General features: G+C 56.9%; 3 protein-coding genes across 15 annotated transcripts; all 3 read right to left on the bottom strand.

Moving 5' to 3' along the window:
• Positions 1-868: 868 nt before the first annotated feature.
• On the bottom strand, positions 869-16454 carry PLD3 (phospholipase D family member 3). Of its 2 annotated transcripts, none has more exons than XM_084814488.1 (13): positions 15866-16454; positions 15056-15184; positions 11962-12037; positions 11341-11406; positions 10207-10361; positions 9581-9764; positions 7228-7348; positions 5872-5999; positions 5051-5251; positions 4446-4585; positions 3527-3692; positions 2667-2766; positions 869-2116 (listed from the first exon to the last, which is right to left on the bottom strand). In XM_084814488.1, exons 3-13 carry the CDS (start codon positions 11986-11988, stop codon positions 1917-1919), a joined length of 1488 nt encoding a protein of 495 aa, XP_084670614.1. In that variant the 5' UTR covers positions 11989-12037; positions 15056-15184; positions 15866-16454; the 3' UTR covers positions 869-1916. The 2 variants fall into 2 exon arrangements, with proteins under 2 accessions (XP_084670614.1, XP_084670615.1); XM_084814489.1 differs by having other exon boundaries at positions 16114-16197.
• Positions 16455-18898: 2444 nt separating this feature from the next.
• On the bottom strand, positions 18899-25105 carry HIPK4 (homeodomain interacting protein kinase 4). Of its 2 annotated transcripts, none has more exons than XM_084814290.1 (2): positions 23459-25105; positions 18899-19583 (listed from the first exon to the last, which is right to left on the bottom strand). In XM_084814290.1, the coding sequence occupies exons 1-2, from the start codon at positions 25103-25105 to the stop codon at positions 19398-19400; spliced, it is 1833 nt and encodes a 610-aa protein (XP_084670416.1). In that variant the 3' UTR covers positions 18899-19397. The 2 variants fall into 2 exon arrangements, with proteins under 2 accessions (XP_084670416.1, XP_084670417.1); XM_084814291.1 differs by having other exon boundaries at positions 18899-19580.
• Positions 25106-32753: 7648 nt separating this feature from the next.
• Positions 32754-65174, bottom strand: PRX (periaxin). 11 transcript variants are annotated; one of them, XM_084814509.1, is made up of 8 exons: positions 61778-65174; positions 51583-51631; positions 50161-50323; positions 45726-45817; positions 44902-45041; positions 42383-42542; positions 41695-41888; positions 32754-40243 (listed from the first exon to the last, which is right to left on the bottom strand). In XM_084814509.1, exons 5-8 carry the CDS (start codon positions 44926-44928, stop codon positions 35126-35128), a joined length of 5499 nt encoding a protein of 1832 aa, XP_084670635.1. In that variant the 5' UTR covers positions 44929-45041; positions 45726-45817; positions 50161-50323; positions 51583-51631; positions 61778-65174; the 3' UTR covers positions 32754-35125. The 11 variants fall into 11 exon arrangements, with proteins under 11 accessions (XP_084670635.1, XP_084670640.1, XP_084670642.1 ...); XM_084814514.1 differs by having other exon boundaries at positions 62692-65174; XM_084814516.1 differs by having other exon boundaries at positions 63619-65174.
• Positions 65175-68062: the final 2888 nt, after the last annotated feature.

Here is a 68062-nt window from a genome sequence, read left to right as displayed (position 1 = left end):
CAGAGTTCATCCCGCGATTTGCAAACAGCCGCAGCAGCCCACTCCCACCCTGCAGTAAGGTAGAGTCCTTTCTGTTCAAAGCCACCACAGGGGGAGGGGGTAAACTGCTGCCATTTCTCTTTATGCTGCTCCTCCTCCTGAGAGGAAAAGAAGCAGCCCATAGGGTCCCATAACCCTTCGCCCTGCCTAGACGGGAAGAAGGAAAAGCGGCCGGCCGTTGACAAAAGGGTGCTCTGGCTAGCCCTTTCTTTCCAGCACGCCCCGCTTCTGTTCCTGCTGTTTCCACTGGGACACGTTAAACCAGCATGACTTTTCCACTGATCTCCACTGGTGAAGTGCTGCCCTACAGCAGGGATCCCCCAAAGTGGGCACATCTGGAATGCTGAGAGAGTGTCTTGGGCAGCATCACAAAAGGGCTGCCGAGGGGGTGGGCCCACTCACAAACGGGCTGCTGTGGGGGGCCAGTCACACAAACACTCCTTCCCCAGAATGCAAACTGGTGAGACTAAAAGAAACACTTGCCCAAGGACCTCCGTGCAAGGCAGAAGTGAGTTCTGAGCTCCAAAACACAAAGCCGCTCTTTTGAACCCCAATGAAGACAGCGCACAGGAGCCTGCCAGTTAAGAAAAAACAAAATAACGCCTAATGAAATAAAAACCAGAAGGGGCCTGGAGCCTGGCGGGGACTGAGAGAGGGGTCTGCAGGCACATGGGTGCCCATGAGAACCACAGAGATCTCAGTCCCACAGCAACAAGCGCTGTACAGCGGGAATTTCAGCAGCAGCGGCACGTGGTCTGTGTAATGCACCATTCCTTCTACAACTGTACTGGGCAGAGACTTTCGCAGGAGAAACAATGAAGACTCTTCGAGCACTTTAAAGTCTTTAACACATTTTATGATGGCATACCTTTGTACTCCACAAAACCAGATTCCTTATCAAGCAAGTTGGTCTTTTAAGGAGCCACAAACCTCTTCACTGTTTGTGCTGCTGCCCCTCTGGCACTGGTTTCCCAGGAGAGTCTCTTATTGCACAATTCTGTGCACATTTACTCAGAAGTAAGTCCCAGTGAGTGCAATGAGATGTACTCCCAAGGGGGTGTGCACAGGATTGTAGCCCTAATCTCCCCAGAAACTGGGACAGGCTTAATTCAGCCATCTGCAATTTTCTACACTTGCATTAAAACTTTGAGGACTACAGTAAGCACAAGATGCCCACAGAACCCTTCACCAGGATTCTTTGGGGAAAGTAACTTTTCCTCACCTTTTGTCCTACATCCCTTTTTCTACACCTGGGCTACTTGTGGCCCTTCAAATGTTGTCAGACTGCAACTTCCATTATTCCTCACCATCAGCTACACTGGCTGGGGCTGATGGGGGTTGCAGTCCAAAAACAGCTGGAGGACGAGAAGTTGCTGCCCCTGGCTTAAACCCACCCTCTCTACTTCTACCCTAACACGAATGGAGACAAACTTTGCCCCCCCTGTTTTGAAACAATGTTTTACCCAAATTGTGCAGGAGACTTGACCCACATCTGCTGTCTCTTGCAAGAATACCCTGTGTTCCTTGCAAAGTGCAGTTGGGTAGTGGTCAGTAAGGGGCAATGGCTGGATCCCCCCCATAGCCCCCCACCCCCAGTCAGCAAGAAGAGTTCCCTGCTTTTGTGTTTCTGTTCCTGTACAAAGATTTTGCTGAGAAAAACTCTCTTCTTGCAGTCCAAGATGCTGGCTTGGGAAACCAGGAAAACTTGGGGACCATCTGGTTCACTCAGTGAAAGAGCAGGGATCCCACAAAAGTTGCCTGGGGAGACCACCTGTTCACCGGAGGCCCTGGGAAAGTCACTCTGGCCTCCACCAAGAGCTGGCACCTGCAGCACCCTGCAATCCATGGGGGGGGGGGGGCGGCAGGGGAGGAATCGTCTAATGAGCCCCACAGAGATCCTCCCATTGGCCCAGTAAGCTCAGTTCCTGGCTGTATCTTGAGTTCCAGTCCCGGTCGAAGATGGCCTGAAGCTGCTCGCGCACCGTGGGTTGGTCCCCAGCCTCCTCACGGCTCTGATTCACAACCAGGGCAGACCCGGCGGTGTGGAGGAAGTAGTCCCCAGACCAGTTGGATGTGCCTGTTGGAAAGGGAAGACAGTCAGCGAAGGGCAGCTTAGGAGGCTGCGGGCCACATCCCCATGATGCCAGCAGGGTTTCCTGGGCGAGAGGTTCCAGCCAGCCCAGTGACAAGGCTCTGCCTGGCCAGCAAGAGTTGCAAGCGCCTGGAGTTTGGGCACTTGAGATCTGGCCCGACATCCTCGAAGATCCAGCACTGGCCGCGCCTGTGCCCTGGCATCACTTCCCATGCTCCCCGTCCATCCTGGCCCAACCCGGCTGCCTGTGTCTGGGTGTCCCCTACATGCACACCAAGCTCAGGGCCAGGTTTGGGAGGGAGCCATGGCAAGAGGCCTCAGGGCCTTCCCGAGCACCTCTCCTGCCATGCAGACTGCCCCCCCGACCCACTCCGTCCTCCCGGTGGCTTGCAGCACCCCCACCCCTTTCCCCGGGATGCTGTTCTCACGCTGCCGCCACTTCTGGTTGGGAGAGGCCTCTTGTGTTTCAGTGGCCCCTGGCCAGCTCTTTGGCCGAATGACTGCCCCCACCCGCTCAGACAAGCCCACCACTCACCAATATAAGCCACTTTGTCCGTCACCATGAACTTGCTGTGGTTGACTCTGGCATACGGGATCTTGGCCTGCGTCTCGTTTGCCGGAACCACAAAGAGCCTCTGGCGGATGAAAAGGACGGACCAGGGAAAGAAAGAGGTAGAAGCACATGAGAAAAGGCTGGAGATCTGGACATTTAGCCTGTGGAGAAGATTGGCCCGGGGGGCAGGGGGAGATAGGAAGGGGAGAAATGGCTGCAATCACTGGGGGTTGCAGCCCAACACATCTGAAGGGCACCAGGCTGGGGAAACTGTGTCCGGGGAACAGAGCTCACCTGCTGCAGGGGCTCAAACCTGCCGAGAGACTGAAGACTGAGCAGGGTTGGACCACTTGCGGCCCTCCAGATGGTTTGGCCTACAGCCCTCACTATCCCTAGCCAGCATAGCCAATGGTGTGGGATAATGGGAGTTGTGGGCCAAAACAGTTGCCCACCCCTTGATCTAAGGAAAAAGTAGGATGACGCTTCTCCCCATGGGAAGTGTGGTTTGTCTCTGCCTAGGAGCCAAAGCGGAATCTCCTCCTTCAGAGGTTCTGCATGAGGCGGAGGAGGCTGTCCGCGAGCCAAGCTGAAGCGACTCTCGTGTGCTGGGGCCGAGAGAGGGGCTCAGGTCTGGAGACCCCGCCAGGCCTCTCCCAGCCCTTATTCCATCCTTGCGTGCCGTGTCTGTGCTGGGTTGATACACATGTGCCCAGCTGGCCATCTTTGCTCAAGAGAGATGGCCTTCCGCAGAGGATGAGCTCACAGGGGCCTGGCCAAGTTACCAGGAAGAGCCAGTGCCCCACAGAGTCCCATGGCCCACCTCTAGCCCAGAGAGCCCTCACCACTTCCACGCTGCAGTGGGTGCGGTCATCCTGCATGGCAGCCAAGGACCGCAGGAATGGGAACATGCTGGCCTTGGAGTGTCTCCAGCAGCCGACCAGGAGGCGGATGCGCACTCCCCTCTCGTAGGCCACTCTCCGCAAGTGGTCGTCGATCACTGGCCAGAACCTGAGCGGGCACAGACCAGAGCGTGGGGTCACACCTGGTGTGACCACCTCTGCCATGGGCCCCTTGGCCCCCCCACTAATCCTTGGCAGTGCCCCTGGAGGATGGCACAAGTGGAACTTTGGGGAACACTCTGGGGTGGGAGAGGCCATCCAGCGCCGGGTGGAACAGGATGGCTTTCAGGCTCCTTCTACCCACCCAACTCTCGCGTTCCCTCCCTAAGCAAGTCCTTCTGGTTCTCGCTGTATGTCACCTGGTGCCCCCCAAAAGAATCTAACTTGGGGAATTCAGGGTCACCTGTTAGCACTGGCAAAGTCCCAGCCAAAGCGCTCTGTCCTGGCTGCTGAAATACCTTTTCCGGCGGCAGGAAGCCACTCAGAAAGGCTTCCGCCGCACGTGAAGGCTTCCTGTTTAGCTCTCATAGCGAGTAGCAGAAAACCTGTTAGCCATTTGACAGGCCTCCATGGACACTGGCAGCACATCTGCGAAAGAGATGCTGGGGACAGGCACCCAGGGATGGCCACCCACTCTGCACCCTGCTTCTGAGCATCCCAGGGGAATACAGCTCCCTGCTGTTGGAAACACAGCACTGGGCTAGCAGCAGTTCCCGTGCTCTTATTTTGCTGTGTGTTTTTTGGAGGAAAGGGGATGCTGATGAGACAGGTTATCAGAAGGCTGAGTGTGTGACACACACAGGCACGCACAGATGAGGAATCGGAGCACACTGCCTCCCTCCCTCCAGAAGCTACACATTACCTCTTGGGGTGTGAGAACTCCATGGTGGGTAAGTAGCTCATCACAGCAACACAGACAAACTCCTGGGCCCCATTGATGACGCTCAGCAGTGACTGGAGGTCCTCAGTCCGCCCAGTGGCGCACAGGGCTGGCGGAGCACTCTGGACACAGCACAGAGGGAGGAGGCCCCAGAAAGGAGTGAGCTCTTTGCCCATCAAGCAAGCACCCATTCAGCCCCACCCCCAAACCTCAGGGTGCACTGTTCCTGGGTGGAGTAGGGCCCAAAGAAACAGAGCTAGGGGCTAAAACGGAGAGGTCTTGGAGTGGCTACTTTTGCCCTTGCAACAACCAGGAGGGCCCTGCGATCAGCTCGACACACATCCCACACTGTTCAAAGGTCTCTGTTCCCTGCACCACTCCCACCTCTGGTGGTCCGCCCACCCTGGGCCTCTCAGCAGAGAGTAACATCTCTGCCGCTGGGGGAAAATGCTTTGGGAGGGTGGCAAGCCGTTCTTTTTATGGGCTTGTCCAGCACGATAACACTGGAGCACCAAGAATGCCACACAGGAGACTGGCATTTCAGTTCTGACCAGAGTGCCCGCTGCACTGCACACGTGCCAACTCACCGAGAAGTATACGCTGGCATCTGTGCCGTTCAGTGTCAGCTCCAGGGGAGTCTCCTTGCCGTAGGCGGTGGAGTAGTTGGCTGGCCAGGGTGACGGGATGGTGGTGTTGGGCAGCCCTAGGGCCCAATATGCCTCAAACATCTTCCCCAGGTCCCGGGCCAAGCAGCTGCAATTGTAGACAGCCACACCCAGCTCCTTCACCTGCCGCCAGAGAAGGTGCATCATGGGAGGGAGCTTCCTTCCAGGCAGAGCGGGCTGAGGCCCTCTGGCCATTCCCCCCACAGACGCAGGTGTGCGCAGCATGACAGGTGCACCCAGGACCCCAGCAACGCCAAAGCGGACGACGAGAGGCCACAAGGGCTGCAAACACGGAAATCCCACCCTTCATCTTATGAGATTTGGGGGCAGCTCACAAGAGCATAAACCGTAACACCATGTGATAAAACACAACCGGGGTCATCGCAGCAGAGAAGATACTGAAAGATTCTAAAAGCAGCAGCAATGGTTTGAAATGCCTGGTGTTTTTGCCTGGCATCTGGGCCTCCTGGAACAGGGTGCTCCTCAACTGGGTGCCACAGCTAAAAAGCCCCCTGCCCGCCTCACTGACATCTGCCTCCCCTCTGCTAAGGGAGATGCACAGAGAAGGCCTCTGGCTCCAGGTCTGAAAGATGGTTGCATCCAGTGTGGCTGCTTTGTCGGGGCCCTGAAAGACACTGCTGCCCCCCCGCCACCGGGATAGGAACCCCCTTCTTTAGGCCAGGGCATGGGCTGGGTTCCCCCCACGATGGGTGCTGGACGTCACAGGCCCCTGGGAAGCTCACCTGGGTGAGGGCGCGCCAGTCCATGTTGGCACTCCCGAGGTAGATGTGTGCCTGGTCCACAATCCAAAACTTGGCGTGCAGGACCCCCATGGTGAGCCTGGGCAGGTCGACTTTGCGGATTTGCGCACCTGGAGGGGATGGCAGGAGACTGCCTGAGTGCTGAGCACACAGTCACAGAGGGCCGCATGGCTTCTAGGCCAGGGGAGGGAGCTGCTTTGGAGAGGTGTATTGCCATCCCTAGGGAAGTCTGTTCACCGTGGCTGCACCTTTCCACAGGCTGCAGAGTTCGGGGGGTGAGGGGCGTCTGAAGACAAAGGAGGGGCAAAGCACAAAGAACACGACAGCGGCACAGTTGGATTGGTATGGGGGGGGCATGAAGCCCCAACATCCCTCTCCCACAGCGGCCCACAAGACACCTCCAGGAACTCCCAACACAGGCCTGGAGGGAGCCCTCCATCCCTCATGCTGTGCCCAGCAACTGGAGCCCCAGGCAGACTTGCCCAGGTTCTCAAATCCCCTTTTGAGGCCCTCCAAGCCAGTGGCCACCAGCACACCCCATGGCAGGGAGTCCCCCACGCCTCCAGCTCTGCCACCCACAGGCCTCCTGCCCGCGTTCTCCCTGGCTGCCCAGGGGCATGGAACTGCCACCCAGAAGCCTGCGCTTACATCAGCCTCCCCCAACCTGGTGCCCTCCAGATGTGCTGAAGTGCAACTCCTGTTGTGCCCAGCCAGCAGGGGGCACCAGGTTGGGGACGGCTCCAAATCCCACCTTCTCCTGCAGCCATCAGGTCCTGCTGCAACTCAGCCTGTAACAGCCCTATGCGCCTGTGTCAAGGTAGCCGCTGCAGCCGCATCCTCCCCGGGTGCCTGCTCTCCCGCCCCGGGGGCTTCCCCTTCCCCCTTCTGTTGTTTCCCCTCTATCGAATTCTAGACTGCAGGCTCCTCAGGGCAGGGACCCACCCTCATGTACTTTGCAAAGCACCAGGCACGCCGATGGTGCCAAAGAAACAGTAATGAACTCCTTTTTCTCTGCTCTGGATCTCTTGCCCTTCTGCTTCATGGGACGACCCCACTGGGTTCTAGTATTATGGGAGAAAAATGTCACCCTCTCCACTTTCTCCACACCAGGCATCATTGTGAGCTCCTCTATTGTGCCCCCCGCTCCCTTTTTCAAAGTTAAAAAGCCCCAAATGCCGTCACCTTTCCTCACAGCCGTCGGACACTTAGGTCACCCTTCTCTGCACCTTCTCCAGCTCTACAAGATCTTTTTTGAGAGGGTCGAGAGAAGCGCCACACCTCCTGGGCTACCTCCCAGAAATCAAGCCCTGACACGGAAGGCTCCTTGCCCTCACTCACCACTCTCCTCCAGTGCCTGGAGGTCTCTGCTGGGCAGCCGGGAGGAGGGGGGGTTGACAGCAATCCGCAGGGCGATGCCCCTGCTCGGCACTTTCAGCAGCTCGGCCAGGATCTCTTCCCCCTGCTCAAAGAGCAAGGATTCAGTGGGTGGCCAGGCCTGCCGCACGAGGTGGAAGGAGCGCCTCATCCACAGAAGGCCCTGCCTACCTACGCAGCACTGTTCCAGCCCTGCCCCACTTCACACTTTTTGGAATGAGCTCTTTGGGCTGGGGCCCCCGAACGTGTGGGTTGCCCACCAAAAAGGGCGCCCAGCAACCGAGCCCCGCCGCACTCTGCGCCACGCCCACGCAGAGACAAAGCGCACTTGCTCACCATCACTGGGGGGCTGGGGGCCTCGCAGCCTTGGGATAACTTGGCTGGCGCTTGGAGCTGTGTGCTGCCCATGTTGTGCAGTGACTGCCAAGCCACATACACACCCCTTTGGTGTGACACTCAATATATTCGCTACACACAGCCTCCCCCAGCCTGGTGCCCTCCAGATGTGCTGGACCGCAACTCCCATCAGCCCCAGCCAACACAGCCATGCTGGCTGGGAATAATGGAGTTCCAGGCCAACACATCTGGCAGGCCCCAGGCTGGGGCAGGCCACGTGGGAGGAGCAACGTCTGCTCTGTCTGCTGCGGACAGGGACAGGCCACTTGTGGCTCAAGGCTACAGATTCAGATGGGGTGGCCAACCCATGACCCTGCAGATATTTTGGCCTACAAGCCCCATCAGCCCTAGCCAGCACAGCCAATGAGGAGGGATGATGGGAGTTGCAGGCCAAAATATCTGGCGGGCATTAGATTGGGGAAGGCTGATTTACTACATCACATTTCTATTTAATTTTTAGATTCCAGTTAAAAATGGACTCAGTTTCATCAGCAAGAACTTCCTTCAGCAGTTTTCCAGCTGCTAGTTGTGCCAATTTATTTAAATAGGAATTTTTACCCCCTCCCCACAAATGCATACACATTACTCAAGGTGGCTGACAGTAAATCAAATCATTTCAGAACAAAACAGCAACATCAAACAAAGCACAACAGAGAGAGGGATAGCAAATAAACACATGGCCTTCAGATAAAACAAGGGGCCAGTTCCCACGATCGTTTTCACCCACTGTGGCTTGCGGCACACCCACAGGTGCCCATTCCATAACCCAAGGTTGTCATGTCATCCAAACCCAGCGAGGGAGAGTTGTTAACATGGCTAAAATGGTTGTGTGAGCCCAGTCATTCTCTTCCGGGCAAGGGTCTCCCACGATGGCCTCTGTCATGTCCCCCATAGTCACCTTTGATTGTAATGGCATCTCCCAAAGGGCCAGGACTCAAGGGAAGTTCTGTGATTTATAGCTTCTCACATGAAGATTGTGAAAACACTGTATGATAACTGTTAAACTGCTTCTGAATTTTTTCAAAGTTTCTGCTGTTCCATAACTAAAAACTGAATCAACAGATGGTCCACTTCCCTCAAAGGGGCTTTGATGGGCTCTGAGGCCGATGGGTGATTAGATGCTTGCTGGCAGGAGGGTGTGGCCCACTGCACAGAGCACTTCGCACAGGGCAGCTGATCAAAGCGTCCCTCTCAGCGCAGCCAGCCACTTGTGGCAATGCTGCAGTGTTAGTTTTCCTTTAATCCATTAAAAATTATTCCTAGATCGCCCTTAAGGGTGGAAGCCTCTCAGATTCATTCCAGTTTTGCTGGCTCACGAGCAGAAGTTTCAGTAGCACAGCAGCTCACTGGGCTTGTCAGATCCTTGTCAAAGACACCGAATTCCCAAGAGGAGAAATTCCTAGCAGTCCTCGCTGGGACAGCAGGGCAGAGCAGCCCCCCGCCCCCCGGTGCAGGGACACAGGTGGCTGCCTGCTGGCGAGTCCACTGAGTGGGTCCCCTGAGCCTGGGCTGCTTCCTCCGGCTGGCTTGGGTCTCCAAGGGTGCAGGCCGGGCAGGCCCTTCCTTGGGGCTGATGCCGGAGAGCCTTTACGAATTAGCGCGGCTTGGAATTGGGGTGGGGGCCGTCTCCATATGCTCTAGCCACTGAGCTGTATGGCTCTTTGATCGTAAGAGGGTGGCATGGGGCCAGCTCCCTCCTTCTAGAAAGACGGGGAGCTGCCTTGGGCAGGGATGGCCCTCCCTCCCCCACCTCACTTACTCTTCGCTGCAGTGCCTCCGGGCAGAGGCCTTCCCCGCCCTAACCTGGTGATGCTGGCAGGGGCTGGACCCGGGGCCTTCTGCAAGCGCAGCAAGCACTCTGCCACTGAGCCCCAGAGCCCCCCGCCCCCGCAATCCCGTGAGGAGAGCTCTGCCCGCTCACCTGGCTGGCTGAAGGGTCCTGGGTGTGGGTGTCCTCGTTGCTCAGGCTCCAGTAGAAGGAGGCGATGTCCACGGTGCTTCTGGCGTCCCCCAGAAGCCTGAGCCAGGCCGCAAAAGTAGACGGGCCGAGAGTGCTGTTGTCATCGTACGTCAGCCCCTCAGGAATGCTCTCCACCAGCACGCTCCTGAGGAGAAATGGCTGCTTTGGCACAGGCTGAGGGCCGAGACATTCCCTCCATCTTCAGAGTGGGAGGCCGCTGGAGGAGTCGCACGCCCGCTGGCCCGCCCACTCGGAGCACTCCGCCACTCTGGACGGGCAGCCTGGGCCAGGCACCACTGGGGCTGGAGCCTCCGCCCACAGCGGGACCTCAGGCCTGGCCCTTGGGTGGAAATCTCACCGAGCTAAGCGGCAGGGCCAGGAAGGGGAGCGGCGGCCTCGAGGAGGACACGCTTAGGTAGGCTGCTCCGGCTGGTCTTCAAGGTGACTGTAGTGGAGACATGTCTACAGAGCCAACAGCAACCGGGCCGGAGGTGGCGGGGAACTCTGGACCAAAACATCATGCTCCCGAGAGCAGGAACGGCTATGCCTGGAACCCCAGGGGCCCTAGCAGAAGGCAGAACTCTCACCTGCAGGGGTCGCGGCACACGCTGTCCAGGTATGGGGCTGCTGCCGTGCCCCCCCCAGGAGCCGTGCTGCTCAAGGGCAAGATGAGCGCACGCGCCAGCAGTGCCACCACCAGCACTGTGCACAAGGCGGCGGCTGCCAAGATGCCGCGGAAGTCCTGCGGAGGAAAGGAAGATGGCCCCAAGCTGGCTTGTTCCCCGGGGCTGAAGCCCCTCCTCCATGGCACGACCTTCGCGGGGCAAAACCATGGAGCTGTGCAGCTATGGAGGCCCTTCAGAGCCACATGCTCAAGTCCTCCACTGAGTCTGGAGCCCACGTCTTGCCCTAAGCCCCCCCCCCCACAATTAGCTCTTCTGGGATCCTGTGCAGCCCCAAACACTGGCCTCTGCCTTGAAGCTTCCGGACACTCTTCATGGGTAGCCCCAAGTAGGGGGCACTGTGACAGATTGCTGTTATGGCCACCAGTATGCATGGCTTTAGAAGAGGGTTAGCAAGATTTGTGGCGGAAGAGAAGGCAATCAGCGGCTGCCGGCCAGGATGGCGCCGCGCTACCTCCTGTATCAGAGGCAGCGTCCCACTTTGCCAGACGGTGCTGTCCTGCTTGTGGGCTCCCCACTGGGGCATCTGCTTGGCCACTGGGGGAACGGAATACCAGACTAGAGGCCCCCCTGGGTCTAATCCAGCAGGGGGTTAGGCAAATTCCTGGAATACAAGAGGCCTGTCACTGCCTACTAGTCATGATGGCTCAGCGGAGCCTCCACAGCCAGAGGCAGGGTGCCAGCGAGCACCCCTTGCCCAGGGAGGGCTGCTCCCTTTGCGCACTGCTTATGGGCTTCTCCAAAGCATCCAGCTGACTGCTGTTGGAAACAGGATGCCGGGACAGTTATCCTTGTGCTCATGGCTGCAATCATCCAATGGAACATTTTCTGCTAAGAACTTGGGAGAAATTTACAAGCCCTAAACATTCAGATACCTCTCTTCAATCTTTTTGTAAATAGTACCTTCAAGTTTGGGGACCCCCAGTCAAAAATGGGATACAAGTAAAGCTTTAAAAGAAGCCCAAGAATGGCATTGCTGGGCCCATATGGACAGACGGAGGGATGAAGGGTGGAAGAGCTTCAAAGACAGGGACCCACCTTGTGTGTGGCCGGGCGGGGCCCCTCGGCCAGCAGCAGCTCTGCAGGGATGTGCAGCGTCTTCAGCTGGAAGGACGGAGCAGAGACATGGAAGAACCCAGAGGCCTGGTCAGTGGGGAGGCAGACACTGCACCGGCAGCCCCACCCTCAGCCGCCCCTCCTGTGTGGATGCAGTGGGGAATTCCACAGCAGGTCCCTGTCAGAGATGTCCAATGTCCCACGGGTGCCTGAGGCAGAAAACCCACATGGCAGCCTCAACTTGAAGGAGCCTGGGCCCCGATCCACAGGTACGTTCTGCTGCACCAACAGAAGAAAGCTGGGCAAAAACACCACACGCCTCCCCTGCGGGTTGTGCCCCCAAGTGGTGGGGCTGTCATTTGGGTATCATGATGCTGTGGGCCAGGGGTGCTGAAACTCAGGCCTGCAGACCACCACTGGACTGCCTGGGGCCCAGACCTGGTCCTCTGGGGCTCCCCAGATGGCCCTGCCCTTTCCCCGGACCACCAGCCATTGGGGGCTCCCCAGCTCGTGCATGGCTCCACCTGTGTAATTCGTGCTCCAAAAGCCCACCAGCAAGTTAGACCTTTGAGTACATCTGATTTATGCAACAAAATTTTTCACCTGCTGGTAGGTTACGTGGGGCTTCATTTGTTCCAGGGGTTTGAGGCCCAACAGGCAGGAAGAACCTGGAGAGAACCTGCCAAGGGCACAAGGAGAGTGAGGCAGGGGTCCCCACTGTGGTGCCTACCGGCACCTGCCAAACCTTCTTCATTTCTTCCCCCATTTTTTTAATATACATACATGGATCTGTATTTATCCATAGAAATGAATACATATGAAATACATGGCAATTATACATAGACTTCAACAAATATCCAAGTATCCATTTGAGGGTGGCATCTATATGCCACCCATTCACATACTGAAAACACTGCAAGGTCCTCAGTCCATTGCATTACAGGTGAGGGTTTATCCAATGCTGTAACATCAGTCTTTTGGCTGTTAGAAGGGCCTGCAGGAGCAGGAGCCACATTTGCAAACTGGATGATGCTTCAGCCTGGAGGTCTTCCTCTCAGAAATGCGAGCTTAAACAATAGTGTGTTCTTTTCCTGGAGGATTCTCTCCTCCAGCCATTTGAGAAAATGAAAATGGCGTGGCAGGGGGAGAGATCTTAATGGCCAGCTTTAAGCCCAGGTGATAGGCATGGTATGTTTGGTCCATCTGCCCCCTCTGCAAAAGACACCCAACCTAGAGGGAGAGAGATCTAGCTGGAACATTAGAAAGGGCTTCCAAGGAATCTTCTTCCCTAAGGGCCTTCAAGAGGAGGTCTGGCACCCATCCTTCAAGGATGCTGCAGTCACAGGGGGGTGCTTGACCAGAGTGAATGATGACCAGTTGGTGCCCTTCTCACCCTGCAATCCAGAGTCCTTCCCCTACACCAATTTCGCTCCAGATCTAACAGTCTTAGACCCAGCGTGATGCAATGCATGGTTGGATTTAGACCTGCTCAGTGATAATGTGTGACCTCTGTTCCTCCACCACCCCCACACCTGTGCTTGCCAGAAGGCTCAGCAAATACCTGAACAGCAGGCCCTTCATCTCTACAGATGGGCCCATGACCTGTGCTGAGGGCTTCAGTGAAGGTGGTGGGGACTAAAACACTCTTGCGAACTAAATAGCGCTCCAAGGACATGTGAAATCTTGCATTAGCTGCACAAAAGGTTAGCAAAAAGCTGTCATCTCGTATCAACGAAGTCTGATGCTCACATTCATTTTCTTTTCCCATGCAAAGCAACTGCAACATGATTTTTACTCATCAAGTCCTCCAAAATGAGACCTATCTCAGATCTTTCCTTTGAGCCACAGTCCAAAGAAAGGTTGGACCTAGGCCTCTGCAGGAAGAACCCAGGGATACAGCGGAAGGCCAGTGAAGCAAAGGGCAACACACGGTTCCCTGCAGGAACTCTCCCATGCCTGAAGAGGCCCTCCGGGGCTCAGCCACGAGAGCAAGCAATGCCTCTCGAGGAGGCAGGCCCCAGGTTATTTTGACTCCTGCAATGACAAGGAGAGGAATCCACCCCACGCAAATCCAAAACCAGCTGTTGGATGAAACTGCTGAAACTTCCTCCTTTTCTGGTTCAGGTGTGTTCAATCAAGACTGAGTCATACAGATCCTCCACCTGCCTGAAGCCTCACCCCACCACCTCCCCTTGCTTTTCGAAGCCCTAAACCTTCCCGATTCCCATCCGTGGACTACCCAGTTGGCTTTCTGATTCCCACGAAGCTGCAAGGGGAGACTGCAAAATTCGCCACCCTCTCCCACGCGGAAGGAGAAGAACGTGCAAAAGGAGGTGCAGGCACCCATTCTCAATGTTCCACAGCCCCCTCCTTCCCCCTCCGCATCCTTTTGGTTTCCATCTTTTCATTTCCCTCTTTTTGGATCCTTCTCCTTTCACTTGTGTCCCACTTTGTACTTTCTAAACAGCACACATTGAAATGAAACCTATGCTTTATTTCAGAAATCTCCTGGGGTGTGTTTTGCAGGCTAAATGCTTTCCAGTTCATACTTGCTTCCGTTCTGTACTTCCCCAGAAGGCAAAGCACATAGAGCCTCCTTTAAAAGTGAACGGGTGGAGGGTGAACAGGGCAGCTCTGCTGCCTTTTCTATCACAGGGGCTCTCCATTAGGACTTAGCCCCAGGGCTGCCACAGGGTTGGGAGCAACTGGGGCAATCTCCCCCCACAAAACAAGCCCCGCCGCCTCAGCTCCTGTGTTGAGCCCGCTCCAGCCTGCCACATTGCTCACCAGAGCCCCATGCACATGGGTCCCTGTTGGGGGCAGTAGCAAGTCCCCCAACATCACCTCTGCCCCAGGCTCCAAACTCCCCTGGGCGCCCTGCTTGGCCTTGGAAGCCTGCCTGCAACACCTGGGCTCAGCCCTGGAACACATGAAGTAACACTGGAAGAAGGGCTCTAAGTCTGTGTATAGTCCATCACCCTCTCTAATGAGTACCACTGCTACCCACACATCTGGGGCTGTCATGCCGGTGTGTTGGCATTTCAGGCAGGCCTCGAATGGGGACTGGCCTTGCTGAGTACATGTTTGGCTTGGATGTGATATTCCATGTGCAAAGAGTGAGTGAAGGTTTTATTGAACAGGATTCTATTGAAGGGTGGTATATCAGTAACCACCATCGGTTAATAAATAGATCACACTGCATCACCTACAGAGAGCAGAAAAGGATTCAGACAAAGCCACCTGACTGTGTTCTGCTGGTGCACCTGGGTTCTCGCCTGGCACAGACTACGAGGCCAGCTCCTAAAACCCCCAATTCTGGCCCCTGAATGTTTGATGCAGCCCCTCCCTTCCTGGTTGCTCACCCAGTAGTAGCAAGACAAGAGAGTGATACCTGTATGTGAGTCACTCCTGTGCAGTACAAACCTGTTTCCTTACGGGGCACTCCCAAAGAGAGATCCAGGTGCCCCAGAGAATTGCCCCCTTGCCTTGGCCCACCCTGCAACCCCTTCCCTGAGTTAACACAAAGCCAAGGCCCTGCCAAACATCCTGCCCAGGCTATTTACAGAAGGGAAGAAAGAAGAAAAGAAAGGTTCCTCCTGTGTAAACACCGAGTCATTGCTGACCCCTAGAAGGACGCCTGCTTGCGCTGGCGTTTTCTTGGCAGACCGTAGCGGGGTAGTTTGCTCATTTAACCGACCTCCGAAGGATGGAAGGCTGAGTCGACCTGAGTTGGCTACCGGAGACCCAACTTCCGCTGGGATCGAACTCGGGTCGTGGGGAGTTCAGTTGCAACACTGCCAGCTACCACTCTGCACCACACGAGGCTCTACAGAAGGGAAGAGAGAGGGAAAACATCCTCCCAAAGCGGTGCAGAGAATAAGCAGGAAGTGAACATGGAAAGACCTGCCGGCACCCACACACCTGCTCAACTCGTTTGGTGGGCAGAAACTGCACGGGCAGCACAGAGGGAGAAAAGTGGATGGGTAGAGGCCAGACAGCTGAGCTACAACTTGGGGTCCCTGGTACGACACCAGTCTTTCAAGAGCTAGATATGGAACACAGGAGCCCTGACTCCCAGCGCCCGCCTCTGCTCTGGCCTCCTAGGCTCCCACTCCTGCCTAAGCTAGGAACGGGACCCAGGAGCCCTGGTGCCCCTAACATCCACCCCTGCTCTGACTCCATAGATCACAGAGGGGCCAGGCCCACCCTTGTTCTCCAGCATGCCTCAGCCTCCTCTACAGCCTTCTGGGCTGAAAGGCAACGCACCTGGGAGCCGGGTGACCTGGGGGAACAGATGCGGCACAGAGACCACTCTCCCCGAGGCCCCAGCTTCATAGCGCCAACCAGCTCATGAGACCCCTCCTCTTCCTGCTCTAGTGCTGAACCCTGGAATCCTGAGAAGCCCAGCGCCAGGTTTCGTTTCCTCCACTGAAGGCAGAACCAAGGAGTCTTGGTCTGCAGCCCCCCCACCTCCGCCTGTCCCTCGCCGCCGCCGCCGCCTGCCTACCTGACCTCCGACCAGACAGGTTCCCGTCACCTGCTCCCTTGGGCACTTGAAAATTGGAGGATCACGTGAAGGGAGGGCCAGTTCTGGCCCTCCGTGGTATCGGAAGCGGCCTAACGCGGCTGCGTCCCAGGCGCCGGGGCACAGCTGGGCCCTTCCCGGGATTGTGCTGTGAGCCGCCCAGAGCGCTTCGGCTGTTGGGCGGCGTAGAAACGTAATACATAAATACGAGCGCGGGCGCTGGGCGGCACCTTAACAACGGACGCACAAGACGCAGGAGGCCGGCGGGCGGGCGGGCGGCGAGTACGGGTCCACGCGCGGCCCGCGGGAAGGGGGCGGGCGGCCGGGCGCAGTTTCCACGCCAGGCGCGAGGGGGCGCCCCGCGGCCCTCGCGCCACGCCGGCGGAGACGCGCCCGCGGAAGGCGGCGTCCCGGGCGAGAGCCCCGGCGCACCGGCGCCGGGGTCTGTGGCGCGGGGGACGGGATAAGGGTCGGCGGGCGAGAAGAGCCGCCGGGCCTGCCCTCCAGCGCCGCGGCGGACACAGGCGGGCCGGGCCGGGCCGGCGCGGCTGGAGGCGCCGCGGGGCCGGCCAGAGGAGAGCCACGGGGGCGCGCGGGCGAGCGCCTCGCCGGGGCTGAGGAGGGGCCGGGGAGCCCCCAGCCAGCTCGCGCCCCCTAACCCGGGTCGATCCCCGCTAGAGCCGCGCTCGGGCCCTGGGCGGCGGCCGCGTCCCGACAGCGGCCCCCGCCCGCCCGACAGCCGGCCGCAGGCGGCGCTTCGCGGCCTGCGCCCCGGGGAGGCCGGGAGGCCGGGGCGCCGCGAGTCTCCGCCAGCGGGCCGGAAGTCTCTGCCGCCCCCGCCCGCCGCTGAGCTGGACCGCGCGGCGCCTTCCTGCGGGCGCCGGGAGCGGCCGAGGCGGCGCTGCTGGCCGGAGGCGGCGCTTCTCTGCGGGACGCGACCGGCGGGGCAGCGCCGGCTTCGGCGCGGCTGGGGCAGGCCGAAGCGCGGCGGGGCTCTGAGCATGTGCGGAGCGCCTCCCCGCCCCTCCTCCGCAGCCCCGCAGAGGCCGGGCCTCCGCAGCAGCGCGCGAAGCGGGAAGGCCTGAGCGGGCGGAGGGCCCCGGCCGGCCGTGGCGCGGCTGGCCCTGCGGGGGTCCGGTGGGGAGACGCTGCCCCCGCCGGGCGCGCCCGCGCTTCTCCCTCGGGGGCAGCCCGGCCGGCTCTACCGCGGGAGGACGCGTCGACGAGCTTCGCCTGCCCTTCGCGCAGACTCGTTTCCCGCAGCGGCTGCGCGAATGGTTCCTCCCGCCGGCGGAGACGCGGGGAGCCGCGAGTGCTGGGAACGAGCCAGTAGTCGGGGAAGGGGACGCAACAGGCGGGAGAGAGGGGGGGGGGCGTCGCTAGAAGGCTTCGTCGGGGCCAGGGGATGCGCCGCAGGGGCTGGAAGACTCCCAGGCAGAGTCGGGGATCCTGCCCGGCCGCGGCGTCTCCCTGGCAGGGAGGGAGGGAGGGACAGCTTCGGAACTGGGGCGGCGTCTGGACCGTCCGTTGTCCGGCAGCGCGCTGCGCAAATTCCCGCCCCCGCTTGGTGGGGGGAGCGGACAGCGCGGCATGCAGTGGGGCTCTCCGGAGAATCCGCCCAGGCGGCTCCCGCCTTGTGCCTTTCTCCGCGGTGCCAAAGGGAGAGCCTGCCCCGCAGGCAGCACCTGCCGGGCCGGGGCGCCCCTGGGCATCCGGCACCCAGGCCGAGAGGGGAGCCCGACGCAGCCAGGGCAGCCCGAGCCCAGGGCTTTCTTCGTGGGCGGGCGGGCAGAGGCTGCAGAGCCCAGTTAGAAAAGAAATCAAACGAAGCGGACCAGATTTCCTGACCCTTTCTGTCGTTCACCCAACAAAGCCAACGGCTAAATGAGGACACATGCGGCGCCAACATAATGAGCAGAGGCCCGCCCTGACTTCCACCCCTGCAGAGTGGGCAGTCGCCTGCTTGCAGCCCCAAGGCCTGCCCAGGGTTAGGCTGCAGGGGCTGTGGTACAGCAAGGCCAACTGGCCCCGAATCATCTTCAGCCTCCCCCAACCTGGCGCCCTCCAGATGTGTTGGACTACGACTCCCAGCAGCGGGTGGGGATGCTGGGGGTTCTAGTCCTACACATCTGGAGGGCACCAGGTCGGGGGAGGCTGGTGTGCTTCAGCAGGAAAGCCCTCACCTGCCGCCTGGCCCTTTCACTGGAGCCACCCAAAGGGATCCCGCTTGGGGCCTTTGCGCCTCAAGAGCTCTGCTGCCGAGCAACGGACCTGCTGTGCCCTCCGGAGTGCACCACGTAGGGAAGCAAGACAAGCATAGAGCAAAAGACACAACGTAAGTGTCTCCTGAAAACACAAGGGACAAAAACTCTCCCCCTCTCTCAGCAAGCATCACAGCCTGCGCACCCCTAGAACACTTTAAATCTGCCCAGGCGAGTGGCTGTTTTCAGGTCTGCCCAAAGGAGCCCTTCCCCACAGATGTCCTCAACGGCCAGACCAGGGAGGGCCTGGCTGGCCACTTTTCAGAGCTGAGGCCCGCACTGGCCCTTCCTGGGAGGAGACCCACTTCCAGCGCTTCTCACAAGCATCCACTCAAGCCGCCGCTGCATTGTCCAATGGCACAAGGAGCCCTGGGGAAGGCCCCTCTCAGCCCCCAGCTGTTCTTCCTAATCATTCCACATGTGCGCGCACACATGCACAGTATCATTCAAAAACCTGTGGGTCTGAACTGGGGATGGGGGGGAGCAGCAGCACTAGCAGCTGAGAACACTGTGGAGCTGGCTCTTCCAGGGAGGAAACTGAGCCGATGGAGAACTGTGTCTTGAGTTAGCTATTGGAGTCTACTGAAAGAGGCCACTAGGGTGCTCCTGACAGCCAGCTGGAGAGACGGGGCCCATTCTGTGGTGGTCCACAACCAGCCTCTGGGTGAAAATGGCTGACTTCAGCACGGGTAAAGCACAGGCAGATGCATAGCTGCCCTCTGGGACTGGCCTCCCAAAGCCAATGGCACGCTGGGAGAACCCCGCTCAGCCCCTGGCAGCAGCTCAAACCCCAGGCTGCCGAGTTCGAGGACGGGTGGGGCCTGCAGGTCCGGGCAGTGCATGGGCAGGAAGCCCACACAGACACGTCGAAAAAGCGTTCTGCAATTGGTAACGTGTTTATTATTGCTGCGGTAGAGAGCCAATACCGGGTGCAGCCTGCCCTGGCCAGGGAGAGAGCTCAGCCGGCCAGCGGCATGCTCTGCTCCTGTGCAAGGCAGCGGGGCGGCCGTTGGCTCTGGGTTAGCAGAACCCCTGTGGCTTTGTGGCCCCCTCCTCCCTGCCTTGTGTCTCGCACTGCCCTCAGGGCTCTGTACAGCTCAGTAACAGCAAGGTGGCCTTTATTAAGCAAGGAGCTTTTGGCAGAGAGCAGGAACAGTCTATATATTTAATTGGTACAAAGGTATCTGTCCGAGGGCCCCTGGCGGGCCGATCGCTCCGCCGCGCCTGCCCTCTTCCTGGGCAAGGGCCCTCGGTCAGTGGTGGCTGGCGATGTGTTGCAGGTACGGCTGCAGCTGGTGGCGGTTCCGGGGAGCATGCAGCACCGTCTTGAGGGGGACCCTTTCCATGCCTTGCTCCAGCATCCAGTCCTCGTTGGGCAGCCAGGGGTCGGGCCCGGGTAGCTGTGTGGCCGGCTCAAACACCCCTGCCTGCGCTCTCTGCTAAAGAGAAAGAGAGCGTTAGTCCTGCGTTTGCCCACAGCTTGGCCCCACACTCTTCGCCGGGGGTGGGCAACTTGTGGCCCTCCAGATGTTTTGGCCAGCAACCCCCATCTTCCTTTATCGTTGTCGGTTGTGCTGACTAGGGCTGATGGGAGGCATAGGCCAAAATACGTGGAGGGCCTGGGGCCACTCCTGGTCTCCCCATTCACAGGGCAGGCCCAGGTGAAAGGAGCAAGGACCTTCTTATGGGCATCAATGAAGCTGCCAGATGCCACCAGGGAGGCCCCTTGCATCATTGCAGAGCTTGGACCAGGAGGCATTTGCTCGTCTGTGAAGGTGCATCAAGACCCTGCTGTGGTGTATGGCCATGGCCTGCCTCAGCCTCTGTGCGCCTTTGCACACCTGGAGTGACAGAGGGACCCCCGTCACAGGAGCAGCAATGCACCGTGTCTAAAGTGTGCAAGGCGGTGGGCTGCAGTGCCAGCCAGAATCTTCTGCAGCCTCAGCCCAAATCTGGGCTTTGGGGCATCCCATGGAGGGCCAGCCAGCAGTGACAGGGCGCTCCTTCCATGCAGCTTAGTGCACTGTCCAGCCCCTGCAGCAGTGGAGACCCTGACCAGGCACAGCTCAAGGGGGAAATGCAGCCCCTCTCAAGAGCAGCTTCTTGGCTTTAGCAGACACAGAGCGAACGCAGCAGGCGGCACTGCGGCCGTTGGGCGAGAGTTCCACTCAGGACCAGCCCCCCCACGAGGCAGAGTGCTCCGGCAGCGGCTGCTGGATGGGGGTGGGGAGGGGCAAGAAGATGTTGGGGGGCAGAGCGGTGTACGCTGCCGGCCCCGCCTGCACCCCTGAGCTAGCCAGCTGCCCTCAGGTGCAGTGGAGGATGCTGCCCAGTTGCCAGTGTTGAAAGAAGATTCAGTTGCCCATCTGGTTTGGCTTTGCACATGGGATGGGGAAGGCAGCGTTTTGCCCCTTGGGCGGGCCCTGGGGGGAACGGGCAGGAGAGGAGGGTGATGTGGCCCACTGGAAGGCTTGTATTTTTGAAGGTGTCCTTCCCATGTGTCATGCCCTCTGCCCTAGTCATTATTTCAGACCCTCTCTTAGGTCCCCCATGAGAGATTCCCCCCTGCCATCCCACCCACTGTGGTCTTTATAATGATGATCCATGCTCCCTCATTGTTCTTAGCTGTCCTTTTTGGTATTTTCTCCAGCTCTGCAGTATCGTTTGGAAGTGGGACAACCATATTTGCAGTCAGTATCCAAATGTAGACATATCAAAGATGTATCTTGCAGCACCAGGTTACTTGCTGGTGATCTTTTCCAAAAGATAATATTTGCCTTTGTTGCTGCCACAACACAGAGCTGGCATTTTTAGTGAGCTTTCTACAGAGACACAAAGTTCTGTCTCCCCAAGTGCTGGCCACTAGTTCAGAACTCACCAGTACATGGGAGTAGGCAGGTAGATTTTCCCCTCTACCACATACTTTACCCAAATCTGCTTTGCACCCTTAATCAGGAAAATTCCCTGTCAAGTAAGATGGAGTGATTCTGCTTTTCCCTCCTGACTGTGTTGGTGTCAGTTATGAACTCAACCACCACTATCTATTCCTGTCTTCACATGGTTCTTGAATAAGTTCTAAACCGGGTCCCAGCCCATTTCCTTGTGGGATTCCCCAGTGTTTATGCTTCTCCTTATTTCTGAGCTTTGACAAGATGCTATTCTCCAAGTCCAAGCTCTTATCTTAGGATTGCTGATGGCTGGCTGTACCATGGAATAGTGTGAAGCAATGACCTCAGATGGCAGCTTAGTACCTCTGCTGCAACTTCCACAAGGTGCTAGAAAAAGGGAGGGAGGGGAAGCAAGGGAAGAGAGTGTTGGATGACTGGGACGGCCCCTTGCCCTTTTCCTCCAGGAGTGAAAATGTCCAAAGCCAGGAGTCTGACACCAAGTGCCTTTTGTCAACATGTCTCTGAAAATGCAGGTCTTCTGTCGCCCCTCATCAACTGCATGCTGACATGGTCGTCACTGCCCTTCGCAGAGACCAAGATGACTCCTCTTCGCTTGGGATGTTTCTCTGCATCTAGCTTAGGCACAGTGCTTCAGGCACGGGCAACCTCAAGATTGGATTATTGCAATGCGCTCTGTGAGGGGCTCCTTTTGGTCTTGCTCCAGAAGCTGCAGCTGGTGCAGACTGCAGCGGTGAGGCTGCTAACTGGGGCCTCCCTCTGACAGCAAGCTACATGCTTGCTTAAAAAACCAGTGCTGCCTACCAGCATGCTACGGGTCCATGTTCAAGGCGTTGCTGTTAACACAGAAAACCTTAACTTGGGACCAGGCTACCTGAGGGACCATCTCACTCCTCATATCGCTGCCTGATCTTTGTGATCGTTGGAGGGACCGCTTCTGAGGGTGCCACATGCGTCAGAGATTCGCCCCAGGTGCACACATAGAAGAGCTCTGAGTGTTGCAGCACCCACCCTCTGGAACACTTTAGCCATTGGTGTTAAACAGGCCCCCACAGTTCTGATGTTCAGACATCTTAAAATCTATCTCTTTACAGAGGCTTTCCTTGAAGTGTGGCCCAGCCAGCTGTGGTTGAAGCACACAGTAATGTGTATGGTTTTATTGCTGATTAATTGTGTCGTTTTCATTGTTATGTTTATGCTTGTTTTTATGCCATTGTATGTTATGTTCACCACTTTGATACTTTTGTGGAAAGTGGTATATACATCTGAAGAATAAAATAAAGTACATCTTAAACATTCTAGTCTTGAACATGCTTCCTCCATGTTCCACTTTTTGGAGTCTGCTTTCACCCTCTGCGTTCTCTCTCTCTCTCTCTCCCCCCCCCTCCCTCCCTCCCTCTCCAGTAATGTTTGGACCCTGATGCCACCATCTGGGAGCCAGCAAAGGTCTAGAGGGAAGTAGTGAAGGTTTCTGGAAAGGCCCAGCAAGTTAATGGCAGATGGTTCTTTCAACAACAAGTAGCCAAGATGGTCAAGAAATATATGTGGGCAGGGATAGGCGTCAGAAAGAGATGGAAAAATTCTGGAAGCCAAGCATGAGGGACAAAAGATGGATCTCAGAGTATCTGCTGCTGTATGTTTTCTCCAAAGCAGATGTGACTTCATTTAGGAGGCATCAAAGCAAGTGTTGAAGACAGCCTCATGGGCAAAAGGGGTCATTAGTCAGAAGAATCATCTGGCAGCCTAGATTTTTCTGGGAGGGAGAGGAAGAAAGAGAGGACAAGCTCTCCTTCAGGCAGGCCTTTGGCATATAAGCTGGTCAGTTGCTGACGAGGGTTTTAATTGCTTGGGTGCTGTTTATGTCTTTTATTGTGCGTTTTTAATTTGGGGGGTTATGTTTTACTTAAGACTTGGTTTTTTAATCTATATTTGATTGTTAGCCACGTTGAGCATCTTTTTTGGGTGGAAAGGCAAGATCTAAATAATGTGCTCTCATCGCTACAGCATTGCTGGACCTTCCCTCGCAGGGCCCTCTCTGGGTCACTGCAGGGTTCTTGCATCTCCAGTCCGGCCACTGCACCTCTAGCTTAGGTCGCGTTCGCATAACCATAGCAACGCAGCACCAGCGACTCCCAGTGCTCTGATCAATCAATCAATCAATCAAGTACCAGGAACACAGCACGGCCCCTCCCGGCTCCAGCTGGAGTGAGAACGCTTCCAAGGAGAGGGTTAAACAATTCCAGCGCAGGCTCTTGGCATTTTCAAGAGACCTGTCCCAGAGCCTGTGCCTGAAAAGTGTCAGTTCACCCCTGCTGCATAAGCAGGCTTGCTTGGGCTTCTTTCTCTCAAGGGAACTGCCCATGGCCCCTTCTGCCTTCCCTGGAGGCATTCTGCAGAGTCCCCATTACCTGAGCAGTGGGTGACGGCACCAGGCCCTTGGGGTAGCTGGGATCCTCCCTTGCATTGGACTCTGGCAGGGAGGCAGTGCTGGTGTTGCTCTCCTTCTCCCAGTTTGGTATGTCTTCGGGTGAGTATTGCCCCAGCAGGATCAGGTTTTCAAAGGTGGGGTCCGATTTGGCGTGGTGGGATGCCTTGCGGTGCTTGGGACTGCTGTGGCGGTTCCTGTAGTAGGCCAGGATAGGCTCTTGCTGCACCTGCTCATGGTGCAACCGAAGGTTCAGGTGGGTGGGCTTGCGCCGGCCAGAGGCTGCCTCTGTGGGGCCAGGGAGGGGCTCATAAAGCCCTTCTCCACTGGGTCCTTCACCCCACACTTTCAGGGGCACCTCCCGGCTGGCCTCGGCAATGCTGAGCTCGTCCATTTGGCTGGTGGTCCTTTGGATGCCATGAGCATTCTCCTCCGGGTAGTGTTCTTGTGCCGAGTAGAAGCGTTCCTCTTCCATGGCGGTGTACAGCTGCATTTCCTCCTCAGTGGCCTTGCCGTGGTTGGGCAGCGACTCGTGGAGGCTCCTCAGGCAGAACTGGTAATACTGGGTGAGGTCATAGTTCTGCTTGAGTGGCTGTGTGGAGATGTAGGGGTGCTTCAGGGCCGCGCTGGGGGTGATGCGCTCGTGGGAGTCCCAGGTCAGCATCCTCTTGATGAGCTCCACCATGCTGCGGAGGTCAAAGTATTCAGCCAGGGCCTCGGTGTCTGGGTAGATCATCTTGTGGATATTCACGGTCTCCATCTGGTCCAGGGACTTCAGCACGTATTTCCTCCTCTCCACGGACTTCACTTTGGTATCTGCCAGGTACTCCGCTGGGGTTTTCAACTGCCAGGAATTGGCTACCTCTGGGTGCTGGCTCCGTTTGAAGAAGAGGTGGGCCTTCCTGGCTGCATTGAGGAGGGTGGGCCGGGGCATCCCTTGAGTCTCACAGATGTACCGGATCTGGTCATACTCGTTGTTCCCAGGGTACAGGGGCCAGCCAAGGTGCAGCTCTGCCATCACACACCCCAAGGACCACACGTCCACTTTCTCACAGAACGGCAGGCCCAGCAGTATCTCTGGTGCCCGGTAGAATCGGGACTGGATGTATGGCTCTTTGACGTAGCGCACTTCGTTGAAGATGCTGGCTGAGCCAAAGTCAATCACCTTGACACGGAAAGGAAATCTTACCTGATCAACCAGCATGATGTTCTCAGGCTTCAGGTCTGCATGAATGATAGAAAGCTCTTTCAGCTTGGCCAAGGCTCTCAGGACCTGCGTGCTCACTGTCCGGATGTGCCGGACGGGCAAAGGGGAGAAGTTGTGCTCTTTCTGGAAGTCAAAGAGGTTTTGCTCCAACAGCTCAAAGACCAGGTAGAACTTGAGCTCATCATGAAAGAACTCGTGGAACTGGATGATGTGTGACTCCTCCGAGTCCACCTCCGACATGGTCTGGAGCAGCTTCAGCTCATTCTTGATGATTCGGCTGCGGTAGGAGTCATTCTTCAGGATTTTTATGGCTACCATCTCCCCCGTGCTCTGTTTCCAGCTTTTCACCACTTCCCCAAATGTGCCCTTTCCCAGGATCTCAAAAACTTCATAGAAGTCTGAATCAGACTCGACTGTGACCATCGTTCTGTGCTTGCCCAGGCTCAGAAACACGGGTGCAAAGTGACTTCTTGCAAAGAGAGGTCGAGCCGTCTTGGAGCCAAGAGAACCCGCAGCCCCTCTCCGGAACAAGGGGTGATGCAACAGTCAGCTCAGTTCCAAAGTTGCCGAGTTCAGAAGGTTCTGTTATGGAGGCAGCCGGTCTGCTCCACTCTGGGGTCACCAATAGCCCTTTCCCTGACAGGGAATGGTTTTCTGCTAATGGGAAAGTAGGGCAAAGCACTGGGAAAGTACCCCAGTCTCCTCCATATGATCACCCTTTGCTGCATCACCAGAATTGGGGTCCCACAGGCTGTTTTTTTTGGTTTTTTTTAATGGATGCATTTTAAGAGACAGCCCTTAATCAGGGGGGTTTGCAATACCCATAGCTGGGGATGAAGACCACTTGCCAAGTGTTTTGGTTCTTTAAGTGAAGGTGGACCCCCATGTGGGAAGTTCTTCCTTTATCAATCCCCCCCACACCCTCCTGATGTTTAGAACATATTTTCAGTAGGTGATGAACTAAGGGTCTCTAGCATTGATCAAGAAAATACTGATGATCAGTAGATTATATCGGTGGGGCTACTATCAATCCCTGCTTCCCAACTGGCCTCTTGAAGTAGGCTGTAGGCCCAGGTGACTTCTTCCTTTGCCCTTTTCTTTTGCTCTGCTTCACCTCTTGAGTCAAAGGAAAACAAGGAGTGAACATTGCAGACCCAAGCCTGTTTTTGTCTTAACAAGGGGAAGCCTAGGAGAGAGGAGAGAGGGAAGAGATATATCCCACAAAAATCCAGATTTTGTCACACTGGATGCTTTAAATTCTGCTTTTTGAAAAGTGTCAAGGAAGCTATTAGAGGAAAGAAGGCTTCCATAAAAAATGGAAGTCTTGACTTTTGCCCAAACAAGGACAGAAGGGAACACAAACATGCACAAAAGAAATGTGGGTCGTAGAATCATAGAATAGTAGGGTTGGAAGGGGCCTACAAGGCCATCGAGTCCAACCCCCTGCTCCATGCAGGAATCCAAGTCAGAGCATCCCTGACAGATGGCTGTCCAGCCTCGTCTTGAATGCCCCCAGTGTGGGAAAGCCCACCGCCTCCCTAGGGAACTGGTGCCATTGTCGTATTGCTCTAACAGTCAGGAAGTTTTTCCTGATGTTCAGCTGGAATCTGGCTTCCTGTCACTAGAGCCCATGATTCCGTATCCTGCACTCTGGGATGATCGAGAAGAGATCCTGGCCTTCCTCTCTGTGACAACCTTTCAAGTACTTGAAGAGCGCTATCCTATATCCCCTCAGTCTTCTGTTCTCAAGGCTAAACCTGCCCAGTTCTTTCAGTCTCTCCTCATAGGGCTTTGTTTCCAGTCCCCTGATCATCTTAGTTGCCCTCGTCTGAACCCTCTCCAGTTTGTCTGCATCCTTCTTAAAGTGTGGTGCCCAGAACTGGACACAGTACTCCAGATGAGGCCTAACCAGTGCTGAGTAGAGGGGAACTAGTACTTCCCGGGATTTGGAAGCAATGCTTCTATTAATGCAGCCCAAAATGGCACTGGCCTTTTTTGCAGCCACATCCCATTGTTGGCTCATATTCAGCTTGTGATGGACAACAATTCCAAGATCCTTCTCGCTTGTAGTGTTGTTGAGCCACATATCCCCCATCTTGTAACTGTGCATTTGGTTTCTTTTTCCTAGGTGCAGAACTTGCCATTTATCCCTATGAAATGTCATTCTGTTGTTTTCTGCCCAGTGCTCCAGTCTATCCAGATCACTTTGAATTTTGTTTCTGTCTTCCAAAGTCTTAGCTATCCCGCCCAATTTTGTGTCATCTGCAAATTTCATCAGTATTCCCTGCACCTCCTCCCCCAAGTCATTAATAAAAATGTTGAAGAGCACTGAGCCCAGGACTGAGCCCTGCGGTACCCCACTCGTTACCTCTCCCCAGTTGGAGAAGGTCCCATTGATAAGCACTCTTAGAGTCCGATTCTGCAGCCAACTGTGGATCCACCGGGTCATTGTTTCATCTAGCCCACTTTGAGCTAGTTTGCTCATCAGGAGATCATGGGGCACTTGGTCGAAAGCTTTGCTGAAATCGAGGTAAATTATGTCTACAGCATTCCCATGGTCCACAAGGGAGGTTACTTGATCAAAAAATGAGATCAGATTTGTCTGGCAGAATTTGTTCTTGACAAATCCATGTTGGCTTTGAGTCATCACTGCATTGTTTTCAAGGTGCTCACAGATGGATTGCTTTATCATCTGCTCCAGAATTTCCCCAGGGATTGATGTCAGACTGACTGGTCTGTAGTTCCCAGGTTCCTCCTTTTTACCCTTTTTGAAGATAGGGACAACATTAGCCCTCCTCCAGTCATCTGGCACTTCCCCCATCCTCCAAGATTTCTCAAAGAGAATGGACAGTGGTTCTGAGAGTTCTTCTGCCAGTTCCTTTATGACTCTAGGATGCAGTTCATCTGGCCCTGGAGATTTGAACTCATTCAAAGTAATGAGGTGTTCCTTGACTATATTCCTATCGATCTCAAGCTGCAATCCTGCCCCTTCAGCCTGTACTTCAGCTGAACTCAAGCGCAACATGGTCGCTTTCCCCCAGAGTTCCTGTAACTGCTACTTTATCCACTAAGTCATCCCTGTTGGTTAGGATCAAGTCAAGGATAGCTGATCCTCTAGTTCCTTCCTCTACTTTCTGTAAGAGGAAGCAATCCACTACACAAGTCAGGAATTTCCTGGAGGGGCCATGTTTTGCAGAATTTGTCTCCCAACAAATATCGGGGAAATTGAAGTCCGCCATTACTACTACAACATGCTTCCTTGAAACATTGGCTATTTGCTTTTCCAAAGTTTCTTCCTCGTCTTCTCCTTGATTGGGTGGCTGGTAGTAGACTCCGACCACCAGGTTCCTTTTATTCTTTGCTCCATTTATTTTGATCCAGATGGTCTCAATGGGGCTACCAAGCTCATCTTCCTGTATTTCTGTGCAGAGATATGTCTTTTTCACATACAGTGCAACCCCACCTCCCTTTCTGTTCCTCCTGTTCTTTTTGAACAAGTTATATCCTTCAATTGCTGTATTCCAGTCCTGAGAGTCATCCCACCAAATCTCAATTACACCTATCAAGTCATAATTTCCCTCTTGTATAGAGTTCAAGTTCATTCTGTTTGTTTCCCATAGTTTGGGCATTAGTATATCGACATTGAAGACCATGTGCTTCATAGTCTGGCTTTCTTCCTGCATGTGTCTGAAGACTATTATTGGGCGCTATCAGAGCTGTTCTCTCCGTTGCAGTGCGTGCGCCTACGTCCATTGTTACCCCCAACTTTACATCTCCCTTCCCCGTAGGATTCACTTTAAAGCCCTCCTGATGAAGTTCTTCATGCTGTGGCCAAACACATTCTTCCCAGCCTTCGTGAGGTGCAACCTGTCCCTTGCCAACAGCCCATCTTCCAGGAAGTATAGCCCGTGGTCCCAGAATCCAAATCTCTCTTGTCGGCACCACCTCCGTAACCAGTCGTTCACCCGGAGTATTTTTCATTCCCTTTCTATCCCTCTTCTAACTACTGGAAGGATGGATGAGAAAACTACCTGGGCCCCAAAGTTCTTGAGTTTCCTTCCCAAAGCTTCAAAGCCTGACGTGATCTCTTCGTAGCTCCGCTTGGCGGTATCATTTGTTCCCACATGGCTGAGAAGAAAGGGATCCCTGTCAGTGTGCTTTATGAGTGCACAGTCACTTTCAGTCACATCTCTAATTCGTCCTCCCGGGAGACAACATACCTGGCGAGTCCACGGGTCTTCGTGACATACTTGGGTCTCGATCCCACACAGGAAGGAGTCTCCCACTACTACCACTCTTCTCTTCTTGTTGTTGTAGGCCTGGGTTTCATCACCTCTGTTTGACTGACCTTCAGCCTCTTGCCCCCTCTCATGCAGGTTCCCCTGTGATTCTTCCTCTGCAAACTGTCCTCCAGTCTCATCCGCAAGTACCTGGAATCGGTTCCACAGCTCCACTGCTTCCACTGGTGCAGAGCGGCGTCTAGTTCTTCTCCTCCTAACTGCCACCCTTTTCCAAGGAGTATCCCCTACTCTTTTTTTCTTCTCAGCATTTCCCACTTCTGCCTCATCTTGCTGCTGCTCTTCAAGCTTCTGGTCTTCCCTTTGCTGCTGTAGTTCCCCCATTCTGTCCAAGAACTCTTCGTGTTCTCTTATTCCCCGGAGTGTCGACAGTTGCCGCTCCAGTCCTCTTACTTTCTCTTCCAGCAGCGTGATCAACTGGACTTGTTGCAGGTGTAGGCCATGTTGTTCTCAGGCAAGAAAACAAACATTGCACACACCTTGCAGGCCACCACCACTAGAGAGTCCTGTCTTTCCATTGCCTCTTTTCCCTTTTTGTGTCTAGCTTTGTGATTGTTCTAGACTAGCCTGTGCCTGCTCCTCTACTCAGTAGAGGTTAAAAGCAGAGTCCCACTAGTGTGGAAGTGTGTGTTACAAGACAAATAAATGAAAAAAAAAGTTTGTTAAAAAAGAAAAAAAAATGTTAGGGACCTCCCCCTTGACCTCCCCTGGCCAACTCCTGTTTGCTCCCCCTGTCCACTCGCTCTGGTCACTCGCTCTCTGGGAGCTTGCTTGCTTCTGTAGTCCCTGGAGCAGCTTGCTCTGCTCAGCTGGGAGGCGGAAAACAGACTGGAGCTTCCTGCCCACTCAGCTGCTGGGTCAACAATAAGAGATGCAAAAAAGGATTTTGCGGTGCATATCAAGAAAAACATTAGGACCAAGAATAAAAGCATTGTTTAAATACATCAGAAGTGGGAAACTGGCCAGGGAGGTGGTTGGACTGCTGAATGACAAGTGAGTTAAAGGGATGCAAGGGTGTGCTAAAGAAGGATAAGGAGATTGTAGGGAAACTGAATGAATTATTTGCACCTGCATTCACTGCAGAAAATGTAGGGCAGATACCTGTGCCTGAGCTGATGTTTTCTTAAGGTAGCTGAGCTGCAGAGAGGTCCTGTTTTTTTAAAAATCCCTAATACTCCAGGACTGGGAAAAGAGCAGGACTCTCTGCAGCTCAGCTGAGCAGCCAAGGGGTCATTATCCCCGTCATGATACACTGGCTGGGGAGGTTTAAACCTCCCCACTCAAGCATGCCAGGATGTGGCAAAAATGCCCCCTCCCAGCTGATTTGCATGGATCAGCTGAAGGAGGGGCCTATGAAGGGTGTGTGTTTGTGTGTGACAGAAAGGTGTGTGTGTGATATGGGGGTGGGTGAGAGACTATTGAGTGGGTGGGTGGTACATGCCAGCAGTGCCTCTGCCCACTTTGGATCGTAGCCTAACCCACTGCTGGCATTCAGGCCTCTCTGCCTCTCCAGCCACCACTGTGAAGAAGAATCAACATGGCTTCTGCAAAGGTAAGTCCTGCGTCACTAACCTATTAGAATTCTTTGAGAGTGTCAATAAACTTGTGGATGGGGGATCTGGTAGACATTGTTTTTATTTGGACTTCCAAAATGCTTTTGACAAAGACCCCTGAGCAAACTTAGCAGTCATGAAATAAGAGGAGAGGTCCTCTAGAACAGAATCAGAGAGTTGGAATAAATGGTAACTTCTCCCAATGGAGGAATGTAAACAGTAGGGTCTCACAGGGATCTTTATTGGGACCAATGCTTTTCACCTTGTTCATAAATGATCTGGAATTAGGTGTAAGCAGTGAGGTGGCCAGGTTTGCTGATACCAAATTACTTTGGATGGTTAAAACAAAAAGGGATAGCAAAGAGCTCCAAACATTTCTCTCCAAACTGGGAGAATGGGCATTAAAATGGCAAGTGTGCTTCAATGTAGGCAAATGGTAAGTGATGTTCATTGGGGCAAAAAATCCCAGCTTCATGTACATGGTGGAGGCACAGCAAGAGGTTCTTGACCAGGAAAGGGATCTCAGGGTTGTCGTGGACAGCTCAATGAAAATGTTCCACTGTGCGGCTGCTGTGAAAAAGGCAAATCCCATGTTGGAGATAATTAGGAAAGGAATCAAAAGTAAAGCTGCCAGGATCAAAATCCTTTATACAGATCGATGGTGCGACTACACTTGGAATACTGTGTACAGTTCTGGTCACTGCACCTCAACAAGGCTATTAGAGAGCTGGAAAAGGTGCAGAAAAGGGCAACCAAAATGATCAAGGGGCTGGAGCAACTGTCCTGTGAGGAAAGGTTACAATGTTCAGGGTTCCTTAGCTTAGAAAGATAGGAAAGTTAGGGGGATCATGAGAGAGGTGTATAAAATTACACATGGAGAAGTAGGATATGGAGAAGTTTTTCTCCCCCTCTCATAATACTAGAACCCCACTGGGGTCATACATTGAAGCTGAGTGGTGGAAGATTTAGGACAGAATAAAGGAAGCATGTAGCTAAACTGTGGAATTTGCTACTACAAGATATAATGGCATGGTCACAAACCTGAACAGCTTAAAGGGGGATTAGACAAATTCATGGAGGAGGCAGCTATCAATGGCTCTGTGGTGCCAGGCAGCTCGATGCTACCTCCAGCTTCGGGGCAGGATGGCTCTGTGTACCACTGGCTGGCGAACATGTGTGGGAGGGGGCCACTGCCCTTGCGTTCTGCTTATGGGCTTCCCATCGGGGCAGCTGGTGGGGCACTGTGGGAACAAGATGCTGCACTTGATGGGACTTTGCACTAATCCAGCATGGCTCTCCTCATGGTGGTGAAAATGGAAGGTGGCAGAGGTTGAATTGGGCACTGCGAAAAAGTACATCCAAGCCTGGAGTGAGGCACTTACTTTCTCCAGTGGTCTCGCACACCCATTGCACCGATGCAAGATCCTCCAGAGGCCCAGCAAGCACCATGCCAGAGGCATGGGTGGCAAAATACGCCTGCCAGGCTGTTCTAACAAGGCACACTGCCCAGGAGCGGGGAGCAAATCCCTCAGTAGTGCAGTCTGGCCTCGTTCCATCACTGCCACATCAGTACAGGTGTGGGGCTGCAGTTCTGTCTCTGGCTTGGATGCTCTCTTGACCCTGACAAAGACACATCTATTGACTGTGCACTGGGAACTGGCGGCCCCTCTCCCTAAAAGGCCTTGTCAAGTGCTATGCACACACACACGTAGATGGAGTTTCTCCTGCTTATTAATGTACTTGGCTTTACTGCTTCAACCAGCAGGTTGCGGGTGAGGAGGGACTGTTCCCAGGCTCCAAAGCACACAGTGCATGCACACGCAGCCCCTGGCTTACACAGAGCAATTGACATCATCTGGATATCATCATCTTCCTTAGGAAGAAAGGTCTTAGAAGTTTGGGTTTATAAGAAATGCCCTGCTCTGGAAATTATGCCCAAGGGGATGGGAAAGCAGTATATAAATGTGTGAATCTTCAGAGACACCAGTTTATGTGTGCATCATCACACTCAGCAGCTGTCTGCTCCGGAAATACCCCATACCAGGTCTGAATCATATCCACTCCCTCCACACACAATCCTGCCCCTGATCCAGCCAGTTCAGCTGCTGCACCAGGAAAATGGCTACAGTAGAGGAGAGGCGTGTGTGTGTGAGAATGTAAACACACAGGAGTATACCCCCAAAACACAAACTGGCAAAGACATTGCAAAAAGCAGTAAAGTTAGTCCACTGATTAATTTTTATTCAAACCCAGAATAGAAAAAAAGCAGCAGTAGTACAGGGTATCAGAGATACAGCCTAACATCTTTTTATTTTTTTTAAAGTAATTAAGGGTGCAATCCTATGGCCACCACTCAGCGGCTAGACAGCCACAGGATAGGTCAGTTCCCAGGAACCAACCTTGGAGCCCACACTCTGAGGTTAGTTCCCAGAGAGCCGACCCCCACCCCCTCCTGTGCCACCTTGCAAGCAGCGTGGATTGGCCCTGTGCTCCGTGCTCGTAAGAGCAGTGCAGAGTGGCAAAAACGAGCGTTCCTGGAGACAGGCCGGGGTGGGGAGGTTGGAAATGCCAGTATGACACATCCTATGTGTCATCCGGCTGCCTCTTCCCGCTCTCCAAGGTCCCGCAGTTAAGAGCCGAAATTGGCTGTCTAGCGGTGAAAGCAGGGCAAGGGAATGAGGAGATCTGCTCCTCACCACTCCTCCCACCCTGCACTGGACAGGTGGTCGCCCCCGGGCTCCGAGGTGACCGTTGATCCACATAGGATTGCTCCCTCCACATACAATCCGGCAAAGGGGCTGTTACTGGAAAGTTTTTAGTGGCAAAAATAGAAGCCCATCACAGCAGGCCTGTGTTGTTAAAAATTAGAGTAAAAGATTTCTGTACATCTCAAAGCAACAAGAAATAATTTCAGGGGCCCTCCTCCCTTGAGAGACTGGAGACCCCATCCACTGTGGTTCTTTCTGGCCTAAATGTAAACACCTTAAAATGACCATTGCGCTGCACACGCTCCCTTCCCAAAGCAAATGAAACTGGACTCTCTGCATGGAACTAATTAGCTCTCTTGCAGCTGCAGGACTGGAACAAGTTCAGGCCCATTTAAAATTAAGTTACCAGGGGCAGGGGGGACCACCACTCTCTTCTTATTCAAGCAGAATTGGGTCTAACTGGTGAAACTACCAATGTAATGGCAATCAGGGGCAGGGCAGGGCGGGGCGAGAGAAAATCAAGCAGGGTTTGGCATTGGCTACTTAACTCCAGTCCCCTTAGCAAGAGAAGGTTTTGTCTCTCCAGGAAGGAAGGTGGAAGAGACAAGGGAAGCCTGGGCAAAGTGCAAAGAAGCTTCCTCTGGGGGCAGAGGGCTGGAGAAAGAAAGAGGACCAGCTTCCAAGCTCAAGATGCTAGCATGCTGCCTCGGTGCTGGAATGTGGGGCTCCCTGCCTCGCAATCTCATTTTGCTTCCCACAGCGCCCAAAGACAATTCCAGCTCCCCTAATCTGAAGCCAGCTTGAGCAGCACCCCCCAAATCATAAAGCGCAAGCCTCCAAGAACATCTCCTCCCCGAGACTCACAGAACGGAATGGGTCCTGCTCATGAGGGCACATTGGCCTTGCACACGACCCCTGTCAGCGCCGCGCAGTGTTGCTCCTTAAGCTCTGTGAACTATGGCTGCCTCAGGCTTCCACTGAAGTTTTGAAGCTGGGCTTCCATTTGCCAGGATCAAGGCCTCCTGCAATCCACTTCATCATTCGTTGCTGGGAGCTTTGCCCAATAACCATGTTAGCGAGGCCTTGTCCCTGCACTGAGCACAATCCTCTCCTTTTCATGGGTGCTTCCAGAGGCTTTCATCGTGTCATCACCCTGCCTCATTCACGAAAGCCTGGGAGGGCGTCCAGACTCTGTCAGCTTCCACTTGTCACACACAACAGCCCCCCCCCCCCTCCGTGTTTTCTTACTGCTTCTTCCATTGTTTTCCTTAAGGCAGGAAGTCCATTAAGGAGAAAAAGATGGAAGATGTGAACAAGGCCTTCTGGTGGCGAGCCCTCCGCCTGGAAGCACCAAAGCGCCCTCTTCTCCCCCCCCTAGTAATTCTTAAGTTAGTTTATAAAAGCAGCCATGGGGGGGGGGGAGATGGCTGGGTCTCCCAGAGAGCCCTTCATCAATAGTTAGGTGAACATGTAATGAAAGAAAATGTTTCCACCAAGCCTGCCCCCAAACCAAATTCTAACCCCAACGTTTCAAAGCATGTGAGGGCAGGAGAGGGAAGTCTTGAGGGCCAGCTGGTTGCCAGGTCCTTCTCTGGGGCAGAAGGAGAGAAGGGTGCAGTTTGGGGCAGGAAGAACAGCCAGCGCATGGCACTGGAACATCCAGTCACACTGATCTTCAAGGAGAGAATGGTGCCTGGCTGTGGAGTTGCAGCAGCCTCCATGGGGGTTGTGGAAGGGAGTGGGGGGCCCACATGCCATCCTCTCCTTCCCCACAGTGCCAAGGCCTGCCCCCCCTGCCCTTGTGGTTAGTGCTAGACATGACACAGGAAGAAGGCGCACGCGGGAGAGCAAGCGCTGAGCAGGCGGGCTGAGCACGCACCCCTCTCACACGGCAGCAGCCCGGGCCTCCCGCTCAGCTTTGCCCATGGCCCTTGTGGAGTCCTCTGCGGCCGCCAGGCTCTGCTCGTCAGCGAAGCCCACTGTGGGCAGTGTGATGTTCAGTGCCCCCCTGTCCTCCGGGTGCGCAGAGGTGATCTCCAGCACCCCGTGGGCCTTGGGGCTCAGCGCCAGCCTGGGGAACCTGAACTTGGGGGACTTCCCCGCCGTGGCGCTTTCCAAAGACGCTGCCTCCGCCTGGGCCGCGGAGGAGAGCACAGCCCCAGGAGCCGCCTCCCCGTTGCGCTTCTTGAAGCCCGGGAAGCTGACCTTGGGCGACTTGAGCCTGGCAGCCCTGAGAGCCGCAAGGGCACCGGGGCCACCCTGGGTGCCCCCCTTGGCCTCGTCGGCCCTCACCAGCTGGAGGCTCAGCTCCGGGTCGGCTCCAGCCACCTTGGAGGGGGCTGAGAGCTCCACCCGGGGCAGCCGGAGCGTGCCCAGCTTGCCCTTGCTGTCTTGGGCCCCATCCTGCGGCGAGGGCACTGCACCCTCCGCGCTGAGCTGGGTGGCGCCAGCGGCCCCCTTGGAGAAGCCCGCAGCAGGCCCCTTTGGCGTGGAGGAGGCCTCCTCCAGCTCCCCGTTGACCTCAGCCCCCGCCCTGGGCTTGGAGCGGGAGAGGCCGAAGGCAGGCGTCAGCTTGAGCCTGGCCCTCGCGCCCCCGTCCTCCGCCTCCAGGAGCCCGGAGGAGCCCTCAGCCCCCTTCCCCTTGGGCCTGCCCAGCACAAACACTGGCCTCCCGGCCTTGGCCTCTGCCTCCTGCCCAGGGGCGCCTTCCCCGGCCTCCGGCCCCGCCTTCAGCAAGGAGAGGCCAAGCCGGGGGATCTTCACCTTGTACGTCTTCCCGGCCTCGGCCTCCCCCCCGCCCCCTGGGCTCCTCCGGCCCCTTTGTCCGGCCCCCTCCGACTCCTGGGAGGCCCAGTGGCAGAGCTGGACCCCCTCCACTTCATACTCAGTGCGAGCTTTGAGGCTGGGGGCTGAAATCTCCAAGCCAGGCACCTTAAAGGCCGAGGCCTTCCCCTCCAGGTTTCCCCCGCCGAGAGGGGCGGCTGTGGCCTCCACGCCCCCCCTGGGCGCCCTCAGCCTAGCCCCGAGCCCTCCCACGCCCACTTCCAGATCCGCCACCCCTGCCAACTTCCCCACTCCCCCCTTGGCCTCTTTCTTCCCCTCGTGGTCCACGGAGAACCCCACATCTGGCAGAGCAATCTGGGGCATTCTGAAGGAGAAGTCCACTCCCTCGGTGGGGGGGCACAAGGGCTGGGTGTCCATGCTTGACTCGGCGCCTGCTTTGGAGATGCTGACAGATGGGAGCTTCAGCTTGAATTTGCTCTCCTCGGCTCCCACCCTGCCTTCCCCATCTGGCTTGCCCAGGCCAAAGCCAAGGGGAAGGGAGGGCATCTTGACCTTGGCTTCTTTCGCCCCGCTTTCAGGGCTCAGCATCTCTGTGCTCCCTCTGAGTCTGGGAGCTCTCAGCTCAAGCTGCGGGACCCTAGGCAAGTCCATCTCAGCCTCTCCTTCCCCATCCGAGCAGGAGCCCCTGAATTTGGGCAGCTCAACTCTGACGGTGGGCATCTCCAAGCTCACATCAGGGGCCTTCCCTCTGGGGGCGGGGAACTTTGGCAGCCCAACCGAAGGCACCTTGAACTTGCCTTCTGGCCCGTCGATGGCCACCTCTGCCCCCCCAGTCAGGGGCAGCTCCACATCAGAGAGCCGAGCCTTGGGCAAGGAGAGGTCCACTTTGGGCACCCGGATCTTGCCGCCCAGGAGGGAGGCCTCGGCAGCCCCTCCCTCTCCTTCCCTCCCCAGGCTGAGTCTCCGCTCCAGCAGCTGCACTGCTGCCTCCGCCTCGCCCTCCCCGCCCCGCCCCACCTTGGGCAGCCCCACCTTGGGCAGCTTCACCTTGGCCTCAGCGCTGGGGGCCCTGAATAGTACGGATTCCTCTGCACTGGCTGTGGGCAGGCTGATGTCCAGTTCTACTCTGGGGGCAGAAACACCGATGGAAGGCACTTTGGGGATCTTCAGCTCTCCCTCATAGCCTCGGAGGTCGGCCTCCGAGACATCCACCACCGGCTTCTCCCCGTCGGCCCTGGGACCGGGCACAGCGACCTCCAGCAAGGGCATCTTCACCGTGAGCCTGGGGCTCTCCAGCCCCACAAGCAGCCCCTCCTCTGCTCTGGCCTCTTTGGTGCTGATCTTGGGAAGCTCGACCTGGGGGATGTTCACTTCCAGCTCTGGGGGCCGGAAGTGCAGCTGCCCATGGTCTGCTTCCACCTTGGGAGAGGGCGTCTTCAGCATTGTCATCTTCACAAAGGGGCCCCGTGGCTTCTCCTTGGGGCTTCCGGGAACCTTCTTGGCCTTGGCATCCATTCCCAGGCCTGACACCGCCACATCTCTGCGCATCATGCCAAAGGATGGCAACTTGAACTTGGGTGCCTTGGCCTTGGCCTCCTTCTCAGGTGTCGTCATGCCCAGCTCACCCGCCACAGCCTCCCTGCTCCCCAGCTCGCCCTCTTTGCCTTTGCCCCCAAACTTGGGCAATGAGAACTTTGGCACCTTCAGCTTGATGTCTGGGAGGTCAACGCCAGCCTCGGGGGAGGTGCCTCCGGCCTCCTCATCAGACTGTTCGGCTCTCCCTCTGGAGAGGCCGATGCCCACAGCCACCGGGGGCACCTCAACGTCCACCGTGGGCAGCTTCATTCTGCTCTCAGCAGAGTCCTCACCCACACGAAGCTCAGCAGCTGCACCAAATGTCTCCTTGGATGTTTTCCCATTGATGCTGAGATCTAGCTTGGGTCCTTCCACCTCTTCCCCCCATTTTGATTTGGGGAAAGAGATCCCAAACTTTGGCATCTTCAGCTTGGAGCCCTTGTCAGCAGCTTCCAGGCCCTCGGCCTCCGGCATTGATGCTTCTGGGCTGGCTTTCTGGACTTTGGGGCCAGAAATGCTGAACTTGGGGAGAGCAAATTTGGTCGACTTCAGCTTGGATTCAGCTTCGAGGGGTTTGCCGCTCTCCACAGTCACGTCTGGCAGCCTGACAGCTGGGATCTCTACAGACGGCAGCTCCATCTTGGTGCCCACAGGCCCCAGGCCAATCTCTGGCCCCAGGCCAATCTCTGGCAGCGCTTTGCCCCTCAGATCCCAGCCGATCTCTGTCCCTCGCTCCCCTCCAGCCACTTCTAGCTCCTGCCCAAAAGCGAGGGCCACCTTAGGGAGTTTGGCTACCATCCCACCAACATCCGGCCCCTCAAGGGCCCCCCTTGCCCCAGGCTCTGGCTGGTCCAGCTGGCACTTGGGGACACTGATCTCCACCTCCAAGCCTTTGCCGAATGCCTGCAGTGTGGGCGGCCGCAGCGGGACGGCGTGGTCCTGGCAGGGCTGCTCAAGGGTCACAAACTCTCTTCCCACTTTTGGCAAATCCAGCTCGACCCCACCTTTGGGCGAGTCAATGTCGAGTGCCGGCACAGCGGCAGATGGAACGCTCAGCCGGGCCGAGGGAAGGGCCACCTCCACTGTGGGCTTTCCCACGGAGATGTCCAGCTCCGGCTTTTGCAGCGGCGCCTTGGGAAGCTGCACATCCGGCAGCCTCACTGATGGCAAGGTGAGGTCCACTTTTGGGACGCCGACCTTTGCGCCCGCATCACCTTCTGGCTTCGGCGACTTGGCACGGACGTGGGGCGGGGAGGGTGCCGCCCTGGCAGGGAGGCCGAACTTGGGGAGCGATATTTGGGGCCTCTGGAGCTTGAGTCCAGGCCCTTCAGCAGCCCCCTCCGGCTTCGTCCTCCTGGCAGGGGCAGACGGCTCCCCCACGTCGCTGACTCTGGGGATGGAGACGTCAAGGGACAGCGCCTTCACCCCAGGGAACTTCACCTTGCTCTCCGCTGCCCCCTCCTTGCTCTCCAGCTTGTGTTCCATCAGGGAAATCCCCAGGCCAGGGATCTGGATCTTGGGGCCTTCGGCTTTGATTTTGGGGCTTTCCAGTTTCCCCACACTGAGCTCCACCTGGGGCAATTGGTTTTCCCCTTCTTCTGGGGCTCTGGAGCCCAGCTTGGGCAGGCTAACTGAAGGGAACTTGGCAGAGACAGCCGGGGCCTCTGCTTCTGCCTTCCCCTTGGGCAGGGGGAACTCGAGGTCTACTGAGGGGGCCCCCACATCAAGGGCTGGCATCGTCACCCCTGGCTCCGGCACTTCCTCATCCGACTCCTCTGCTCTGGCTCTGCCTTTCCCCAGGGCGACTTCGAGAGCCGGGGCCTTGATGGAGGGCAGTTTCAGCTGTGCCTCCTCAGCAGAGACTCTGAACATGGGGACTTTGACCCTGAGGCCTTCCCCTTCTGGGGCAGCACCCTCCCGCTTGGGAAGGCTCAGGTCTACGTCTGTCTTAGGCGCTGCCACCTCAGCCGTGGGGAGCACAGCATAGAGGCCACCTTCTGGGACCTCCAGCCCCACGGTACTTACTTTGGGCAGTACAGTCTCCACTCTGGGCACCCCAAATTGAGGCGCCTGGATCCTGAAGCCTTCCCCTTTGGCGCCGGCCTTCGGAGACTCCCCACCGGGCCCAAGCCTTGGCAGAGGGAGGTCAAGTCCCACCCGTGGGGCCTGGAATCTGGCTTCCGCTTTGGCCCCTGCCTCTTCCTTGGCCTTCTTTCCCCTGGAGAAGGGCACCGTGAACCGGGAGACCTTCCCCTCGGCTTCTCCCCTGGCCCCCGCTTTCAGCTCCGAAGCAGCCTTGGGAAGGCCCACTTCCAGGGGCCCCTGGGGCCCCGCTGCCCTTGCTCCCGCAGCTGCTGCCTCCTTGACCTTCAGCCTGGGGAACTTCAGCTTGCGCCGCTTGGTCTCCAGGGAAGAGAGGTCGGGGCTCGGGGCGGCAGCCGCCACTTCCCCAGCACTCTTGGCCTTGCGCAGCTTGGAGAACTTGGGCAAGGAGAACTCCACATCGACTGGGGCCATCTCCAGTTTCCTGGCGGCCAGGTCTCCGCTGCCACCACGGCCCTCCGCCTCCTGCAGGCCCCGGGCCAGGCCCTTCGGTGCCACGGTCGTTGTCGTCGTCTTCAGTGGTGACAGGCTCCGGACGCTCTGCAGGAAGAACCAGGTGCCGCGTGAGCCTCGCTTCCCCAGCCGAGAGGCATTCCAGGGAGACAGACCGAGAAAGCGGGGTGAATGTATTGACAGAAAGCCTGCCCCAGCTCCCTGAGGAGGAGATACACACTGAGAAAAACGACCTCTCTTGCTGGGCCAACTCAGGCTGGTGCAGAAGTATGCAAGCCTCCATATTTCACCTGACTCTTTGTCAGGTAAGGAGAACCCTGTGAAACCCAAACAACTTCACTCTCCTAAGCTGGTCCAATAAAAGAAAACGTCTTAGCTGCTGTGGGCACTTCCGCCTCTGGGATCAAAGTGGAAGCCACCATCTACTGAGCCATCGCTGACAAGCACTTGGCATGTTTAGGGCCAGCTCTTGCCCTTCCTCTCCACAGCAGGGACACTGGCTACCGACCCCACCCCTCCAATCCATCAGACCCGGGGAGAGCCGAGTTCAAATTCCTGCTCAGACCTGCAGAGCGCCGGGTCGCCTTGAGTGGGCCACGCTCTCTCGCCCATCCCATCACACGGGGAGGGGGCCCACGTACACAAGGCCACAGGAAGCTGCCGTACGCCGGGTCAGACCACTGGGCCACGTAGCCCAGAGCTGCCGACGTGGGCTGGCAGCCAGGGCTCTCCAGGGGCCCAGGCAAGACTCTTTCCAGCCCTGCCAGGAGCTGCTGCCGGGGACCTTGTGCATGCCAAGCAGGGGCCCTGGCATGGAGCCAGGGCCCCCCTCAGCATGCCATCCTGGCCCGGCCAGGCAGGGCAGTGGGGGGAGGGGAAACAGATGTCTCCCTGCAGCGGGCACGTGGAGCGGGGCCCCACGGCGGCGTGCTGTGGCTGCGCTGCTGGCCAGACCAAGCAGGGCTGCCTGGCCCGCAGCCCACTTGCAGCCGTGGCCCACCAGGTGCCTCTGGGAAGCCCACGAGTCAGGCAAGAAGAGGGGGCCGCCCCCTCCCGCACCTGGCACACAGAGATCGGCGGCTGCTGGGCATGGAGGCATCCTGTGGGCAGCCCTGTCTGGCTCCCTTGCTCATCACGCCCTTGGTGTGAAGCCTCGCACGCGTTTGCCCCATGCAATGGGCCGAGGAGCCCCCAGACCCACCCCACCCCACCGGAGGGCTCTCCCCCACCCCCTGCCCCCTGGGAAGAGGCCAGCCACTTGGCTGGCAGCACAGAAAGGGGGGTGAGCGCCTTTCCCTAGTTCCCCTCTACTCAGCACTGGTTAGGCCTCATCTGGAGTACTGTGTCCAGTTCTGGGCACCACACTTGAAGAAGGATGCAGACAAGCTGGAGAGGGTTCAGAGGAGGGCAACAAAGATTATCTGTCAGGGATGCTCTGACTTGGATTCCTGCATTGAGCAGGGGGTTGGACTCGATGGCCTTGTAGGCCCCTTCCAACCCTACTATCCTATGATTCTATGATTCCCAGGGCCGCCTACCAGCTTGGCCATCTTGGCCTTGGGGCCCCTCACTTCGAAGGTGGACGTGCCAGGCTGGTGGGAGATGTCTGTGCTGGGCACTGTCCGTTTCAAGCAGAAGGAAATCTTGTAGGGCTCGGCACACTTGAGGATCTGCAAGGCGTCTTCGTACTTTATGTTGTCGAAATACACTCTGGCACTCAGGAGCTGGTCACCTGCAAGAGGAAGGCAGGGGGCAGTCAGCAGAGGGACGGGCTCAATCGTCCCACCAGGCTTTTCTTCAAAGCAGAGCGTGAGCCGCTGGTGGAGGGCAGCCCACAGCAGCTTCCAGACCAGTGGCCCTCTGTGTGCTGACAGCTGGAAGGCCTCGTGCACCCACTCCATTTCTCTTCTCCTAATGGATTTTCCAGAGAAGAAAAAACACAGATGATGGGAAAACACAGAGGGCTACAAGTGGAAGACGCTGTCCTCTGGTGAAATCCCACAAAGGCGGCTGGGCAAGTGCATGCCAAGGGCTCATCTGGCAGCGCCCCTTGTCTCCCAGAGGAAGGCCTTTCCCACAGGCAGGGAAGGGCGGGGGCATGGCCTTGCTCAAGCTGGCCAAGGCACCCTGGCAGAGGACAGAAATGGCTCCCGTTCTTCTGGCTGTCTCTCCAGGGCTTTGTCTCGCTGTCCCTCCACATGTGCTGGCCCCTTTGGGGTGCCTCACCTTCCTGGAGGCTCAGTGCCCGAGCGGCGGGAGAGTCTTTCAGCACATCCTTGATGAAAATGCCTCCCTTGCCTCCACCGGCCACACTCATCCCACTGACTCCAGCCTCCGCTTCCGTCTCCACGATGATCTCCAGCAGTTCGGATGTCTCAACGGTCTTCTGCGAGGGAGAGAGCAAAAGCCCGGTTAGTGTGGAAGCCTCAGCCCCGCCCCCTGCCCTGGGGACAGTCCAGATGCTGCCCCAAACAACTGGGTGGCCATAGGAAAAAGGGAGCCTGGGGGAGGAGGGAAGCTGCGTAGGAGCCCTGCCTGCGCTCTGCTGGGCCACTGCAGCACAAAGCCGGGCCCCGCCTGTCAGCTGGGCTGGGGGCTGATACCCCACTTCAGAGCAGACCCCCTTCTGTGCAAGTATGACTGGCTGCATCTGTGCCCAGCCCCCTCAGGATGGTATCAGTGTGGCCCCCCAGTGGTTGGCCATCTAGATCATGGCCAGGGCAAATGACCTCAAGCGACTTTAGACCAGCCTTACTCCAGCCAAGACAAGACCCACCCTTCAGCCAGTACGTAGCAAAGAGCTTTTATGTACTGCAGAATGTTCAGTGTCCTACGCAATGCCAACGATCCGCCATCATGAAGGACATTGGCGGTGCTGGCATAGTGCGGGAGACCGGGGGGCAGGGCTCAGTGTTTCCTTTATTTATCTAGGCATTTTCTCTCCCACCATGGAGGCCCCCGAGCCACCAGGCAAGAAGGTGAACATCGATAAACAACACAAGGCAATCTGGGCAACACAATACAAATAATGACCAAGAGCTAAAAACTGGGGCAAACTTAAAACCATCCACTAGAAAAAAGCAATGTTTGAAATCACATTTTGATATGCTCTGGCAAAAGACAGGCACTATACCTTTAGGAGGGGTGGATGTGTGTTGATGGCACAGTTGCTGCCCTCCAAACATTTTTCTGGCTTGTGGCAAGAACTGGGAGTGGTGGCGTCGTCATAGCAAATGCAGTTCCCAATGATTTCAGTGTGATTCAGTTTGAACCAGGGAAGAGCTGGCTGTTATGGGCGGCTATTGGGTAATCCTGACCCTTGACAGCCCCCTCTTTAAGATGCTCTTTTTAAAATGAGGGCGGCGGTAGGGGGGAGAACATAAGAGCCCAGGGTCCATCCAGTCCAGCATGCTGTTCACACAGTGGTTAACCGGCTGTCGACAGGAAACCCACAAGCAGGACACGAGTGCCACAGCACCCTCCCACCCATGTTCCCCAGCAACTGGTGTACATAGGCTCATAGGCTCACTGCCTCTGGAGCAGGAGGGAGCACAGAGCCATCAGGACTAGGAGCCACTGACAGCCCTCTCCTCCAGGAATTTGTCCAACCCCCTCTTGAAGCCATCCGAATTGGTGGCCCTCACCGCATCCTGTGGTGGCGAATGCCGGAGCCCTGACTCTGCGCTGGGGGAAGAAGGGCTTCCTCTTATCCGTGCAGAATCTCCCCCAAATCAGCTTCGCTGATGGCCCTGCTGGGTTCCAGTATTTTGAGAGAGGGGGGAAAATGTCCCCCTCTCCACGTTCTCCACACCAGGCACAGTTTTGTGCACCACTGTCATGTCTCCCCTGACCCTCCCTTCTCCCAAGGTGGACGATCCCTCAGGTGTTGTGCCCCTCCCTTTAGGCATGGCACCAAAAAGGGTTAGGGCTAGGGAGGCATAAGGTGAAGGACGAACGCCTGCCTATCACCAGCCACGCCTGCGTGTGCCGCATTTTTTAGAAAGGGAAGGCAGCGAGCCTGCCTCAGGGGGCGGGGCGGGGCGGGGCTCTCTGTGCCATGGCAGGCCCCCTGCCCACCCACCCTTTGGCCTTCTTGTAAGCACACCTGTAACACAAGCTGCAAAGCTGGGTTCAAGTGGGGTGAGGAACCCACTCTTGGGAAGCTTGGACTGCCTTTCCTGCCCAGGCCTCCTCTCCTTGCTCAGCACAGACCCTCAACCCGGCCTTCTCCGAAACGGAAGCACCATCCCTGAGCAGCAAAAAGCAGAGACCCACCTTGGCGCTGCAGGCCAGGCCTGCCAGAGCAGCAGACCAGACCCCCAAATGAGAGCCCTCCAGGGACCGTCTCTGTGGGCTCCTGCTGCTCTCTTTAGAGTGGGGGGGCCTCTGGCCCGGGGGCCACCTGCAGCACTCAGCCTAATTTCATCCAGCCCCGATGTGACCCGGCACTCCGGACAGTCCTCTCTTGCCCACTCCCGGGAGCGTGTGCACAGGAGAGAGGGAGAGAGCCACACACTGCTGCAAACTCCACGCATCTGTGGTCCGGCCACCATCCGCTGGGGTCCCCGCTGACCTGTCCTGCGGGTCAACCGGCCCTTGGTAGGAAGAAGGTCGCCCTGCCCCGCCCCCAGAGGCAGGGGGAGAGTGGCGTGTGCACAGCACAACTTGGCGCCGCGCCAGCCTCCCTGGCTGTGGAGGCCGCCTTGCCCTGGCTTTGAGCGCGGCAGCACCCCCGCTGCTCTCACCTCCGTGGCGCGGCATGGCGCCTCCATCTCGCTTGGCGGGGCAAGGGGCTCCTCCGCGCCCACCTCCTCCGCGTGGCGTTGGCACCGACCCTCCGCCTGGAGCACCGCTTCAGCTCTGCACGGAGCTCCTCCTCCTGGGCCTGGCGGGAATGGAGAGTGGTCAGAGCAGAGCCCCACAGCTGCAGGACACAGCGAAGCCAGCTGAGCCCTCGCAGCTGTCTTCCTGGGGGCTGCAGCTCTGTGCAACCCTGGGGGCTGCTCCTCAGCGATCCCTCCCCCATCCACCCCAGGGGCGTCCAGGCCCTGAGGCTCCGTGCTGGGAGCCACGGCAGGTAACAGCTCTAAACCGCCAGCGGAAGGCACGAGGAGCCAGTGGCCTGGCCCCGCTCTCACAGGGTGAAGCCAGCACCCGCTGGGGTGTCTGAGCCAGAGACCCCCCCGCCCCCCCCCCGGGTGAGCATGCCCAGACGCACAGCATCATGGCGGCAGTGGCCTGGCTCCCCCACCCGGCCCCACTCTTCCGAATGGCGGATGCCCCGTGGGGAAGAGCAAGGGGTCAGCCACCTCACTGTCATCCCGCCCCCCCGTCCCGAATGTGTCTCGCCTGCCCGCCTTACTCCTCCCCCTCCCTCTTACACCTGAAGAACAGAAGAGGAGCCCTGAGGCTGGATCAGGCCCAAGGGGGCCTCCCCGTCCAGCATCCTGCTCCCACTGCGGCCCACTGGGTGCCCCACGGGAAGCCCACGAGCCCGGCGGGAGCACCAGCACCTCCCCCCAGATGACCCAGGAAAGAATCCTCCCCGCATCTCCTCCTCCCAGCTTACCGCTCTGTCTGCGCCACCAGCTTCCTCAGAGGGCAGGTGCGGCTAGGGGCCTGCAGCGGAGCAGGCTGCTCATTCCCTTTCAACTCTGCTATCTGGAGGACCAGAAAAGAGGAGACGGTGGAAGCCCATTGCTGTGGCGCAACCCCCCGGGGGCACGGCAGCCCCAAGGGCCATCGCTGGACTCTGGCAGGAAAACATCTCACACCCTGGACCAGCTCACTCCTCCCCTCCCAGCTAGAAAGATCACACGGCTTTTGGTCACCCCCAAAAGGCTTATAACTTGGGTGAGCCACTCAGGGGAGCCACGAGGGAGCAGGGGCCTGCATTGTGGTTTTAAGAAATTGTTGGTGGGTGGTGGGCTTTGGGGTTGTGTTTGTGGTTTTAGGGCTGGGTTGCTCACCTGATCGGCAGAAGCGAGGAAGGCATGTGTCCACCTGGCGGAGGCAGTGGGGGGAGTTCTGGGAGCCAGAACGTACCAAGGCTGGATGGCAGATACTGGCAGAGAGCTAGGGGCAGGCCATGCCGGGTAAGGGGAACAGGGGAGAGACGCGTAATCTCCCAGGCCTGTCCAGAGCCAAAGGATGGCTGGGGGAGGCGTGACTCCATCCTCTGGCCTTCATCTGCTGCTGTGTAATGCCAGGTCTGTTGCCCATAAAACATCTCTCACCCATGACATGCTCCTGGATGAGGGTGAGGACCTGGCATGCATTATGGACACCTGGCCGGACAAGGCCGCTGCTCCCACTCTTGCGGCCATGTGCCCGGCTGGATTTTCATATGCACAGCAGCCAGGGGCTGGGGTCAGGCAGTGGGAGTGGCTGTTATCTACCAGGAGTCCTTGGTCCTCACCAGACTCCCTGGTCAGGAGCCCAGGGTTGCTGATTGCATGTACTGGAGGTTGGGCCCAAAGGGAAGTCTGGGGATTCTGCTTGTGTACTGTCCTCCCTGCTGCGCAATGGACTCCCTGGCCAAGGTGCTTGACGTGGTCTCTGATGTGCATGTGCAGTCCCTGAACTTGTTGGTGTCGGGGGACTTCGATATACATTTGGAGGCCATCCTCATGGGGGTGCCTCAGGACTTCATGGAGACCCTGACTTCCTGAGAGCTGCACCCCATTCCAACTGGGCCCACCCATGTAGCCGATCATGCGTTAGACCTCGTGTTAGTTTCCAGAGAGGTGGGGAGTGATCTGGAAATTGGGGGCATATCCACCACCCCCTTGTCATGGTCAGATCACTACCTGGTGGGGTTGGACTTCTTGGTTCCACAACCCCTCTGCAGGGGTGGAGGACCCATTAAGATGGCCTGCCCCAGGCATCTTATGGATCCAAACAGATTCCTGACTACGCTTGGGGATTCTTTGGAGCACACAAATGGCTGCTTGGTCGAGGCCCTGGTGGATGGCTGGAATGCTGCAATCCCTGGGGCATTAGGCCATGTGGCTCCGAAATGCCCTCTTCCCCTGGACAGGGCTCAGACCGCACCATGGTTCACCCCACGGTTGCGAGCTCTGAAGCAGGAGGCAAGACGGCTACAGCACTGGTGGCGGAAATCTCGCCCCAAAGACAATCAGACAGAGGTTCGAGTTGTAGCTTCAGCCTACCACATGGCAATAAGAGCAGCAAAAAAGATTTTTATGCTGCCTCTATAGCGTCTGCAGAGTGCTGTCCCAGGAGGCTGTTCCAAGTGGTCCGGAACCTGGTTGGTCCAGTTGTTCCGGAACCAATGGAGCATTCTAAGGCCTCCTGTGATGAGTTTGCAAAGCACTTGGAGGATAAAATCAACCGGATCAGGAGTGGTATTCTGTGCGCTGTGGATACAGTTAGTGAGCGAAGGGTGGACAGTGGCAGATTGGTTGTGTGGGATCAGTTCCAGCTTCTTCCTTCTGAGGAAGTGGACAAGGTGCTTTCATCTTTAAGGCTGACCATCTGCTTACTCGATCCTTGCCCATCTTGGCTCATTACGAACTGAAAGGAGAGACTTAGGGAGGGGATCAGGGCGGTGGTGAATGCCTCCCTCGAGGAGGGAGTGATGCCATCAGCCCTCAAGGATGCGGTGATAAGACCGCTCTTAAAGAAGCCCTCCTTGGATCCCCAAGACTTGAACAACTTTTGCCTGATCTCGAATCTGCCATTTTTGGGCAAGGTGACCGAGCGGGTGGTGGCATTGCAGTTGCAGGCACACTTGGAAGAAGCCGATTGTCTGGATCCATTTCAGTCGGGCTTCAGGCCTGGGCATGACCGCCTGGAGAGATTGGGCATAGGGGATACCATATTACAGCGACTCTGCTCCTTCCTCTCTGGCAGGTATCAGAGGGTAGCTCTGGGGGAGGAGACTTCAGACCCTCGGCTGCTCACTTGCGGGGTGCCACAGGGTTCCATCCTCTCCCCGATGGTATTTAACATCTACGTGAAGCCACTGGGGGCTGTCATCAGGAGGTTTGGGGTGCAGTGTCACCAATACGTGCATGACACACAACTCTACTTCTCATTTAAATCCTCGCCAAGTTGGCTGTAGAAACCCTGTCCAAGTGTCTGGAGTCAGTGAGTGGCTGGATGGGGAGAAATATGCTGAAACTGAACCCCGACAAAACCGAAGTACTTTTTGTGGGAGACAAAGGGAGGTTAGGGGAGGTTGACCTGGTGTTTAATGGGGTGCGGCTACCCCTGAAGGACCAGGTCCACAGTCTGGGGGTCATTTTAGACTCCCAGCTGTCCATGGAGGCTCAGGTGTCAGCCCTCAGGTGTCACCCCTCTCTCCCTAACCATCTGCTCCCATCAGTAGCTCATGCCCTGGTCTCCTCTCGCCTAGACTACTGTAATGCACTCTATGTGGGGTTACCCTTGAAGACAGTTCGGGAGTTGCAGCTGGTACAGAATGCGGCGGCCTGCCTGATTAAAGGCCACCATCGGCGAGATCACATCATTCCAGTGCTGAAGGAGTTGCACTGGTTACCAGTTGTTTTCTGGGCCCAATTCAAGGTGTTGGCATTGATCTTTAAAACCCTATATGGTTCCAGCCCAATCTATCTTAAGAGTGCCTCCAACAACACTAGGGATGCCACTCAACAAGATTGGCCTCAGTAGGCCTTCTGTCTTTCCCATCAGCCAGGACAGCTAGGCTGGAGAGGAGTAGGGAGAGGGCCTTTTCTGTGGTGGCCCCCACTCCGTGGAATTCCCTCCCTAGTGACCTCTGCCACGTCCCCTCTTTGATGAGCTTCCGCTGGGCTTTAAAAACCTGGCTGTTCAGGTGGGTGTTTGGGGTTGCTTAGGGTTTTTTACAGCAGTGTTGTTTTGTTGTGTTGTTTTGTTCAGTTGATTATGTAAATTCGTTGTATTTCATGCTGTTATTAGTACTGTACGCCGCCTAGAGTGGCCAGGTAGTTGGCCAGATGGGCAGCTAATAACTCTAATAGATGGATGGATAGATAGATAGATAACAGGGACACATCCCACACCCTGGACAACGGAGATGCAAAATACCACCAAGCTCTAGAAGAGTTGGTCATGGAACTGACCAGAGGGGCGGCAGCCCTGGGCTGAATCCTGAGTGGTGCCCTGGACCTGAAGGAGGATGTAAATGACATCAAACTGACTGGGAATAGTAACTAAAATGCTATCAAATTCAACTCCATGTTGCCCAGAAAGTCCAACACAGGTTTCAAAAGAGGAAACTTCTACAAAATATGGGGATTCATTGCAAGGAAGAGTCAAATTACTTCAGTATTACTCAAAACCAGAACAATAGAAGCTCAGCTAGAATGATCAGGAAAGGCACCCCCAAGTCCAAGAGCATGCCAGTGTGGTTAACAAGCTGAGTTAAGGAAGCTATTAGAGAAAAGCAGGCACTCTTCAGAATACAACTCTTGCCCAAAGAGAACAAAAAGGAACACACTTTTGGAGAAAAAATGCAAGCAGATAATAAGGGATAAATAAAAAAACAAAAACCATTGTGCATATCCCTAAAAACCATTATGTAGCACAATAATATATATTTAAATACATCAGAAGCAAGAAACTAGCTTGGCATTTGGACTATTATATGGCAAAGGAGCAAGAGAGACTGTAGGGAGTTCTTCGAGCTGGCTTTCACCATAGAAAATGTTGGACAGATATCTGCACCTGAGCCAGTTTTTTCAGAGGGGCATCTGAAGTCGAACAGAGGTGAAGAGAGGTGAGTTTTGGGGTTGGCGAATAAAAAGCCAACAAGTCACTGGGTCCAAGTGGCATATACCCCAGTTCTTAAAGAGCTCAAATGTGAAATTATGAATTTTCTAACCAAAATACAAACTGGTGTAGAGAAATTGTATATAAAGTGGATAGCAATAACACTAGAACTCAGAGGGGTCATCCAGTGAAACTGATTGGTGTGAGATTCAGGACAGGAAAGAGAAGGTCCTTCTTGGCACAACGGTTCATTAATTTATGGAACTTACTGAGGTTCCAGATCAGGGTTCCGAGTTGCACGGAGGTCCAGCTCCATGGACAGAGGCTTCTCCTCCTGCAGACAGTTGCCCTCGGCACTTGGAGGACAGTGCCAGAGGGAGTCGGAGCTGGTGCATTGGTCCTTGCTCCCCTCCTCGTGTGTACACCTACTCGCTTGAATGACATGAGAAGGGGGTCGGACAACTTCCTGGAGGGTGGGAGGTCTGTCTATGGCTACATGACTCAATGGAACCTCCAGGGTTGGAAGCACTCTGCCTGTCCCTGGGGGCAGCTGCAGGGGGAGGGGAGAGCTCTGGCCTCCATGCCCTGCTGGGGGGCTTCCCAGTGGCATCTACTTGGCTGCTGGGAGAAGGAGCAGCCTAGCAGGAGCCAGACCCTGGCAGGATGCAGCACAGCTCTGGGGATGTTCTTCATGAAGATCAACTTGGGGGAGTGTTGAGGGAACACACATTTTGCAGCCATTAAGGGGCATGCTCCGTGAGATCCACTGAGGATCCACTGAGGGGCATGCTCTGTGGGATCCACTGCTTTTGCTGCAACAGGAGCACAGCCACTTCCTCCCCGGAAATAAGCACAACTCAGCTGCACTTTTACACACACACACAACACACACCCATGCCCCCCTACAGATTGCCAGCTGAAGCCAGGGAGGAGGAGGGCAAAGAGAACCCACGGGGAGGTTGCGGCCTGGAGAATGTTGAGAGAGAAAGAGCACCAAGCTCAGGCAGAAAGCAAGCTAGCCTTGGTCCTGGGAGGCCCGAGTTCAGGTCCCAACCCAGCTGTGGACTTAACACAGGAGTGGGGAACCTCAGGCCCGGAGTCCCAATCCAGCCCTCCAGGGTTCCCCAGATGGCCACGCCCCCTTTTCCTGGTGACACCCGCTTTCCCCCAACAGCAGATCATTTGCTGGCTTCCCAGCTGTTGCCTGTTTTTCCTGCCCATTGTAGAAGGCGGAAACGCCTCTTCTGAGGCCGAGTCCCTGGCAGGGAGAGCTTGAAACTAAAATGTGCTGGTCCTTTTCGGATTCTGGCCCCACCCCTTTTGCCGCTGGTCCTGCCTGCCACCCGGGGCCTTCTCCGAGGTGGAATGTGGCTCTCGGGCAGAAAGAGGCTCCCACCCCGGATGAGACGCTGGCCTCTGCGGGAGGCGCCTGCTGCCCACCTGGGAAATGGGCACAGCAGCTGCCCCTGCAACAGCACGTGGTGCCGGAGCTGCCCCCGAGTGCTGCTCTCCCCCCAGAAGTACAGCTGCTGAGGTTCCTGGGGGGGACAGCCCCTCGCCTCAGCTTGTGGTGCCGCAGCCCGGCCACCAGCCTGCCTCCCACCTTGGCTGTCTGCTGCAGCCAGCCCCCAGGAAGGGGGCCCCACTGTGGTGCTGGGGCTGAACTGCCACGGGGCAGCGGGGCTACTTACAGGTGCCGCCGCCCAGCCCCGGATGCACAGCTTCCTGGCGGCGCGCCCTCTGCAGCGGCAGAAAGAAAACGCTCCGTGAGTTGTCCAAGCTCCTCCACCCTCCTGCAGCTCTGGTGCTCCTCCTCCGCTTCTGTCCACACCCCGGGGGCGCCGACGATGCCGCAGCAGGTGAACAGGACTGGACCGGGCCACCTGGGCCCACTCCCAGTGCCATTGCGGCTCACGAATCAGACCTGCCCGTCTCCTGCCATGGGCATACCCAGCTGCCTCCCGCGGGGCCCATACGGGGCTGCGTCGGGAAACCCCCCTCCGGGCGCCCCGGCATATTAGGGGCAGAGCAGCCGCACTAAGCCAGGCCGCTGGCTTATTTGACTCAGCACTCAGTTTCCCAAGCAGAGCTTATATTATTTTTAATTTATTTAAGAAACATCTAGCTCACCCTGCAGGTGCTCATAGCTTCCCAGGGTGGCCAACCATGATAAACCCAAGCAAATCGAAATCCCTCTGAGAGGATGAAATGTGACAGCACAAACCAGCTGCGGTGGAAGTATCCAAGTTGGCTCAGAACACTGGATCGACCCCAGTGTCAAAAGGGCCTGAGCATGTCAAAGTCCTTCTGCACGGGTCACAGAGGAGGGAGCAGGGCTGGGCCAGGCACCCTTGCTGGGCAGCGCACACCACCGTCTGTGCGCCGCAACCGGGAAGATGCCCAAAACCGACTGAGGAGAGTGGAGAAAGGTTGCCAAGGCTGATAACAACCACTGGGCAGGTTCACGCAGGAGGGCGAAGGCGGCGCCCCTGGGAAGCGCAGAGCGCCATGGCATGGCGGTGGGCCAGCAAGGCTGCCAGGGCAGGGGCCAGAGTCAGGCCCTGCAGCTGGGGAGGGGGGCAAGTGGCCACCAGAGGGTGGCAGGTGAGGAGGGCACCAGGGCAAACACCCTGTTATCCCTGTAGCCATGACAGTGCTAGGATTTCAGTGAGTTTACACTATATCACTGCACGTGCTCAGAGTAGCTCTTTCTTCTTCTTCCCCTCCTCAGGGTTTGAAAACAGCTTTGCTGCTGCTTCACAACTGAAGTAACATGCATGACTGTCAAAAGGGGGCTTGCTTAAGGCCAGGAAGGCCACAGTCCTATGGACTCTGACCTGGGATAAGCCCTATGGAAACAGGGGGGCTTACTTCTGAGCAGGCACGCCTAGGACTGCAGTCTGTCTAAAATGAGCCAGCTGCCCCACCACTACCCACCCTGCAGCAGCCCTTGGGGCTCCAGCAGACAGGCCTGTCCTCCCCCTCAGACCCCTGTGGCCTCACTCCTGCCCCCAGAGGAGGCCCCCTCCTCTTTGCCCCTGCCCAGCCAGCCATCGCTGCGGCCCGACCTGCCCTCCCCTGCAGCCCAGGCTCCTTCCCTGGAGGAACCCCATGCTCCAGCCTGTGGGTAGCATTTCATTCCCACGCTCGGACTCCGGGGACCCACACCACGCCGTCCCCAAAAGGTCGTGGCTCACTGCCGTGCATTCCCAGGCCCAGAGGGACAATGGGGAGCTGCGTCTTGGCAGAGCCGCACGGGCATCGCTGGCATTCCAGGAACAGTTCCTAACACCCCCTCCTCGGAGCCTGCTGGAACACGGGCCGCTGGCAGCCCCTTCTGCGGCAACCCCCGCATGAGCTGCGGGTCTGAGATCTGAACGCGGCTGGCCTCTGCTGCCCAATGCGGCTGGCTTTCCCAGCGTGCCTCTGGCTCCTCGCACGCACAGACAGAGTTTGAAGAGGGCTGGCGCTGGGGAGCCCCCCCACATGCTTCTGGGGGGTGGCCAGCTCAGGAATCCCGACAGGGCTCAGGGGCAGCATGAGCACAGACGAAATGGCAGAGACCAGGCGCGTGCCGGTCACGGGGTCACCCAGGGATCAGCTGACCACAGCAGTCACAGGACAGGCGCCAGACAGCGCCTCTTCGTGCAAATAGCCTGCAATTTATTTATTATTATTAAATTTATTAATTGCCCATCTGGCTGGTCACCCAGCCACTCTGGGCGATGTACAACATACAATAAAAACAGTTTAAAACAATAAAATTCTACAATAAAAACATTTTCTAAAATACCCTAACCCACCCCAAATGCCTGTCTGAACAACCACGTTTTTAATGCACGACGGAAGCTCATTAAAAGAGGGGGCATGACGGAGTTCCCTAGGGAGGAGTTCCACAGAGTGGGGGCCACCACAGAAAAGGCCCTCTCCCTCGTCCCCACCAGTCTAGCTGTCCTGGCTGATGGGACAGAGAGAAGGCCATCCGAGGCTGATCTTGTTAATCAAGGGCCACGTGGGGATGGGGACCACGTGGCCCTTGGGATGATCATGGACTGCAACTCCCCTCACCCTGCACCGCTACTGGGAGCTGCAGCCCACCAACACCCGGGGGGCCAGGCTCCCATCTCTGGGCTAAACTTTGAGGCAGGCAGCTCGGCGGCTTGGAAAAGGGGATGCGGCAAGTTGACGAGGGAGAGGAGCGGTCCTACCCAGGGTCAGGAAGGTGTCAGGAGCCTCCAGCTTCAGGAGCCTGATACCTCTACGTGCCAGATGCTGGTGACAAACGAGAGGGAATTGAGGGCCCCTTGAGGCCTGGGGGGGGGTGCCACCAGTGTTGCAAACCAAAAACGGGACTCGATGGCTATTGGTCTGGTCCAGCAAGGCAGCCGCTTCCGATTCTGCCTATGCAGCCCCATCCCCAGAATTGTCTGGGGGCTCAGCCACACTGGGTGTCCGTCTTGCTCAGAACTCCATCTTCCAAACAGAGTTTAATTTTTTTAAAAAACATGTAGTTTTCCTGCCCAAAAATTTACCCTACCCTTCAGGTGGTCACCTCCCCCGGCCCCAAATGGAAACAAATATAAAAGCAAAACAACAAAGACGTACAAGGAGGACAGGTAAAATGACAGCACAGAAGAGCAGCAGCGGAAGGCACAGAAACTAGATCTTCCCTGCCATGATTCTCGAGATGTTTTCAATCAGGAACTGAACAACACAACCCCACAAGTCCCTTTCACTTCAATGTGGCTTACTCCCAGCTAAGTGGGTCTAGGACTGTACCTTCAATCCACCGCTGTATCCCCTGCCCCACATCCTACTCCCCAAAGTGGTTGTAGCACATTGAAAATTGCAGCCCTTGTCAGCAGAGAAGCAGCAGTCAGGTATGTGGGGGCAGTGGGATTGTGGCCTGCAAGCAGGGGAAGGAGAAGCAAAGGCAGGCCAGGGGCCCTGGGGGGGGCCACAGGTGCCTGGAGGAGATGCGCTCCCAGGACCACCTGGGATCCCTTTTCTGCTCAGCTTGGCCGCCCACCCCCTCCCCCTGGCCTCTGAACATAAAAGGCCATGGAGAGATCTGCTCCCACTCTGGGAGCAGCACAATAAGGGACTTGTTCAGGTCTCCCTCCTCCCGCTGCTCACGGCTTCAGCGTCACCAGCCACACGTCCACGTGGGAGAATGCCAGGCATTCTGTAGGCTCAGCAAAAGGGGAGTGGGCTGGAGGAAGACAACCGCAGCCCAGACCAGCAATAATGCAGAGCAAAAAGGAGGCCTGGAAAAAGCATTCAGTGGGGTCTGCCCACCTCAAGGAGCTATGAAATTGAGCCAGCTTGCCCTTTGAGTGGGGACAGACTAGATGACGCTGAAGCACCCCAGAAACTCTTAATGCAAACGCTGAGGAAAGCTGTAAGGTCCTCCTCGAGCCAAAAAGCTGGGATACAAACTGCAGAGTGAGACAATTTGTTTATGGCAAAGGAGCCTCTCAGTACAGCCATGGCTATTTCGCATTTACACTGCACTTTATTTTTCACGTGCAAAACTTTTTGCCAACCTCAGAGCCTGACAGCCCATCTCTTCTGCTCCCTTCTCACTTTTTCCCCCCTTCTCTGGCCTGTTTCACACAGGCACGCACACACTGCTTTGTCACACAACATGGGCCCATGATTGGCAGCTGCTGATGCATGAATCAACTACAGGAAAAGGTCCAGAGAGGTCAGCGATGGTCCAGTCTACACACACCACTCTTCAAGGGATGAACCCAAAGGTACGAAACAGCCCCTGTGGGAGCAGAGCAGGAGTCCAAGCATTTCGCGAACCAACGTCAACCCGCTTCTGTGGACAGGGGCCTGGAATCACATCGCACATGCTTCCCCCTCTGGCCGCAGTCTGGCCTGGATTCAGCCTGCTGGCCAGCTCCAGATAGCGTGAGCAGGCTGGCGGCTAGTGCTGGGGGCGCTGATCTAGGATGACTCTGTGTCCTGCTTTACAGAGGACAGCCCTCTGTCCTGAAGGGCTGTGCAGTTCAAGTCTGGTTTAAATACAAAGGGCTGAAGGGAGTGGGGGGCTGCAGTTACACGTCAGCAGTGCTTAGCACCTGGGCAGCAGACTGAACAGGCAGGCACAGACACAGGAACGTCGGAAGAGCCCCGAGGCTGCATCAGATCACGGGACTATGTAGTCCAGCATTCTGTTCACACAGTAGCCAACCAGCTGCCCTCAGGAAATGAGTGCAGCAGCACCCTCTGGCCCATGTTCCCCAGTATGCACATAGGCATACTGCCTTTGATACTGGAGGTAGCATATCACCATCAGGACTAGCAAATTCCATAGTTTAATTATGCACCGGGTGAAGAAGTCCTTCCTTTTATCTGTCCTGAATCTCCCACCAATCCGCTTCATCGGATGACCTCGTTGGGTTCTAGTATAATGAGAGGGAGAAAAATGTCTCCCCATCCACTTTCTCCACACCAGGCATAATTCTGTAGACCTCCATCACGTCTCCCCTGACCCTCCTTTTTCCCAAGCTAAACAAGCCCAGCTGTCGTGACCTTCCCTCATAGGGGAGTTAGGGGCTGGAGCAACCTGGTCACAGTCGTATCCACTCTGGTGAGATGTACTGTATTTCTATTTAAATTATAGTCATTATTTCAAAATTTGCATCTATCTATATAAATCAGCATATGCATGTTTTATACCAATCCAGGTCTTCTTTTGTCCTTTTTTTGGTAGTGCTCATGTGGCCCCCCTGATCCACAAGGCAGGATCAAACCAGACAGAAGGGGGGAGAATGAGCAAAGCGGTGGCAGATGAGACCCAAATGGGGTATGGGGCGAGGGGGGGAGATAGCCAAAGAGGAAGCCCTGCTGGGAAGTTTCTCCAGGCCAAAAGCGAGAGACCCACGGCAATCCAGAGCCAGCCCTCCCCATGCACGTCCCACCCTCTGCCTCCTCCACACCCCCCCATCTCTCCCCCACGTGCACAGAGGCCTATAGGAAGGGAAGGAATCAGCCTTGCCTACTCCCTGCCCCCTCCGCCCATTCCTAGAACTGAGGGAAATGCCTTCTTGAAAGGTACTTCCTTCAACTGTTGTTCTACACATTTCAGGAACAAAAAGAAGAGGGCGAGTGTGGGGGGGCACGTGCAGGAGAAGGGGGTAAAGGCAATCAAGGCAGCTCAAGAAGCCCGGGCTGGGGGCAAGGGCAAGCAGAACGCAGCGGGGGGCAGGGGGAGACTGCGGTGGAAAGGGGAGGGTCAGCTGAGCCCCGGCTGGCCCCGGAGCGGAGCGGCCCTCAGCAGTGCCGGGAGAGACCCTACTGGCAGTGAGAGGGAGCGGGCCAATGCCCCCAGGGGATGGTCACGTCTCTGCTGCCATCCCCTTGCCCCCCAGCCCAATGGCACCGAGGTCAAGGGGCTGCAGCTGCCTGCCACCTCTGCCTTTCCTGCCACCACCTGCCCCTCAGCTCTCTGCACCATCTCAGCCAGGCCGGCCGGGTCTGTTCTCCTGCCTGGCTTATGTTAGGAAGCGCCACCTCCCCTGACCACACCATCTTAGTTAGGACATGCAGTGGCTACACACTGCTGGGTGAGGAAGGCACTCTGCACATGCTCAGAGGTGCTGCCATTTCTCGACATACTTCAAAGCTGAGAACAGGGTCCCAAGAGCTCAGCTGTGACCGAAGTGCCTACAGGCAGGCTCAGGTGCTCTAACACCTGGGAAAAGCCGTCCCATTCCTTTCAAAAGCCGAGACTTCTATGGCCTTAGTGCTACTCGAGAGATCTTAAGCCTTCAGAAACCCTTAACAAATGCAAAGCATTAGCTTGGGGAGCTAGTTTTGGACTGAAAGACCCCATTTCAATCCTGCATACTTAGAAAGCTATATTGCATCTACTGAACAATGTGATTTTCCAGCATGCAGTGTTAAGGGCTTTCCTTGGGTCAAGGGATAAAGACAGATGATTTCTACATCACCACTATTTCCTGCACCAAATAGTGCTTTGAGCCACTTGATCTGCAAACCGTTGCTCTGTTAGGGGGACTTCAGTACTCAGCACCCTCACAAAACAAAGCCATGGCAGTTCGGCGCTGTAGCACACGCCTTACCAGAAAGCATTTTTAGGTTTAAACTGGCCTAAAATGGGAACCTAAACCCATGTTGTGGCCTGAAATATACACTCAAAAAAGGCTCAAACAGCAGCAGGAGAGGGAGGGACTCAATGTGCTTTTTCAAGTCATGAGTGTGAAAAAATTGTCCTCTTGAAAGAAATATTTTGTGCAGTTTATGTTTCAAGTTTCTCAGCCAATCCCAGGGCTATTAAACATTTATGTCCCATCTCCAGAGTGCTAAATGCTGGGTGTTCACCTGAACCCCCCTCATCCAGTGCTGGCCATCAGTCACTGTCCTCCACTTAAAATTAAATTAGACGCCTCCAAGCAAAGAATTGGCCAATGAGTTCAAATATGGATGTGAAATCCACCCCCACCCCCCTGCAGTATGAGTCCCTTCTTCTCTCAGTCCTGTCTCTGCAGCCCTTTCCCTCAGTCCTCTTTCTCCTGCCCTGCCCTTTGGTTCTTGTTTCTCAGACTGTGGGCTGCTCTGTACCCAGCCACCTTGCCTATTGGCTCCCAGCCCCTTAGCTTCCCTGACCTGTCAAGATCTCTTTCCAGGCCTCAATCTGTCCCACAAAGATAGCTACTCCCTCTGGAGCCTTTGTGAGGTTTTCACCCCAGCCAAATGCACAACCTCCCCTTCCCTCACAGAAAGTGGACACCAAGCATTCTGACAGCTTTGTCTCCTGAGCACTTGTGATGTGCGTAAACTTACACTATGAGAGTCGCTCAGCCATTCTGTGTCAAGAGGCTTCCCCAACACAAGTATACAGACTGCAAGCCCTCTGGGGCAGGGACCATGTAGCCACTTCTGTGGTCTATGCAGCACTGAGCACATCACTGTTACTTGATAAATCAGTGTTGAGTAGTTGGGAAATCAGCTAGCAATGCCACAAAGGTACTTGAGGGTCCAAAAAAAGCCTCCCGGATCTACAAGCCGAATCCAAACAGCTCTCTGCGACTCCCTTCCTGAGCCGGAGAATCAGCTGCTGCTTTAAGCAGTCAACACAGCAACACAAAGGGAACCATCTTTCCTTCGGCGCCAGCGTTCCTGATCCAGTTAAAGCAGGAAAGAGCCATTTGCTCCGTTAGTGGCTTTTAATTGGGAGCAGCTCTCCAGCTACTGAAGAAGCGGCTGCCTCTTGGAATGAGGCCTGCCCCTTGACCACACAGGCTGCATCCAGCTGGGCTGCCGCTCTGGGCTGCTGGGACCCAGGGCCACGGGCATTCTCTGGGGCAGGCCAGAGCAAGGAAGTTGTCATCTTCCAGGCTGCAAGATAGACAGGCTGCCCCGCCCCTCTGGTAACGCATGTGCAGCTGGGCTGCTGTGGGCTCTGGCCAAAAACGCAGGGAAGGAGAATACCGGTTTGTTCTCTTCCCCGTAGGACGCACAGGCCAGGGGCTGAGGGCAAAGGAGAGGAAAGCCTACAGCCCTGTGGGGAAGAAGGAGGAGCGAGGGAGAGGGCAAAGGGCACATCAGGCCCTGCTCCAGTTGGACTGCCCCTCCTTGGGGAGATGAGAGGGGGGAGCAGGGCCATTCCACCAGCCCTGCTGACAGTCTACCTAATTCTTTTTTCTCCCTCTTCCCTCCCCATTGCCTTTTCCTTGTGTGTCGTGTCTTGTTTAGATTGTAAGCCTGCTGGCAGAGACTGTCTTCTTTGTTCATTGACTGTAAGCCACTCCGGAAGCCTTTTTTGGCTGAGGAGCAGGATAAAAATACAATAAATACATAATAAAATTTTTTAACTCCAGGCTAGTGTTGGAACAAGCGGTTCAACAGTTTTGCTCATGCAGCTTTGGAAGCTTTGCCTCTCGGGGTGGAGGACAGATCCTCGCAGCCTCTCTGGGCTTACCATATGAGGCAGGCTGAGGTCACGTGCAATGGCACCCCCCCAGTGCCTTTCTTTCATGCCCTGGAGAATGTGTGGCCACTTTCCCCACTGCCATTCCATGCATTCAGCTACAAAGAAACCCACATCAGAGGCCATGGCTTTCAGGCAGGGCTAAGCCCCTGAACCTCTCTTTTTAGAAGTTAAGCACTGTGTAACAACCAGAAGGAGCAGCTGCTGCACCCCTCACCCTGGAAAGGAGATCGGGGTGTGTGTGTGTGGGGGGGGTCACTGTCGCAGCACTGCCAGGCTGTTCCCACAGGAGAAACTGCCTGGAATCCAAACACCCCAGATACTATAAGATGCAAACGTGGTCCATCCATTCCACACCACCCTCCCCAAGGAGCAGAGGTTAGAGACCAAGGGCTTTCTGCTGAGGTCAGAAGATTAAAAACAAGTCCATCTTGCAGAAGCAACACTGGGAGGTGTGCCAGGTATCGGCCAAGAAATGGGCAGGTTCTTGGACCAAACTCCCTTTCCTGTTAGCAGAGGAAATGCGCCTGGCTTCGAGTCAGAATTCAGCGAAGGCACTGGCAGGCAAGACAGGATGTGAGAGAGGAGATGGTGCGTACACAGAGTGCCCCCCTCTGGGCACTGCACGATCTTGACCAGCAGCACCCACACATCTGGAACTAGGGAAGGGCTCCAGGGTCAGTGGACAGGCCTTGAGAATAGTCCATATCCAAGCACTTCTGACGTTAGGCAATTTACACTAGAAACAAAAGTGGCATAAACCCACCCCACGCCTGGGCCAATGCAAAGACGTGTTCTGTGCCTTGGCCACCCTGACGGTATCTTGAAGGCTCCCTTGAACGCGGCCTGGCCCTGGAGTGGATTCTGGTTTATCTGGCCCTACCTGAGAGGAGCCCCATGGTCAGCCATTTCCTGGGCTTCTCGGCCTCCATCATAGAATCATAGACTAGTAGGGTTGGAAGGGGCCTACAAGGCCATTGAGTCCAACCTCCTGCTCAATGCAGGAATCCAGGTCAAAGCATCCCTGACAGATGGCTGTCTAGCCTCAGCTTGAATGCCCCCAGTGTGGGAGAGCCCACCGCCTCCCTAGGTCATGGGTGCCATTGTCGTATTTCTCTAACAGTCAGGAAGCTTTTCCTGATGTTCAGCTGGAATCTGGCTTCCTGTCACTTGAGCCCATTATTCCGTGTCCTGCACTCTGGGATGATGGAGAAGAGATCCTGGCCTTCCTCTCTGTGACAACCTTTCAAGTACTTGAACAGCGCTGTCATATCTCCCCTCAGTCTTCTCTTCTCAAGGCTCAACATGCCCAGTTCCTTCAGTCTCTCCTCACAGGGCTTTGTTTCCAGTCCCCTGATCATCTTTGTTGCCCTCCTCTGAACCCTCTCCAGCTTGTCTGCATCCTTCTTAAAGTGTGGTGCCCAGAACCACACTTTAAGAAGGCCACCCACCCTTGCCCATAGATTGAGGCTTGCATATAAAGGCGAGGCCAGGCAGGGGCCTCCCTTGTGCCTGTCCACTTCCACCCAGCCCTTAAGTGAAGATCCCTCCTTGCCATGCTGACCGCACCACCGGAGCTCTAATATATAACCAGTTATAGGGAAGAAATGTCCCCTTCCTCCCACTTTATGTGGAGAACATGCTCCAGATGTTCTACTCTTCACAGAATTGTAAAAGAATCCCAGCACACCAACTTAGAAAGACACTTTTCATACTGGGGAGTGCCAGATAAAAGAAAGGACATGAGAGGAGAGCAGCAGTGTGGGAAAAGCACTCACAGAGCAGTCAAGAAAGTGAGCCAGGTCATACTCTGCAGGGAAGTTGCACATACTGTGACCCGCAGGCTACACTTCCACCATTACACTCACTGTGCATGCGTGCACACACCACTGCCCCTTCCACAAGCACTCCACAGCACTGACCTGCTTTGTGCAGGCTGCCCCAGGGCAGGGTGGCTTCTCAGTCCGCTGGGGAAGCAGTGAGTACAAGACTTCAGAGCTGAGGGTGGAGCTGCCCAGTGTCAGCGTGGCAGGTCCCAATCCATGATCTCAGGGGCTGGTACAGCCAGCTCTATGTGGGACAGCAGGAGAAAGGCCTGGCCCCGCCAGACACCCCCCACCCATCCAACCACCTTAGTCCAGCAGGGCAGCCTAGCCACAAACCACAGCGCTGGCAGAACCAGGAGGGCTAAGCTGGCTTTCCCCAACCTGGGGCCCTCCAGACTACTGCTCTCATCGTTGCCACGGCTGGAAATGGGACCTGTAGTCCAATTCATCTAGAGGGCACCAGGCCGGGGGAGGCCAGCCCAGCTGAACCCACCTGCTGAGCTCAGCTTCCCTCAGGGCCTCTCCTGCAGTTCCCCAGCCCCGATCCAGCCTCCTGGGACCCCAAGGGCAGCTGCAGCCCCCCCCCCCCACTGCTGGGTTGTCCTAGGGCTCCTGAGAGCAACAGAGCCTGCCTCTGCCTTGCCCCGGACCCCTGGCTGGAGGCACAGGGCTTGCAGGTGGCCCCTACACCCAAACAAAGACAAGTGGGGCCCCGGCAAGATACCTCATCTGAATTTGAATGAGCTCTGAGAACTACTGATAGTTTCATTTTATTATGAATAATTCTAATCATCCTAATACACGGGAAAAGGGAATTTTTAATGAGTTTCTCGACGCTCCGCTCTTGACAGAGGTGAGAAACACGCCGGAACTTCGCAGCCCAAAAGGAGGGGGCGCCTCAATCCGGAACTGTGGCAGCCCCAGATCCCTTCTCCTCCCAACACTCCCTCCCTTTTCGCGGCCCGGACTGCTGCCGAATACAGCTGAATAAAGCTCTCCCGCGCACTCACCGGGAGACCGACGGAGGAGAGGCACCCGGGGCCGAACCCTTTGCACGGGACAGATTCTTATCCTGCCTTTCCACCCAACAGACGGTGCTCGAGGCGGCCGGCAAAGCAGCCTGACCGGAGAAGAAGAGGGCCCCTCCCGTCAGGCTGGCCGCCCCCTCCTCCCGCACAGCAGGCGCTCCGGCCTCGCTCTGCGCCCACCACGGGGCAGCCCCGCGCGCGGCCTCCAACCCGGCGGCGCCTCGGCAGAAGAGACCCCGCGGCGGGCAAGCTTCAGGCGCGGACCTGCCGCGAGCCTCTGCCCGGCCCGGGCGGCTCCCTCGCGGCGCTGCACAGAGGGGCTCAGCAGGGGCGAGAGGCCCCGTCGCGCCCGGCCCTCGAGCGCCTGGTGAGGCGCCCCGGAGCACGCGGACCCTGGGCCCCGAGCGCGGCGGGCGCCCCCGCCACAGTTGCGCGCGCCTTACTGGAGTCGGGGCTGGGTCAGAGGAGGGCTCGGCTCCCCCGCGACGGCTGCGGGCCGAGAGCCCCCGTGGCCCGGACGGGAGAGCCCCCCGCCCCGCTCATCACACGCGCCTATCCAGCGGGGGCTTTCCGAGCGCGCGGCTCGGCTCCGCGCGGCTCCTTCTCTGCCTCGCCCGAGGGAGCCCCGCCACGCCCGCGGCTGGCTCCAAGGGGGCGGGAGGCGGGCGAGAGAGGCGCCTCCTCCGGGCTGCCGGCTCGAGCCCTCCGGTCGGGGCGGGAGGAGGGCCCGCTCGTCAGCCCGCCTCCGCTGCTCCGGGGCTGCGCCGCGACGTCGACTCCGCGCCCGAGGGTTGGCGGTCCGGGCGGGGGCCCGGCTCGGGCCATGCTGGGGCCCCACGCGCGAGCGAGTCCGCCCTGCGCCGCGGCGCCAGATGCGGGGAAGGCGCGACGGCGGCCTGGCGCACTTACCCGGCCCCGCGCCCGGCGCTGCGTTGCGCTCGGCGAAGCTCCGCCGGTCTGGGCGGCCGCCGCCGGGGACGCGCGGCCGGGGCGCTGCCGGGCAGGAAGGGGGCGGCTCCGGCCGGCCCTCCAGCCCGTGGGCGCCCAGCTCGGCCAGGCCCGGCCCGGCCGGGCGGGACGACGCCGAGGAGGGGCGGGCCAGAGCCGGCCCCGCCCGGGGAGGGGCTGCCGGGCGGGAAGACGCCGCCCCGGCGAAGCCCCCGCCGGCTCAGGGCGCTGCCTCTTCTTCCCTAGCCCGCCCCGCTCCGTCTGCGAGGCCGAGGGGCTCAGGGCACCCTGGCCCTCTGCACATGCTCCGAGGCACAAGCGTCGCGTGGCCTCGGCACATGCCGACTGGGGAAAAGAGGCCGCTCCTGCCCGCCCGGAGCCAGGAAACAGATGCTGCGAAGGACGGGGGGGCCGGGCCCGGGCGAGAGCCAGCGGGCGGGCAGCACCTGCGGGGCGGCGCGGCGCGGCGCGGCTTCTCGGCCGCTAAGGAGGAGCGCTTGGCGCGGCGGCGGCGGCGGCCCGAACAGAGCCCATGCTTGTGGGAGGCCTTTTATAAAACGGAGGCGGCGCAGGGGGTTCCGTTCAAAAGGCAGTCAGAACCGCGGGGGCCTGCGCGGTGAAACAGGCCGAGGCTGGACGCCCAGACCGCTCGTCCTAGCGCCCCCCCCCCCCGCAGTTCGAAGTACTTTGGCCGCAACGTGCCAGCAGCTCGGGCATACAGAACTGCGTTTCACGGTCGCCCCCACCTTGCCGCCTAACGGGGGGGGCTCTTGTTCCCCCTTAGGGTCTCGCTCGTCCCCTGGCAACGCCTTTCCTTCTGTGCGCGCCTTCCAGGAAAAGGGCGTCGGAGCACATGCAGCGTGCTAGGGCAGGGCACTCTGCAAGCTTCAGCCCATTTGGGATGACAAGAGGTTTGCGAATTGAGCCCCGTGCACAGGCCCCAGCGCGTAGCCCCCTCCTCCCTCTCAAAGGGGCTCAGGAGCAGAGGGAGCTGCGGGCGCTGGCTGGCAGCCAGGGCTCTCCGGGGTTTCAGTCAGATTTCCCAGCCCCGCCTGGAGGTGCTGCCGGATTGAACTGGGGACCCCGTGCGCGCAAAGCAGGGGCTCTCCCACCGAGCCACGACCCCCCCCCCGCGATGTGCCAGTTACGGCTTGCACAGGAGCACTTAGCAGTGGGCTGCAGCAGCCCATGGCGTAGTTCTGCCTGTGCCACCCTCAGGGTGCCCCCGATCCGCCACAGAAGCAGGCAGAGCAGGCTCCAAGCTGCAGCAACTCAGCTTGCGAGAACGAACACCCTCCCTGCGCCTGGGCTCCAGGGGCATTTCGGGAGGCAACGTGGGCAAGGACTTTGTAACCTGCTTGGTACAGCCAGCCAGTCACCCTCAGCACAGCCTGGCAAGGGGAGAGCAGGAGCCCTTGGCCAGCACTGCCGGGGATCACATTCTCCCGCAGTCCATAAAGGGATTTCATTTCTAGCAGCCTTCTCCCCCTCAGAGAGACCCCCACCCCACCCCACCCCCACACACCTCTGCCAAGCAAGGCAAGGGAATTAGCTGGCAACAGGCCTTCACATTTCAGATGATCCACACAGGACCCATGGCACTTTTCTTGCAACAACCAATCTGCATGGTTTAAAAGTCCCCAGCTGCTTAGTAGATCAGAACATCTTCGACATATAAATGGGACAGGAGAGAGCAAAATCCCACCCCCCATACAGAAAATGCACCCCTCTCTTGTGGGGCTGCTGTCATCAGCTGGGCACTGTACAACATTAAGCTGAATTCCACAGCACTGGGACACCATTTAAGTATGAAAAGCAGGACCTGGAACACCCCACCCTTCCCCAGCTCTGCACCATGCCTCCTCCTTACCATAACTGGCTGCTGGGGACCAGGAGACCCCAAACACCTTTGCAAAGCACTCACACATCCTTCCCCTGCTCTGGCACCAGCCAAACCTCCTGCCCAGGTTGCACTCAAAGCTGTGGGGCACAGAAGCTGCACAGCTGCCAAGTGCTGTGAACCCCCCCCCCGCCCCCCATACACAGGCATGAAAAGGGAGCCAGCCAGCAGGATTACTGCAAACCCGCCATCAGCAGTTTGGGCAGCCTCTGAAAAGCAGCCATCCATTGTTGTGCTCGATGGCAGGACAAGCTGGACAGGGGAGAGACAAAAGGACCCCACTTTCCCTGTGCAGGCAGGTTTAACAGGAGGGCAGCCAGCCAGAGGGGGAGCGCCACCTGCCCCACAGTCTTTGTGCATTTCGGAAAAGGGATGGAGGGAGGGCCCAGCTTGAGACAGCCCCCAAATCAGGCTTGGCTGTGGGGCTTCTGATTCTGAGGACCCATGCATGAGGGGGCAAGCAGACTGGGGAGTGGAAGCGAGCCCTTGGGAAGGGCCATCACTCCATGGTGGAGCATGTGCTCTGCATGCAGGAAGTACCAGGTCCAATCCTGGCAGCGTCTCCACGCAGGACTGGGAAATAGCTCTGGAGAGCCATGGCTGCCAGTCAGTGTTCTGACCTGGGATAATCCAACAGCTTCTGGGAGCTCCTCCTCAAAGGCCTGGCAGCCCTGGCTGAAGTTCCCCGCCCTTTGCTCAGCTCCAGGGTTCTACAGTTGCACTCCCTGCTCCCCACCCTCCTGAGAGGCACACTTTTCTTGAATCACCTGGGAGCACAGCCAGCAGTCCAGTGGCTCCAGATGTGGGAGACCTGGATCTGAGCAGCTCCTGCAGGTGCTCCCTGTCATTCTTTCTTCAGCCTCAACTCCCCAGCTGTAAAATGAGAATACGAGTGATATACGCAGCCCTCAAGGGTGTTGTGAGGGCAAACGCTGGAAAACTGCACACTATGATGCATCACCCATAGTGCTATAACTTGCAGAAATTTAGCCATGATGTGTGTAAGGACAGCTGCTGCTTGCCTAGGGAGAGAAGCAGTGTTTCTTGGAGCAAGAGACCAACCGTGAGCTTCAGCAGCAGCTCCCCCAAACGGGGCCTGGGGCTGCCCCTGTGTCTGGATCAACCCCTTTCAACATGGCCGGGCTGACCTGTTGCCCCCGTGTCATCTCTCTCATGCTGTGAGGATGCCTGCTCGGATGGCCAAGCAGGAAGTTTAGGTACACACAGAGGTGCTCTTGACTCCACAGAACCTTCCATGGGCTCCAGAGATGGGGCAACACCAAGCTGCCCAGGTTCTGATCATGAGCAAGCTCTAAGGAGCAGTCTAGGGGCCCACTCTGCAGCCTCCACAAGCCTGAGCTATGCTGCTTTTCCAGGTGGAGGAGAGGACGTCCCTCCAAATGCTGAGTGCCTCAGTATTCCTCTGAGTCAGCAACCGAGCGGCACCTCTTGCTTCCTGCACCCTTGTCAGCACTTTGCAAATGGCTGATCCCACAAGGTGATAATTGAAGTGCGGGCACCACTGCTCACCCCTGTTCTGCATCTTATGAGCCACCCAGAGAGCTTCAGCTACTGGGCAGTACATAAATGTAATAAAATAAAATATCTGAGCAAGGCCAAACACATTGTTTCCATTGAGGTCTCACGGCATGCTCTGCCACGTAATTTGTTGACCGGGTTGTTTTGCAATGTTCAAGCCCCCTTACAACCTAGAAGGAATATTTTCACATTCGAATATCATAAACACATACACATAGGATTTTGCGACCCATCCCATTCTAAACGGTTCAGACCTTTGGCATTCACCACACGCTCGCAACACTGCAAGATTCAGTTACTCTGCAAGACAGATGGATAGATGGATGGCAGGCAGTGTGCTGGCCAGATAGGTGCAGCTGCCAAGCCAGCTCTGGGCACGTGTACCAACAAGGATGAAAAAGGAATTACTCTGTTTGGGTCTCTGAGGAGGAGGAATAGGGGAGCTCCTTTTATCCAAGTGCAGAAGTGAGAAAGAGTCACTGCTGTGATTCTCTGGGCCAAGGGCGGAAAGCAAGCCAGTTCCAACGACAGAACAAGGAGCCAAAGCTATATTTGAGTCCCGCTGGGAACAACACTCCTTTCTGTGGCAGCAGGTCAAACGTCAGGAGGATCCAGTACAAACACCGGACATCCTCGTGAGCAGGGGCTTCCTCAGTATGGCGAGCAACAGGGGCCACGCCCACTGGGGGGAAGGAAGCTGCGGCGGCCCTGGGCAAAGCTGGCCAAGGGATGGCCACAGTGCACTGCTTCCTGCCTTTAACCCTGGGGGGCATCGAGGCCTCCCTTGCTCCTTCAGCAGAGCATCCCCAGATGGGGAGGGGCCGAGGCACTACAGCCCTGGACGGTGCACCCCGAGTCCCAGCAGGGCGGCGCCGATGAAAACCGGGGCATGCTCATAACATCCCCTCTGCTCAGGCCAAGGGATCGTCATGCCAGCTCCCACGAGCACTGGGAACGCTTGCTGCT

The sequence above is a fragment of the Heloderma suspectum genome, chromosome 10 (genome assembly GCF_057233095.1).
Source record: "Heloderma suspectum isolate Gila_16-S chromosome 10, 16-S_ref, whole genome shotgun sequence".
Classification (NCBI taxonomy): domain Eukaryota; kingdom Metazoa; phylum Chordata; class Lepidosauria; order Squamata; family Helodermatidae; genus Heloderma; species Heloderma suspectum.
Note: the sequence above shows the minus strand (reverse complement) of the source record. Positions and strands in the feature narration are given on the sequence as shown.

Excerpts from the sequence above, each read along its gene's own strand:
- PLD3 (XM_084814488.1), bottom strand. The coding sequence starts at position 11,988 with ATGAAGCCCCACGTAACCTACCAGCAG. Across the intron at positions 7,349-9,580 it reads AGGACCCTTCAGCCAGCCAG|GGGGAAGAGATCCTGGCCGA; the intron begins GTGAGCGGGCAG and ends CTCTTTGAGCAG. Across the intron at positions 3,693-4,445 it reads GAGTTCTCACACCCCAAGAG|GTTCTGGCCAGTGATCGACG; the intron begins GTAATGTGTAGC and ends GTGCCCGCTCAG.
- PRX (XM_084814507.1), bottom strand. The coding sequence starts at position 44,928 with ATGGAGGCGCCATGCCGCGCCACGGAG. Across the intron at positions 42,543-44,901 it reads CGCCATGCCGCGCCACGGAG|AAGACCGTTGAGACATCCGA; the intron begins GTGAGAGCAGCG and ends TCTCCCTCGCAG. Across the intron at positions 41,889-42,382 it reads GGCACTGAGCCTCCAGGAAG|GTGACCAGCTCCTGAGTGCC; the intron begins GTGAGGCACCCC and ends TTCCTCTTGCAG.
- HIPK4 (XM_084814290.1), bottom strand. The coding sequence starts at position 25,105 with ATGGTCACAGTCGAGTCTGATTCAGACTTCTATGAAGTTTTTGAGATC. Across the intron at positions 19,584-23,458 it reads TGCCGTCACCCACTGCTCAG|CAGAGAGCGCAGGCAGGGGT; the intron begins GTAATGGGGACT and ends CTTTCTCTTTAG.